Here is a 65,299-nt window from a genome sequence, read left to right as displayed (position 1 = left end):
TCTACTCCTTTGTACTGCCAACCAATAGGCTCTAAGATATACAATGACTGAACAACCGTACAATCCCACCTAAATGAACCCTACAGTGTAGTTGATGCATAAAAGTTGAGTAAGAGTATGAATTTTCAGTAGCATCCTATGATCTATTTCAATCACTTCTGTGTGAAATGAATAATATTCTGTTGGTTTAATTCCTCCAAATGAGTGATGCGTAGTGCTAAGCCTCTCTTTGTACCTTAAACACAGCATTACATTAGGTACTCTCCATTATCCTTGAGGGCTAGAATGAAAAGAAACTGAGGAAGAACTTTGATTTAAAAGCTTAATTAAATTAAAAGTTTTGATTAACATTTAACTTAATTAAAGAATCTTTAATTCTTTGTGGTTAAGAAAACTGAGGGGCCAGCGCTGCAGCTCAATAGGCTAATCCTCCGCCTAGCAGCGCCAGCACACTGGGTTCTAGTCCCAGTCAGGGTGCCGGATTCTGTCCCAGTTGTCCCTTTTCCAGGCCAGCTCTCTGCTGTGGCCAGGAGTGCAGTGGAGGATGGCCCAAGTGCTTGGGCCCTGCACCCACATGGGAGACCAGGAAAAGCACCTGGCTCCCGGCTTCAGATCAGCACGGTGCGCTGGCCGCAGCGCGCCGGCCACGGCGGCCATTGGAGGGTGAACCAACGGCAAGGGAAGACCTTTCTCTCTGTCTCTCTCTCTCTCACTGTCCACTCTGCCTGTCAAAAAAAGAAAAAGAAAAAGAAAAAAAGAAAAAAAGAAAACGGAGGTCCAGAGAGAAAGGGATTCACCAAAGCCCCCCTCAATCCCTTCATTATCAAGCGCTCATATCTGTGTCTGCGGTCACCACAATATATCCAAACTCCAAAATTCAAGAAGTGAAAGCTGAGCTTCCCTCTAGATTCCTGGCTGTGTATGAATCATAGGGAAAAAACCTGGACACAGGCACCCACCAACAACTACTGTAAGAATGCAGTTCACTAGACATTTATACTTCCCTTTCCAAAATGGAAACAGAGCCCATCTAGACCGCTGCAATACTTTTCTAACCAGCCTTTGTGCCTACAAAGAAACCAGTTAGCTGGACATGGTGGATTTAATTCCCAAACTCCAACATGTATTAGCTGAGTGTCCTTGAACATATTGTTTGTCCCTGCTGCATTTCAAATTTCTTATCTCTTACTTCAGGATGATTGGTTGGTTCTATGTTATAGTAGAAAGGAATCAAGTGAACTACCATCTATGAGACCTTTAGCACAACAGTGTATCTGATAAAAGTTATTTTCATTCACTTCCATGAATGCATCATTGCTTCTAGAGAAATCTCCCCCTACAAAAATTATTTTTGGAGGAGTCGACTATTTTCCATCCATTGGTGGCTCCAGGTTATTTATAGAAAACTTAAACTCTGTTGGCATGATTTTTTTTTTTTTTTTGCTTTAAGATGTTTATTACAACAGATAAGTTCACATCTGACTAGCTTTGTTTCCTCTTTCCCCTCCCACAACCATGTTCACTGGGCCATTACATTGTATTGGAGCAATCACTGTACTTTCAGCCCAGCAGTACTTTTGAGTCCACTCTTACAGGGTGCAAATAGATTTCAATAATTTATACAAACTACTGGGTTAAGCTCAATCACTGCAATTTTAAGCTACTGTATACAGAAATGAAAAGGTTGTAGAAAAATGCCATAGCAACAGTGCCTTAAGAAAGGAGAAAAAGAGGAGCCATACAAAATGTATAGAATTGGGCATGATTTTAAATGTCTACTTTTTTTTTTTTAAAAAAGGAAATTTGGACAGCCAAAGATGGAAGTAAAACATAAGTCAACTGGCTCCTGTTCTAATAATCCCTAACAAATCAGTAGAGTGGAATGTAGGAAGTTCTACAAGAGAGATTAATATAGATCACTTGGGTAGGAGGGGAGTCCCATCTGTCATAATGATGCTCATGCCTTCTTAGCCATTCACTGCCAGAGATTAAATATTGCCTAAAAGATTAATCATTTCTAAGTGTATTAGAATTGTGGGTAGTTTTTTAAAAAATGATTTTGTTATCAATTTGAATATTTTCCAATTATCTAGCAGCAAAATATTTTTCACTCACCTAATTAAAGCAAAATGATAATAACAACAATATGTAATGCCTGTAACTAAAGGTTCTTACCAGGTGAAGGAAGTAATAAAGGGAAAAATTTGTGAGTGAAATCAGATACTGGGAGATTTTATAATAAGCCCAGTGGTCATTGGGCTCATAGGTAAGAACATGTCACACAGAATCATCACCAGGCATTCTGTCACAATTCTGAGACACTGAAGGTCACTTTTTTGTTTCTAAAACTCTGTAGCTATATATTGAGGCATAAACTGAAATTGAAAGTCATTCTTCAGCTCCCATATAAGCAGTGCTGCCTTAGCCAGACATATATCCTTCAATTTCAGAATTATGGTAGACCAAAATATTAGGTGTCTCCCATCCTTTTTCTTTCCAATGGGAGGATTTGTTCTCTATGTCTATTAGATGCTGGTGGGGCAGCATAGGAAACCTTTTCTTGAATTTATAACTTACCAAAGAAAGGACACACCTTTCTTGGTGAAGAGGGTTGCAAGCACACCTTAGAGATCAGGAATGTCTAACTCATTCTAGAGACTGTATGGACCATTGCTTTGCAGTGGCATGACTGCATTTTGCATGTAAAATGGCCAGTGGACTAAATATTTGGTTGCCAGAGGAATAGATTGTGGTCACCATTAATGTCTATCAAAAACTTAAATTTCCCCTCCTAGATATCATAATAGGATTGCATGTCCCCATCTCCTTAAAATTGGGTGTGGCCATGCAATTTACTTTGGCCAAAGAATGTGGATGAAGCTATCCTTATCAAGTCCAAGATGTATACTATTGCTACCCCTTCTTCCTTCTGATGCTGCATGCATGCAGTCTTCTGCAAGAAGAGCTTGAGATTACAACAGCAATATAGAAAATGAAAACTTGATATGTAATCTGAAGTTTATGTGGAGAAATAAAGGTCCATGACAGTTAACTTTTTCAAAATAGTAAGAGGAATAATGAAAAGTAACTGATTCTCCTAATAGAGATGATACACTCTAAAGACCAAGTAATAGACAATGGAGTTGGCAATAAAAACAAATAGACAAGTGGAACCAGAACACAGTTCATAGGTAGACCCATGTATCTTCTTGAATTTAATATATGAAAAAAGCACTATAAATCCATGGGAAAGGATAGCTTTTAGCCAATGATGTTGGGAAATATCAGCTCAATCTGCTGATCCTGGGATCCCATTCTTTCCCTCATGTGCTTGATATCATAGACTGCACAGCACATTCCTGGTCCCTCAAAGCACCTGCCTTACATTCAGGTGTGGCCAATGGGAGACAATAGAGGAGACTGAAGAGCAAGAGGAGGAAAGATGGCAGGGTATTCCTCTACCACTCCCCCTGCATTTGATGACAGCTGAATCCCTTCATTCTTTCTAACTCCTATAGAAAAGCTGAATAGGTTCCGGCTTCCACCAAATAGACCCCAGGCTCTGTGTTCCAGTAACATTGCATCCCCCTATTGCTCATCATTCAACTTATGTTGGTTAGTGGATAAAACTATTGCTAAATCTGAGTGGTCTTTTCACCTCCTAGTTAGCTTATTGAGGTAACCACCATCCACGTAACCCATTTCCTGAATTAAATTTCTTCTGCTGTAAACATTGGAAATGGCATTCATCTCCCTGGATAGATGTTACTGTTATGCTCCCTATAGGAAGCAAAATAAATCTGGATCCCTGCACAATGCCACATGCAAATTTGGGCTTAAAATAATTTCTAAATACAAAGACAAGAGCTATAGCCAACAGAAAAGAAATAAGAAAATATCTGTGTAAGTTCAGGTGGGAAAGTTAAGATTTCAAATGTGCATCCCCCTAGAAATGGCAAATGTGATTACACTGTAGTTAAGAATTTCTGTTTAGTAAAGATGATCATGGGATCAGGAGTGTGGTATAGCAGTTAAGCCCTTGCTTAGGACAACCGCAGCCCATACCAGAGTGCCCTGTTTGAGTCCTGGTGCCTCCACTTCTAAACCAGCCTCCTGCTAATACACATCCTAGGAGGCAATAGATAATGAGTCAAGCACTCAGGTCCCTACCACTGACCTGGGAGACCCAGTATGAGTTCTGAACTCCCGGCTTCAGGTCCAGCCATGGCTTTTGTGAGTCTTTCAGATCTCTCTCAGCCTGTCTCTGTAACTCTACCTCTCAAATAAAATGAAAAAAAAATGATAAAAATAAAGATAATCATGGGCAAAGATAACAAATAGATAAGTGATTAGGCAAAAATATACTAGTAAGGTATAATCCAACAAGGGATTCATATCTAAAATATATAAGAAATACTTGAAATCAAAAAGAAATAGCTTTCTCAACAGAAATGTGTTATAGGATATGAACTGTCAATCAACAGCGGGAGTCACTGTGCACCTATTCCCCATATAGGGTCTCTGTCTTTAATGTGTTGTACTATGCGAATCAACAGTAAAACTACTACTCAAACAGTACTCTACTTTGTGTGTCTGTGTGGGTGCAGTCTGTTGAAATGTTTACTTAGTATATACTAAGTTGATCTTCTGTATATAAAGATAATTGAAAATGAATCTTGATGAAGAATGGGATGGGAGAGGCAGTGGGAGATGGGATGGTTGCAGTGGTTGCAGGTGGGAGGGAGGTTATAGGGGGAAAAGCCACTAAAATCCAAAAGTTGTACTCTGGAAATTTATATTTATTAAATAAAAGTTGAAAAAAAGTGAAAACTTCAAAAGCAAAAAAGTTTATGAAGAGATGTTCAAAATATTCAGTAATTAAAGAAATGCAAATTTCATTTTTGATTCAGGAGAAATTACAAATATTTGCATTAGTCAAAATTATAAAACTATCTGGGAAAAAAGCTAAGTGAGCAGGGAAGTGGTAATACAGTGGCCATCATGCCCAGTGGTGGGCTATCCTGGAAGGCAATCTAGAGTGCTAGCTGTCAATACGTAAGCCCATTACAGATGCATAGCCTAGTCCTGTTTCCCCAGGACACATAGCCTAGTTCTCACAGAGGTCCATCAGAGGACACTGCTCGAGATGTTTACTGGCATTTTTATTTTCTGGAACAAGTATATGGGGAGAGATGGAAAATAATTTTAATGTCCATTCCTGGGATAATGAGTTCACAAAAGTAGCTAGATGCACACCTTAAAACATCACCAAATATCAGTCAGGAACTCAAAGAAATGGCTTAGATTATTCTCATAGCAACGTAGGTGGTGCTTAAAAGCCTTGCCTTTGATGGAGAAAAAAAGTAAAACAAGAATTGATTATAGTTATCTAGATTCAAACTCTATGCCTATAATATGATAGACATTTTGACAGACTATGTAAAAAGAGAGATGTAAGCGTAATAGCATTTCTTGGCCTCCCTCCTCCCACACTCCTCACACATCTATACTTTCCATGCCAACATTATTGACTAAACCATCTGTAGTTCCACAAACTCAGCACACTGTTTCATTACTTTCTGCTCTGGTATGTGTTGTTCCTGCTCCCCCATCTTCCCGTCCAGTTCACCGAGGAACGGGCACTGACTCTTAGTCCCTGTTGAAACATCAGAGCTTATAGCTGGCTAGGAGGGACAGAGTATCTGTTTGGTAAATACTGTTGACCTGAAACTTAGCCTAAAAAGAACATTTCCAGCACCAAAACCCTCCTGATCCTCTTTCAAACCTTTTGTGTAGTAGCTGCAAGCTGCTGGGTGCCTTCCAAATCCCAGCACTATACTACTATCTGGAAGGAAAACTCCTGGAGGTCACCATTCTGGGAGCTCAGAATGGGAAGACTAGGGATGTAAAGTTTCTGTATGTTGACTTCCATTTAATGCTTCTACCTGTTGTGTAAAAGGTACCCCTTCTTCCAGCTGTGCCTCATGTCTACCAGAGCCCTTCTGATTCAATGTCTACAGAAGCAAACCTCCAGCTGCATGCTGGGAACAAGAAGAGACATCATCCCCTGTGTGGAAAGGGGAAGATCTGCAACACGCCACCTTAACAGCTAACCAGCATTACTCAACTGCTACACAACTGCGCCTAGTGCACAAAAATACACAAGAGAAGAGATTAGAATTGTGTTTGGTTCAACAATCCTTTCAAAAAAAATCAAGTCTTTTCACCTGAAGTCTTTATACAAATTTGGGTTCTGATTACCATTTTTAGATCTGAAGGTAAATAACATATACAAATTTACACCAACTTTTGTAGTTTTTTTTTTTTAATTTTAAGGAATGAAGGCAATGTTGAAATTCAGATTTTCAACCAACCCTCTTCATTCTACTCTGTTTAGAAGCTCTGGTATCCAGAACCTTTCTGCGGCCCTGGGGCGCAAGTCTCCTTGCTCTTCTGCTTTTTTCCAGCTTCTGCATCAGAATTTTCAGTCCTGCTAAAGAAAGTTGGCAGAGTTGTTGATCTGCTTTCAGATTTTCCATCTTCTTGTCATTCCTTCTCCCCTTTCTTTGGATCTTAAGAGTTTATGTGATGTGCAGTGTTGAAAGTTCAGGCACTTTATTTGTATTTAAGGAGCGAATGGAGATAAAAAAAAATGTGCTCCATATATCATCTTTAACCCAAAGCTGTCCAAGTTTAGACATCTTACACTGTTAGAAACATCTTCCTTGGTCAGAGGCAAAATTGGCATCTTGATAAGATCCAGCCCCTGCTCTTGTTTTGACAGAACAGGTGTTCTCATACAGAGAACACCTTGTTGTCCCTTGCACATTTTGATTCTTCTCTTCTCCTGGTTATAGACAATCCCGCTTCCAGTATCCATTAACATACTTGTTAGCAATATAAAGCCCTCTTGGAGTGGCAGGCACTGGGCACAGCAATTAAGTTGCTATATAAAATGCCTGAATCCTATAACAGAATGCCTGCATTGAGTCTCAGTGCTTCTGCTGATCCTGCTTACTGCTAATGTGCACCCCGGGAGGCAGCAGGCAATGACTCAGGTGCTTGGGTCCCTGCCACCCATGTGGGGAACAGGATTACTGAGTTCAGGGCTCCTGGCTTCAGCCTGACCCAGCTCCACTTGTGGGCATTTGGGGAGTGAACCAGCAGATCGAAGTTCTGTTTGTCTGTCACTTATCTGTCTCACTATCTGCCTTTCAAATAAAAGGGGAAATAAATAAGTTTAAAAATATTTTAAATGACAGAAGGTACACCTGGAAAACATAGAAGATGCAGGGTGGGGGTGGTTTGTGCATTAGAAGAACTCTGTGGCAGCCCGGTTCCCGCCTCGTAGATCAAAGTTCTCAGGGCACACACCACACCCTGAAGCAGCAGCTGCAGTGGCACTGGGGAAGTCTCAGAAGTGCAGCTTCTCGAGGCCCATTCTGGATTATCTGAGTTAGATGCTCTGAGGTGGAACCCAGTAATCTGTGCTTGAAGAAGGAGACAGTCCTGTGAAAGCAGCTACCTTGGGATGAACTATGGCCAAGCACACAGGGAAGAAAAAACAGGGCCATTTCTAAAAAGGGTCAGTTATATGCTAGAGATCTATTTGGTTGAAATGAGTTATACTCCCACCCCCCCTTTTTTAAAGAATTATCTTATTAATTTGAAAGAGTTACAGAGAAAGGTAGAGACAGGAAGAGAGAGAGGTTGTCTTCCATCCATTGGTTCACTCCCCAAATGGCAGCAACAGCCAGAGCTGAGCCAATTTGAAGCCAGGAGCCAGGAGCTTCTAGGTTCTCCCACATGGGTACAGGGGCCCAAGGACTTGGGCCATCCTCTGCTGCTTTCCCAGGCACATCAGCAGGAAGCTGGATTGGAAGTAAAGAAGTTGGGACTTGACCCAGAGCCCACAGGGGATGCCAGTGCTGCAGGCCAGGATTTAACCCACTGTGCCATAGCACCAGCCCCTATACTCCATGATTCACCACAGGAGAGTTAATAGCATTCCTATGGGAGAATCAGCTAACCAGGTCAATCGGTGTTCCAATTACTCTCCTCTGTTCAGTCTCACGGTTTTGCTTGCTCTCTCTGCATCCTGTACGTGCTGTCTGTTCTAAGCGGAGCTCTTGATGCTACTCAGAATTATAGCTTTGTGCTTAGCGTGTTGCTAATGGCCATCTCAACAGCCTCACTCTCAGGAGCACTTTACTTTTTTTTTTTTTTTTTTTCCACTGACAGGTAATACATAACAGAAATGGTGGTGACATTCTCATCCTTGGCTTGATTTCATTGCAGATCTAGAAAACTCAGAGGGAGATGTACTCCAAAGGAAAAAAATCTCAACATTTTTACATGAATTAATGTGATTCAGAGAAGTTCCTGAAAGGTTTCAACAGAAGATTTGAAAAGTCATAAATCACACATACCCCATTTTCTTTAGATAGGGACATCTTCTCTCACTCTATATCTACTTGCCCAGAGTCCCACCAAGACACTGAGATGCTACTAGACTGAAGATCCAATACACTGAAATGAAAATAATGGTTTTAATGTCAGGTTCTCTTGTATCCCCAGCAATGCACAAAGCTTTTACATGTATTAGATCAATTCACTTAAAGTTTCCAACATTCTCGAGTTTTATTCTCCTCCTAAATAGGGAGAAATTAAAATTCAGAGGGGTTAAACAGCTAGACCAAGTCTATATAACAAGTAAATGAGGAGGCCAGCGCCATGGCTCACTAGGCTAATCCTCCACCTGCGGCACTGGCACCCCGGGTTCTAGTCCCGGTTGGGGTGCCGGATTCTGTCCCGGTTGCTCCTCTTCCAGTCCAGCTCTCTGCTGTGGCCCGGGAAGGCAGAGGAGGATGGCCCAAGTCCTTGGGCCCTGCACCTGCATGGGAGACCAGGAGAAGCACCTGGCTCCTGGCTTCAGGCTGTAGCAGCCATTTTGGGGGTGAACCGACAGAAAGGAAGACCTTTCTCTCTCCTGTCTGTCTCTTTCTGTCTCTCTCTCTCTCTCTCTCACTGTCTAACTCTGCCTGTCAAAAAAAGAAAGAAAGAAAGAAAGAAAGAGAGAGAGAGAGAGAGAGAGAGAAAGAAAGAAAGAAAGAAAGAAAGAAAGAAAGAAAGAAAGAAAGAAAGAAAGAAAGAAAGAAAGAAAGAAGTAAATGAGGATTAATCCATATCTATTTGTCTGAAACACCCAGGTCTTTGCCTGCCATGCTGGCTTAATGAATACAACAAGTTATATATCAAATAAACTAGATCCCAGTTCACATAGAACTAGGTCACTGCAAAATTTATGTAGGTTTAGTCTCTGCCCAGAAGGCATTCCTAATCTTTCCCAGCATCCAAGCACCTTGTCTGTGTCACAAATTACTAACTATTCTGTAAGACTCAGCACAGGATCACCTCCTTCACAAAGCCATCCCACCACCCCAAATATGAGTCAGGCACTTACTGTTCATTTGCCTGTTTCTTCTGCAAGACTTTGAGCTCTTGGGAGGCAGAATCAGCTTGGTGTCTTGCCTTACCAGCACCTAGGACAGGGCCAAATACATACTTGTATTTAGTAGTTAATACATATTTAGTATTTAATGATTAAATATCAAAATAAAGGTAGATGGATGGATGGGTTTCAAAGGGAAATGACGGCAGCACATATGACATTGATACATAGACCAAGTGTTAATTAGGGCAAAACTATAATGATTAGTCTGAAAACACTGGGGCTTAATTCTACTTCATCATATTTTTCACATTTCTGCCAACTTTCTGTGTCCTTTCCTTTCCCTTTTTCTCTGTCTCTCTCTTATCTCTCTCTTTCTCTCTCCTCCTCCTCTCTCTCCTTAAATGCCTATAATATAAAACTGAAATTATACATGTAATATTTTCATTTTTTGTAATTCATGATTCAGACAGAAATAATGTTTCCTCATTCTTAATTTCAAAATCCAGTGGATGGAACATTCTTGTAATGTCTAAAAATAAGATCCAAAACACAAACACCCACAATTCTCTCCCTTGAAGTAATAACATACAGTAAATTGATCTTTTTTCTTTTCTTTTAGTGAGTCAGTGACCATCAATAGAGAAAAAAATGATTCAATACTGTTCACTAGTAGGAATTAACACGATGTTAGCACCAGGTAACAGCAATGTGTGTGTGTGTGAAAACAGTCTTATCTGCATTTATAGGCAGACAATTGAGGCTCACAGAGGTTAGGTAACTCTCCCAAGATTTCACAGGAAGCAAGAGAAAGATGTGCAATTCAGACTCAGAACCCATGCTTCATTCTCTCATATGAAATCAAAGAAGCCATATTAGTAGAACACAGGAAGAGGAAATGCCCCTAGTTAAAAAAAAAAAAAAAGTCCAGGATTAAGGAACACTTTTCCCTGGAGAGTTCCCAGATTACTGGACCACAGTTTTGAAATCACCGGTATAGAACTTCCATGCTGACACTGCCTCTGATTCATCCCTGCCACTCTGCTCAGCTCTTTACGAAATTAAACCACATTTTAGAAAAGGAAACGATATTGGGCTGATAATTATTTCTGTTTAAAATCAGATCACATAAAACAAAGGTGAAAAAACAGATTTTTATCTCTCCTTCTAGTCACAGAAATACTGAGTGTGAAAAACTCTGAATTCCAAATTCCAGAAACAAAACCTTCCTTGCTGGCTCTGGAAGATTCTCATTTGGTTTCACAACCTACATGCCCCACGCCCCCACTCTCACAACGTCTGGCTCCTCTTCCTCCCAAGAGCCCTAAGACACATTACAGGAATGGGGTTCAGAAGAGAGAGAGCCCAGGAACCCTTCCCTGCTTGTGGTGCTTCTGAACAAGCTTTGGGGGCCACTGCACCAGCACTCTCTCGGGCTGCTGAGCAAGAGATAGAAGGAAACCAGGCAGGATGTCAGTCTCACTTCTGTTCTGAGAACTACTTGGCCATGGTTTTCTTTGGCTTGAACCATAGCAGTCGCAGAAAGTGTAAAAAAAGAAAGTGCAACTGATACTCTTTAAGAAGCCTTTAGAGTGAAAGCAGGAGAGGTCTGCAGGAGAGCTCAGCCCTGGCCAAGGCCCAGTTGTTCTGTCAACGCTGCTGACCCAAGGCCCAACCTGACTATGCAGACACTGGAGAGTCTCGTGGCATCAGTACTCTTCTGTTGCACCTCACTGGCTTTCTATTGCATTTCTTACCTTCATTCTTAGGCAGTCACTTGTTCTCTTTTTTTTAACTTTTATTTAATGAATATAAATTTCCAAAGTACAGCTTATAGAGTACAATGGCTTCCCCCCCATACCTTCCCTCCCACCCACAACCCTCCCTTTCCTGCTTCCTCTCCCCTTCCATTCACATCAAGATTCATTTTCAATTCTCTTTATATACGGAAGATCAGTTTAGCATACATTAAGTAAAGATTTCAACAGTTTGCACCCACATAGAAACATAAAGTGAAAAATACTGTTTCAGTACTAGTTATAGCATTAAATAACACTGAACAGCACATTAAGGACAGAGATCCTACATGAGGAGTAAGTGCACAGTGACTCCTGTTGTTGACTTTACAAATTGACACTCTTGTTTATGGCATCAGTAATCATCCTAGGCTCTTGTCATGAGTTTCCAAGGCTATGGAAGCCTTTTGAGTTCACCGACTCTGATCATATTTAAGCAAGGTCGTAGTCAGAATGGAAGATGGAAGTTCTCTCCTCCCTTCAGAGAAAGGTACCTCCTTCTTTAATGACCTGTCTTTTTCACTGGGATCTCACTCATGGAGATCTTTCATTTAGGTGGTTTTTTTTTTTTTTTTTTTTTTTTTTTTTTTTGCCAGAGTGTCTTGGCTTTCCATGCCTGAAATACTCTCATGGGCTTTTCAGCTGGATCCACATTCCTTAAGGGCTGATTAGTCACTTGTTCTCTTAACTGTGAGTGGCCCCTGCATCCCCCACGGTAATCCTCAGCTTCTGTTCTTCTGGGCTGCATCTTGACATCAGTGCAATCTTGTGGTTGAACATGTGCTATGTATTTAAACAGGCCTGACTCCAAGTTCTGAGTCTGCCAGTTTCCATTTATATGACCTTGAGCAAGTAATCGTCTTTCCTCAAGTCATTCTCTCCTTTGACTGCTCCATGAGAACTACCCCCTAATCTATGTTTTCATGTCCTACTTGTAACAGAGCCAATTGCCTGTTAAACATTTCTGTTTGGTTGTTCCTTTACTGCCTCTAAGATGACAAATGGGCTGGTTAAGCCACCACTTTCAACCTGGCATCCCATATATGTTCGAGTCATGGGTGCTCTACTTCCAATCCAGCTCCCTGCTAATGCACCCAGGGGAGGAGCAGAAGGTGGCCCAAATAACTGAGCCCCTACTATCCATGTGGGAGACTGAGGCTTCTGGCTTCTGCCTGGTCCAGTTCTGGTTGTTGTGGCTATTTGGGGAATGAACCTGTGGATGGGAGATCTCTTTCTCTCTCTTTCAAATTAAAAATAAGTCTTTAAAAAACAGTGACAAAACCATCATCTACTGTTCTTCATCCACCCCCAAAATCCTTTGCATTGTCCTTTCTTTCTGCTAACAGAACCACCAGTTATTGAGAATCATCTTTAACTCTCCACTTTGAATCAGAACTGAAGTCCTGTAGACTGATCACCATAAACTCTCTGCCAGCCACTCTTTCTTGATCTCAGGTATTTACCAGTTCATGCCTTCTTATTTCCCTACATGTATATTGCTTTTAAATTAACCTTCATGCTGCAATCAGAAAAAGCGTCTCTGAAACCACTTCATTTGAAACACCTTAGCACCATGACCATCAGTTCTATCATCTCTGCCAAATCCATCAGCCAGCTTCCAACCAGGAAAAAGTCACTCTCCTTGCGCTGGAACTCAGTGTTCGTCATGATCTGAACTCAGCTTCTTCCAGCATTGTCTCCCAGGCTCCTCAGCTGAGGCCTCCTCCCATCAAACTGCTTCCTTCACCATGTATTGGTTCATCCCCAAGTCTTTCAAGGTTGACCACTTTATGCCAGGCAAGAAGGAAGCAGGGGGTGAACAGACAGCCTCTTCCTAGTGGGAGAGCCTTTGAGACAAGGGAAGATGTACTCACGAAGGACAAATTGTGAACTACTTGTTGAAACACGACAGATTGTTCACAAGCATTTCTATCTTTTCCTTCCCCACAGTAGAATAAGCAACAAAGATATTTTAAGGTGTAAATGAACAAAAATTTAATCAAAGTTTAGAAGGCAGGATAAAAATAGATGACCTATTTAACAGACTGGAGAAAACTTGAACTTAAAGGGCCAGGAGAAGAGAATACCAAAAATAATCAATCACATGCACCCTGCACAACACCTACAAGGTGAAGCTCTCCAAGACCTGACACCCCATAGAAACAAAGAGCAAGACATGGGGCTGTGTAGCTGCACACAGCAAGAGTCAAACCCTCACATTCTCTGTTGGCCCCATGTAGCCTAACAGCCACACAGCAGGCAGAAGACAGGAGAGCTAGTCTCTGGGGGAATTACCTGAAGAAATTCGGACTCACATACATCAGCCACAAAGAGGGGACACAGGGAAGGCAGAGAACCAAAGATGGTCATGATACCACCCTGCATTTCAGAACTCCAGGGATAAAGGAAGATCTTACACATTCCCAGACTAAGGTTAGAGTATAAAAGGAGAAGATCAAGGTTATATATTAACAGAAATCAGAGCTGTAGTCAGGCTGCTTTCAGAAATGCTAGATGTCAGAAAATGATGGGAGAAAACTTCCAAATTCTGAAGAATTCTTAAATATGTGATTTAGCTAAGTTATTAACGCACATAAAAGGGAACATATACCTCCCACTCATATACTTTTTTTTAAAAGATTTTGTTTATTTGAAAGTCAGAGTTATGCAGAGAAAGGAGAGGCAGAGAGGCAGAGAGGCAGAGAGAGAGAGAGATGTCTTCCATCTGCTGGTTTACCTCCTAACTGGTCGCAACAGCTGGAGTTGCGCCAATCTGAAGCCAGGAGCCAGGAGCCTCTTCCAGGTCTCCCACGTGGGTGCAGGGGCCCAAGGACTTGGGCCATCTTCTACTGCTTTCCCAGGCCGTAGCAGAGACCTGGATCGGATGTGGAGCAGCTGGGTCTCGAACTGGCTCCCACATGGGACGCGGGTGCCCCAGGCCAGGGAATCAACCTGCTGTGCCACAGCGCTGGCCCTACTTTTTTTTTTAGGAAGTTACTTGAGATTGTCATCCATTTAAAAAAAGGAATAAAGCAAGAAAGAGGAAGATGAACAAAACCCAAGGAACAGAGTCCAAAGCACAAAAGCAGCGCAGGGAGCCGAACCCTAGGAATCCATGTTGGCAAAACCTAAACGAAACCAACAGTGCAGAGACACTGAGCGGAGGGCTCCAGAAATGGCTGCAAGAAAATAAAAAATGGCACAAGGTAATATGTGATGCACTCACGGATACTTCAAAGAGTTCATGAAAAATATATTTTCTGAAAAACCTATGCATTAATTTCAAAAAGATTTGTACCAAAATGAACTTATCTTTTAAAATTTTTTGCAAACTCTTTGATGTACCCTCATACTTTATCATGGAGAACAGGGACTGGCAAACTACAGTCCAGGGACCAAATTTTACCTGCCACCTGCTTCTGTCAATAAAGTTTTATTGGAATACTGCCACACCTATTCATTTACACACAGTCTGTAGCTCTGTTGTATCATGTCTGACTGCCCTCTGGCCAAAACAGCTGCGTTGAAGAGTTGACAGATTGTCTGGACTGGAAAGTCTAGAGATAATTACTATGTAATCCTTTACAGAAAGGAGTTTGTCATCCCCTGACTTAAAAGAGGAAAAGAGGCAGACAGTTAGTCTAGCAGTTGAGACACTGGTTGTGGCACCAACATCCCATATTAGCATATCTAATTTCTGGCTCCTGACTCCAATTTCCTGCTAATGCAGACCCTTGGGACACAACAGTGCTGGCTCAAACGGTTGGATCCCTGAGACCAATATGGGAGACCTGGACTGAATTTGAATCTCCCAGCATCCACCCAACTCAGTCCCTGATGTTGCAGGCATTTGTGGAGTGAACAAGCAGATTGGAACTCTCCTCCCAAACCTCCGTCACTTTGCCTCTCATATAAATAATTTTTAAAATTAAAAAGAAATTCTCTAAGGGCAAGAAATACTGATCTTATGTAATGTGTGGAAAGAGATAAGAATAAATACAGAAAAACAACACCAACCAGAGATAAAGAAGCCATTCTGAACTCATGAAATATAAAGTCACACAGTAAAATATCCTAGCACACTAATTGAACTCTGCAGTGAACACTATTTGCATGATCATAAAAACAGAAATATTGATTCTGCTTCACCCAAAAATTATGATCTAAATATTAAGGGAAGAGGAGAGGAGAAATGAAGAGATGTACAAAATGTCCAAATTTCCATCTAATATGGTAACAAGTCAGTAAAAGTCTATCATTGATAAATCAATAGATAACAGTATAAGCACATCTGTTAGAAATATAGGGGCATGTCCAGAAGAAACAACTCAGAGAGGTAGATTATAGACAGGACCAAGCGAAGAAGGAAATAGTAAGCCAGGCACTGCTGCTTTCATTGCAAACCTGCAACATGCTTTGGACTGTGTATGCATACTATTTGATAAAGTGGTAATTGATTTTTAAAAACCCAGTATCAGGGCTGGTGCCATGGCTCACTTGGTTAATCCTCTGCCTGCAGCACCGGCATCCCATATGGGCGCCGGGTTCTAGTTCCGGCTGCTCCTCTTCCAGTCTAGCTCTCTGCTGTGGCCCAGGAAGGCAGTGGAGGATGGCCCAGGTGCTTGGGCCCCTACACCCACATGGGAGACCAGGAGGAAGTACCTGGCTCCTGGCTTCGGATCGGCTTAGCTCCGGCCATAGCAGCCATCTGAGGGGTGAACCAATGGAAGGAAGACCTTTCTCTCTGTCTCTCTCTCTCTCACTGTCTAATTCTGTCAAATAAAAAAATAAATAAAAATTAATTAATTAATTAAAATAAAATAAAATAAAAAATTAAAAAATAAAAACCTAGTATCAGGCTAATGTTGTGGCATAGCAGGTAAAGCCACTGCTTGTGATACCAGCATCTCACATGCACCGGTTCCTGTCTCAGCTGCTCTACTTCTGATCCAGTAACCTGGTAATGGCCTGGGAAAAGCAGTAGAGATGGCCAACGTGCTTGAGTCCCTGACGCCCATGTGGGAGACCTGGATGAAGTTCCTGGCTCCTGACTTCAGCCTGGCCCAGCCCTGGCTGTTGCAGTCATCTGGAGAGTGAACCAGCTAATGGAAAATTCATTCCTCTCTCTCTCTCTCTCTCTCTCTCTTTCTTTCTCTCTCTCTCTCTCTCTCTCTCCCCCCCCCCTTTCAAATACATAAATAAATTTTTATGAAACCCCAAAACAAGGTGCTATGAAACCCCAAAACAAGGTGCTATGAGAAAGAATAACAGAGATGGCTAACCTGTAAACTTATTTGAGTTTTCAGAAAAGATGGTTTTAAGGAGAGAACATTACACCAAGAACTTGAAAGCTCGCCAGCCAGCCAGCTGGGGAGAAGGGAACTTCCATGGAGAAGGACTACCACGTGCAAAGGCCTGGGTGCAAGATCAGGCCCCACCAAGATGTAAAGGTCTTGAGTGGTCGAGATTGATTGAAGGGGAGAATATGGATATAGAAGGTTTAGGAAGAAACCAGCCAAGCCAGCAGGAGGCACTCACATCCTCTCCAGAGGCAACGCTGAATCACTGGAATATGATAGCATAAAGGAGTCACATGAATATCTCAAGACTATAATCAGCATTCGGAATGCATTTCTCTGTCATGCTTTTTGCACAAAAAGCCAGATACGAATCCACAGATTAACAAACAATTACCGCATTGTTAGAAAGTTGAACCAGTTGTATCTGTTTCTTACTCAAAGAGCCCTAAGCCAGAGAGGGAACCTCTCAATGTCCCTAGCTGCTTTGGAGCTGTCCACTGTGGATTGCCTGCTCTCATCAGTTATTTGGCATCTGAGTTTTTGCCTGTTTTGCTCCTATACTTGCCTACTTTTCCTTAATCCCTCCTGGAATTTTGTATGCAACATTCCCTACAACATCTCCCCAGTCTCCTACTGGCATCTCTTTAACCAAATCCAAAGTCTTGGTCTTTTTCATCACTTTCTTGGTTTCTTCAAAACTGTTCTCACCCTCTCCTCATTTCCGTTTCCAACTTCCGTCTCTCAAGAGACCAAGGAGATGCACTCTCCCCACCTCCATGGGAAAAATGGGTCTTGGGGAAGAAGTGATTTTCCCAACTTTGTGCAGTCAGATGATGGCAGAATCAGGGTCACAGGTAATTTGGGCTTTGTGTGGTACCCCTTTAAGACTCTGTAGAAATGAAATTACCACGTGCCCATGTGCAGGAACCTGGAAATGTGAAATCCAACAGGTGAACTTCCTCTTATTTTCCTCCATAAACAGAGTATTTTTCCTTCTATTAAAGAAATAGCACTTACAATTTGACAAAACATGTTATAATCACATTTTACATCCCATGCCCTTGGGTTAAAGTGTGTCCTGATGTAATTATATTTGGAAAATAGCACTTAAGCCTCTGCATATCAATTCTGGCTTCCTTTAAAAGCAGCAGGAAGTCTCCACATCATTGCTGCTGGCATTTTCTTGTCAGAATTAATAAAGATTAATTACAAATGATTTTTATTGTACTGGGATCAGCAGCACTGAATTAATTATCTGTCCTAAACATTCATGTAGTTACTGCTTCTTAGATATTTTGGTCTCCAAACTCTTTAGTCTTTCAAAAATTGAAGACCCCAAAGGACTTATGTATATGTTGCTATATCTATAAATAGATTACTAGAAATAAAAATGCAGACATTTTTAAATTTTAATTATTACTTCATTTTAAATTAACAATAATAAGCCCACTGTATGTCAACATAAATGATATGCTTTTATAAAAAACTGTATTAAAAAAAGAAGAATGGCTTACACTTTTGCAAAATTTTTAATGTCTGCCTTAGTGGGAAACAGATGGATTCTCACATCTGCCTCTTCATTCAAGCTGTTGCAAATATCACACCCTGAAACCTCTGAAAACTACCTATACTCGTGATAAAATGAACCTGAGGGAAGTCCATAACATTTTGGTATTGTGAAAATAGTTTTGATTTCATGGATACCTTAAGGGCCTCAGGGATCCTCAGGGGTCCCTGGACTACGTGTTGAGAACTACTGATTTAATTAAAACAATAAAGAAAAATTCATTTACTTATTCAAAGATTATATTTTCACACTAGTGCTTTCATTTAACCATCACAATTTGTGTGTGTATGCGTGTGTGTGTGTGCACATGCAGGTATGAGTGTGTGGTTAATGTTTCTATTCCCATTATATATAAAGAAGTGTTCGTTAGTATGGTAGAGGAGTGGTTCTTAAACATTGGGATGCATAGCCCAGATTCAGGGCCTATGAGACTCTGTAACACAACCAAAGTGATGTCACTCAAAGCTGCTAGACTTGCTTAAATATTTTACTCTGCCCCTGAATATTCCTTGTGAATAATTCATTTGGATTCTTCATCCAATAGCTTAGCGCGATTCTATTCTGTTTGCCTAGAGTGTTGACTCCTATTTTAAGATACAGGAAGTCTTTGTTGATGTTTCCTCTTTCTTCTCTGCACCACTTTGCCGAGAGGCCATTCCCTAAACCTGAGAAACAATCAGCAGAACCGTAATCAGTGGAGCAAATCTCATTTCCAGTTTGCTGGGTGCTGCAGCTGAGTTATGCTTTTGAAGTTCCTGCTGGTGCTCACGGCTCACCTCTAAAGAGTAAAGGGCCATGTGCCTCTGTCTCTGGCTACCCCCACTTGAGGTCCTGGATTATTCTTTACCGGAGATCACAGCCGCAGCCCATTCAATTTCCTCCTCTGTTATCAGTCACTCCTAATCCCAGGAATCTCACACGGAAATCTCTCTTTGCAGGCCACCACCAGTCCTGAAAAGCTTTCTCTGTGATACATTTGACCCAAGTACCCTTCTCACCTTCACATTTCTCATGTTTCATTTGGCAAGTGGTTTCACAGCACCTGCTAGGAGCAAGTCTTCCCGCTCCCTGGAACATTCAATATTGTAGCAGAAGAAGCCAAAAATTCTCCCAGCCTCCCACCTCTTCCTCATCTTTCCCAAGCATCCATGATACATTCTGATTAAACTAGCATCACTTTCCAAAAGATCCCATTACCCTAAGGGTCTCCCTCCTGACATGAATTGTCCATCACAATTTGGTATCTGTCTCTCTTTTTTTAGTAGATTTATTTATTTTTTTGAAGATCAGAACTACAGAAAGAAAGAGACAGAGAGAATCTTCCATCTTCTGGTTCACTCCCCAGATGACCACTTTACCTTCTACGCCACAACGCTGGCCCCCTGACTCTCTTTCTGGCCTTACCTTCTGCCACTCAGCACTCACACTAATGTGTCAGCCCATTTGAACCACCCTCTTCTCTCTGCTCAGCTGTCCTCCCCAAGGCCCACTCTTTCTTCACTCATGTTTAGTGCCACCTCTCCAGAGAGCCTCCTCATTTGCCTCAGGAAGATTTTCACAAACCCCTGTGCTTCCCAGCACTTAGCTTTTATTGGTCCCATCAGGTGGCAATGCAACTGTCTGTGTGTTTGTCTGTATAATGACTATGTAACTATAGTGAGGCTTGACACGCTGCCCCATGTCCAGTTGCTATCCTCAGAGCCTGGCATCATCAGCTGCCATAATGGCTTAGAGCCAGACTATCCAATATGAAGCCACAAGTCACATATGGCCATGGAACCATGGAAATATGGCGAGACAAAATGAAGATGTGCTGTAAGAGGAATGTGCATACCAAATTTCAATAAGGGTTAAAAAGAGTTAAAATAGCTCATCAATAATTTTTATATTTATGACATATTAAAATTATATTTCAATAGATTGCTATAGATGTATTACTAGTAATATATTTTGATTTATTTTTTATTTTTTCAAGGTGGTCATTAGAATCTTTTAAATTACATAAGAACTTTACATTGTGGCTCACATTCTAATTCTATTGGACATCCCTGGCTTAAAGCAGCAGGGCTTGGCTATTGCAGAGTTGGCTTCAAATGTTGGCTCACAAATAGGGTGACCAAGAATCCTGGTTTGCCAAAGACTCTGGAACCACACATCCACAAAACCCTTTCCATCAAGAGGAAACCAGAATAGGTGGTCACCACATTAACCTGCTTTGCTGCCTGACCCCTAGAAATTCACACAAATTCCCACACCTATATATCTTCATCTATGAAACAGTAGCAAAAGTCAGGAAACATTCAAGTAGTAAAGAAATAATGTATTTAAAGCCTCCAGCACTTGGTGGGCATTCATTACATAACAAAATAGGTTTTCAAGAAATGTGTGCTAAATAAATTAACAAATAAAAGCTGTATATATATATATATGTGTGTGTGTGTGTGTGTATGATTCATTGATGAATATCTTAGGAAGTATTTAGAGGAGAACGAACACTATGAGAAAAGAACCAGAAACAGTGTCAGGACGGAAGTGACTTCCGAATGATTTTGGAGTATGGCCTTTTAGAATTATAGCAACGTTAGGCTGGGTTTGACACAGGAGAATATGCAATGAAGAGAGTCCACAATGTGCAATGGGCAAAGGACAAGTCATACAGACAGGATATTAATGACAAATGTGATTGAAGTATGGGATGAAGGTCCTAAGGTGTCATACAAAGCTGAACAAAGAAGCAGTAAGATGGGAACACCAGGTTTGGTTCCAACACTATTCCCTTAACTACATGTTTCTCTGACATGAGCCAGGCACTTGTCACCACTGTGTGCCTATGCACATGAGTGTAAGTGTAGTCAAGGGCATGCATTGGTTGAGCATCACTTGGTGTCAAGGTCTACCTGACCCCATATAAGTTTTACAGCAACTGGAATCTCCAACGAAGAAAATGTTGGGGGATGAGGAAAGGGCACTGCAGGAGAGAGAATCAACCTGCCACCTATTGTCCAAAGCTAGACTCAGTTGTCCAGAGTCTGAAAGTGTCTTCCCTTGACACTCTTAGCTTCCACACTGAGCTATTTGCTTGACACGAGCTAATCAGTTTACCCAGATGTGCCTGTGAGTTTCCTTCTTCCTCAGCTGCCTACAGCTGGCTGTTATCCTCCCCCTTTCTCTTCTAGAAATCTTACTGGGCCTTTGTTAGTCAAAATAATTTATCTTTTTCATCCATAACTAAACTGGATGCTAATAATTCAGTGAATGTTTCTGCATAGATTACAGAATAAATAGACACTTTGATCCCAACCAACCCCAAAAAGCCAAGGTGAAAATTAGCAGACTGCAATTCACTTTTGTTCTTAGGGTTCCTGTTTTATTTCATTAAAGATTCCTGGCTTTCTCCAAAAGAAGCCATCATCATCAGAAATTCAGACGGGAGGGAGAAGCTAAATAATCACATGTCTTAGACCACAGCCATCATCTCAAAGCTAAAACGGCTCTTGTTAAATTGAAAGAGAACTGAATCTCCAGAGGGGCTTCCCCAGTGGATTTCTGGCCACTTCTCTTTTACTCCTCTGGCTCTTTCCAGCCCTGTCCTGCAAGTTTAAGTTTTTAAACACAGCTCTAAACTTTATATTTTTCTTAGAAATCTGAAGTCTCACCATTGTCCACAGTGTAAAGTTCCAACTCCTTGCCCTGGGATTTGCATTCTCCAATGACCTGATCTGGCTGAAACCTCCCTACCGAACTTCTTTCTCTCTCTATTCCTCTATCTTTTACCTCAAATGCTAGCTGAACCATTACAAGGGTCTCTTGATGAAGGAGGCAATAAATTGATTTACATTAAGATGCAAGTTTCTTATCAGTACACACACCAACTACTTTGAACAGTTCTGCCTAATACAATTCTCTTTCTCTGAAATGCTTCCCATTAGCAATATCAAAGATACATATATCTGTTGATGACCCAAACACTAACCCTGCAAGTGTTCTCTATTCTTCTCAGCTGAAAACCACCTGTCATTAGAGCTGTCTCTTACTTATATCTTGTATCATATTAGCTACCTATATATCTATACCGTATCTCTTTCAAGACTATTTGATGAGAGGGTCATGCCATATATCCCTCTGTATTTGTCTTCCCCCACCCTATACTCTGTATATATTCCCCCACATATACACTGTATATGTCCTGACATATATAAGGTATTATTGAATGACTTTGAGCAAGCAAGTAGATTAATGGATCAAGTCTGATCATTACCCTCTCCTGCTTAAATCCCTTTAGTGTCTTTCATTGCACTCAGATTAAACCCAAGCCTAAAATATCTGTTGTCCTGGTGTATTTCTCCAGCCTCATCCAATACTACATCTTCTTTGTCTTTACACATACTGTCCTGCCCCTACCTGTCACTTGAACATAGGAGTTTGCAGTTCTTTGTCATCTTGAAGCCTTCACACAGGTTCTTCCTTATTTCTAAAACTCATTTCCTCTCATTAACTGCATGGCACACAAAATTTCTGACATTTCAGGTTTCAATGGAAAATGCCACACCCTCAAAAAGATCCTCTGGAATATATAAGGGGTTGCAAAAAGCTCATGGAAAATGGAATTAAAAGATATTACTTTGTTGCAAGAAAAATGAAAATCCAAGCATATTAGGTATCTTCAAAAAACTCATAAAAATGTGTATTGGGAAGAATCTGCCTGGATTTTGAAATTTTTGTTACCAAAATAAAATTATCCTTAAATTCCAGCTTTCTATAAACTTTTCAAAGCTCTCTCATACATTAATCAGGGCCTTGGCAAAAAATAGGTGTCATCTGGGGCCAGTGCTGTGGTGTAGCAGGTAGAACCACCACCTGCAATGTTGGCATCTCATATGGGCGCTGGTTCAAGTTCTGGCTGCTCCACTTCTGATCCAGCTCCCTGCTAATGTGCCTGGGAAAGCAGTGGAAGATGGCCCAAGTCCTTGGGCCCCTGTACCCACATGGGAGAACCAGAAGAAGCTCCTGGCTCCTGGCTTTGGATCAGCCGACCTCCCGCTGTTGCAGCCATTTGGGGAGTGAACCTTTATATTAATAACCTTTAAAATAAATAAATTTTAAAAAGAGAAACAGATGTCATATATAAAATGCAGTAAAATTTTTAGAAAGGGAGGGGTCTGGCGTTGTGGTGTGGCAGGTAAAACTGTCATCTACAGTGCTCACATCTATGTGGGCACTCATTCATAGCACAACTGCTCCACCCCCAATTCAGCTCCCTGCCGATGGCCTGGGAAAATCAGTGGAAGATAGCCCAACTGTTAGGGCCCCTGCCACACACATGGGAGACTTGGATGAGGCTCCTGGCTCCTAGCTTCAGCCTGGCTCAGCCCTGGCCATTGCAATCATCTCCAGAACTATGAGAAATAAACATCTATTGTTCAAGCTACCCTGTATGATAGTTTATTATATCAGCCTGGGCAGACTAATGCAGTCTGGGGGAGGAGCAGGGGACACTTTCCTATACTGATATGGTCATTAATCTTAAATAATACAATTATTAAAGCACCGTTTTAAAAGAGTGTGCAAAGAACGTGTTTTGTGTTCAGCATACTATTTTCTCTCCTGGATAAACAAAAAGACTACATCTTCCACCCTCCTTTGTATTTGGATCGAGGTCAACATCCTGTACTCTGGCCAACAGAACACAGATAGCAATGATATAAATCACTCGCATGCCTGACCCATGGAATATCACACGTACAATATTCCACAGTGTCTTCTTCCCCCATAGCCCACCTGTCATCCACAACACTTCTCATAAGTGAGGAATTAATTCTTGTTTTATTTAGTTCCTGGTGTTTCAGGGTTAACTTGTACTGCTGCACATCATAGTATTTTTCACACTAATGCAAGGAAGCAGAATGGTAAAAATCAATAGTAAATCACCCGGTTTTCACTGAGGAGTTTGTTGGACGATAACAAAATGGATGGGGTGATCATGTGTGTTGTGGTTTGACTAGGACAGTCCCCACTTATACCTGTTGTCCCAATGTAATGAAGTGTGGTTATTAATATAAAAGCTTTTTTTGCCTTATAGACATCCTGGTTTAAAAAATAAATTACAGGGTTAATTTATCTATCTCACAGAAAATATATCACAATTCTTACCAGACATTTCTCTCTGTCTATACCAATGCTCTCCTTCTACCCTGAGGTGCACATCCCCTACATGTCTTCCTCTTTACTGGATTCTCCACATGGAGGTAGCTGGTTAGCTGAGTAGCTGCTTAGAACAATACCCAACATACAAGTCCCCATTGTACCTTACTGCTTCAAATTAGCCACACAGCCCCACCCTAGCTGCAAAGGTGACAGGTTTCTGTAGACTTTATGATGGTCTTTTGTGGTCAGGAACAAAAAACAAATCTGTGAGAATACTCATAAAATACATGTCTTAACCAAATGTCCACACCTTCTCTATGGGAAGATGACTGTGGTTCAACCTTGAGCAGCATGGCCTGGAGGATATCCCTTGACAAAGGTGGAATGGAATTGCTAATGGGGAAAGTGATCCCTCTTTTAAGCTAGAGTGGCTCCTGTATCTAACTAAGAAATCCCACCATAACATTGCCTTTTGTTTGGTAAGCCTCCGATTGCCATAAAGACTCCTACTGAAGAGATATGCCTGATTCTCTCTCCTCTTGGCTAAGTACAAGGAGACCACTGAGGTCGTGTGTGTTTTATTATTTCCCTCTGATTTTCAAAGTATGGTCTTTAGAGAGGAAGCATCAGCATTACCCCAGAACATGCTAGAAATGGATTCAGCTCCATCCCAGAACTACTAAACTGAACCCACATTTTAACAAGCTCATTAGGCAATCCCTCTACACAATTAAAGTTTGAGAGAGAGGGGCATCCATGCACTAGGACCACTAGTCATGTAGAAAGTGGACGCTGACCAGTCTTTATGAAGTTCTTACCCCTTGCCATCTTGAATCAATATTCATGTATATTTTTTTCTTGTTTCTAGTTTTCACTTAATCACAGTATTACTCATGTTCCCCAGAGGACTGTGAGGATGATTAATTCCCTCTACTTTCGCCTACAATTAATCAATTAGTCCTCATTCCCAATGGAGCGTGGATGATAATTTCCCTGATGTTTTAAATGTATTAACATTTGGACTTCATTTTCTCCTCCCAAAAATGTTAACCAAGCTCCGTCACATCAGAGCAAGAGAAAGAAGAAAAATAAAATGATATGGCTTTAGAGGTGAGAATTCTCCTGATCCCAAGAAGTCCAGGAGAGCTAAGCTGGTTTTGTTCTGTTTGGACCCATCTGTAAACACACACAGGGAAACCAAAGATAGGCGTTCACAGGAGGAGATCCAGGCCAAGAGAGCCTTTCCCAGCCCCACCCAGGATCCAGCTCTTTAAGGGCTGAGGAATCATCTTCTACAGTGTGCCAAACTACCAGGCCCTTGGATTGAGGTTGCACACATTCTCAGTTCCCATAGAGGGTTTTGAGCCTATCCAGCTATTAGTCAGCCACCCTAATATTTTCTGAAGTGAAGGACCAAATGGGCTGCTCCAGAAAGCAACTTTATAAAGAAAAAGGAAAAGGGTGCACAGGGCTGGGCCAGACACTCTGTGGGTTAGTTTCAGAGGGTGGAATTAATTGCATTTCTTAAATATTCTACATTCCAGGGAAAGAGGTAGTGAAAGGTAGAACCTAGTGTTCAAACAAGGAAATATCAGATTTTCCTATGACACATAGGAAGCTGCAAACGAGGGAACTTCAAAAACTGGAAAATGGAAAAATGGAATGAAAGAGAAGCTTATTTTGGTACAAAAACTGAAATCTATTCATAGGTTTTTCATAATATGCCTTTCCACTAACTTCTTGAAGAACTCCTGCATAGTAAGTATGATCCCATCTATTATTTAGTCTTCTGTATGCATAGGGGTTGTGGAATATTCTGGAACATACTTTATAAAAATAATTCCATCTTTATACAATATTTGACAAATCACACACACACAATATGAAAACAAAAGACTCCCAAGCTAAAATGGAATTAAAAGATAAGTCACATCAGTGCAAAATATTTTAAAATCCATGTATAAGGTTTTCATAGTACACTTTTTTCTTGAGCGTTTTGAGGATGTGTCATGCACCGCACAATGGTTTGCTTATGTAGCTTGGCGCATTAACACTTCCAGTCAACGAAAGAAATGCTCCAATACTTCCAACAAATGTAAATCAAGTTCCCACTATGTACCAGGATGTAGGCTAAAGTGTCTTAAGCTATACTGTCTACTTTTATACAACAAGAAAAGTGAAAATGCTAGTTGTCAACATTACCAATGAAAACAACTGGGAGTGACTACGTAGCTGCAGCCAAAGCTTGCAATTACCCCCAGTGCAGGTGTTCAGCAAAAGTTTGTTTTGAACATGAAGGAAGGGGGAGGGCATTTGAGGTCAGGTTTGCAATTTCCTGAACACCTCTCTGAACTTTTCTCCAAAAATCCACGATGTTCTGCAGCTACATTGGGCACAAATGCCCCCAGAAAGGTGCTCATTTGAAGTTGTTCAGTTGATCAGCACTGTTGGAAACACCACCCTCCCCCCAACCATTGAGGATCGTCTCCTGGGCCCCTCTGCCCGTGGACACAAGGAGGACACTCACACTTGCGTATTTTCACTCTACCAATCCCTCCTTGCTTGGTGTGCTACATGTTTGTTATTAAGGCAAAGTTAGGTCATGACTTTTCTGTCTTTCTTGCCAGTAAATAGTCACTGTGAAAAGTGAATTGCTGCATTCTGTCCAGATTCACCTGCTTCTCCTCTGCTTGTCCCTTCACAGCTGCAGAGATGTGCCTTTGCCCAGCTAAGGTACTTATCCAATCTGAAAGGGTTTACACTGCAGCCCTAACTACCAGGGATACATTGATTTTTACTTGAAAATCAAAACCACCGTGCTTCCAATTTCATAGAAATTGAAAAAAACAGTAACTTAACCCACGTCAAAGAGAAAAAGGTCACTTCCGGACTTGACTAGCATCAGGAAACAACACTTTAGGACATTTTCAGTGCCTGCTTACACACCTAGAAAAGCCCATAAATCTAGCACAGCTGGAGGATGGTGCTTGGCTCTGCATGCAAAAAGTTGAACAGGGTGAGTCAGAAATGCACCATTCTTTTTTTCAAAATAATCTCAGATCTTGAACTTCTGAAATTTACTCAGATCCCTCCCTCCCCATTCCCTACCTTTCCCCTTCTGTCAAAATAACATTTGTTCATCCAAATTTGTTGCACACCAATTATAGTCCAGGCTCTGTTCCAAGAAGGCATCAATTCCCTTAGCCACTCACATGCCATAAACTCCGTTTGCTGCTATTTCAAAGACAGGCATGTGTGTATACACTCAGTGGCAAGAACTGGAGTGAGGAGGGAGACAGGAATTTGGAGCATGAAAGACAAGAAGAAGGATCTCCTTTCTGGGACAGGTTCATGTTTCGATGTCATTATAAAATGCAATAACAATAACAATAATAATCTTAAACAAATGGTGTTTCCCTACAATGTTATGTATCTGAAATGGATTTGCTAGGTAAACGTATAGTTTAAGCATTTATTGGGAACCTGCTAGGCATGCACATTACTGGTCATATGCTATAGTCTCAAGATTCTTACAGTGTCACTGGGGAGAGACATAAGTAGCTACCAAGAATACAGGTGATACAAATCACACGGTGGTTAAAGCTGCGAGCTCTGAAGTCGGGCAGATCTATGTCAGATAGCTAGCTCCATCACTTCATGACAGTAAGAACTTGGCAATTCCAAGCCTCAGTTTCCTTATCTGGTAAGTGGGAATGACAGCACTCACGGGATGATTGCAAAGAGTAAGCGAAATTATGAAGGCAGCATGCTTGGTATTTAATATAAGCTCTCTACATGTAAACAGTTGGTGTAATCTTAAAAATAATCACTATTGACCTCAGGTAGAAGTGTGCTATGAAATCCTACAGAGGAAAGATGGATATATTTCTTACTGGAAATTTAGGGTGGGAGCACAGAGCAGAGATTATTTCAGCAGGAACTATCTTCTGAAAATTGCAGTGAATTACAGAGCAAGAGAAGAGGAATTCAGGGATGTGGTGAGGACCACCCATCTGTGCAAAGGGGAGTTGGGGAAGGGCCAGGGAGGCTCGGGTCAGGTGGGGACTTAGTGTGACTACAGCCTGAAAACACAGCCTAGGGGAGGCCAGAGATGCCTTGTGAGGATCCTTGACCATGGTCGCAGAGGCAAAGGGAGATGCCAAAGGATTTTAAACTTGAAGAGGAAGGGAGTGAAATGACCTAGTAGAAGTTTGGATTCTTACCCATTAAACTACTGTAGAGGTCCATTTGCCTCAAGGAAACCCCTAGAGGATGACAGATCAGCTTGAGCAGCGTCGCCACTGTGAACACCTAACACCCTGAATTGTCTGTTGTGAACAGCAATGGCATTACTTTACTTTAGCCGCCCTGCCTACTCACTTTACTACGAGCCCCATAAAAGCAGGGATGATGCTGCCTTGCTCATCAAGATTATGTTGGCAGGGCCCAGCACATGGTAGGCTTGCAAACACCCAGTGGGTGATCTCCCTTGCTGGATCCAGCGTTTAACCATAGATGGAACTTTCCTTGGAGCTGCAAAATAGAGCACTCATCTATCCACTGAAAGATGATGGAGTTCCCAGGGACCCTCTCACCACTAGGGTTTTCTTATCCTAAAATTGTTCCAGAGGCAAGGAAAGTGATGTTCTTCTTTGAATCACTCACTTCCCCAATATTCACTTATTATTAGTCCTGCATCATTAAAAATCATTAAACTACATTGCTTTTTAAATGTTCCAGGATTTTTACTTGCTAAGATTGACTTCTTATTCTAATTTACTGCAATGACATGCATTAAATTAAATAGATGATAATCTCCTGGCGTTTCAGAATATGTTTTATATTTCAAAGTTGCCATACAACCAGAAAAGTGTTTATGTTTCTTTTTGTGCTCATTTACTTTTTATGATCAAAGAGAGTTATGCAATCCAATGTGTTTCTTCCTTTGCAATGGTTGCCAGGAAGCGCATATTTATATACATTATACTCAACTGATGAAACTGCCATCAGTCAGGGTGCATTTCTTATTATGTTTACTTTCTACATTTATATCTCAACTCTATATTTTACCTTGTGTTAATAGTTCCAATTATTAAATATCTAAACATTTATTTTGTTACCTAAAACTTTTTTCTTTATTTATTTTATTTGAGAGGCAGAGAGACAGAGACAGTTAGAGAGACCTCCCATCTGCTGTCTCACTCCTCAAATGCCCAGGAGCTAGGAAATCAAACCAGATTTTTCCATGTGGGTGGCAGGAACCCAACCACTTGAACCATCATCTGCTGTCTCCCAGGGCACATCTTAACAGGAAGCTGGAATCAGGAGTGGAGCCAGGACTCAAACCCAGGCACAATGACATGGGATGCAGGTTCCCATACAGCACCTTAACCATGGTGTCAAATGCCCACACCTCAGAATCTTTTTTCAAGTTGACAGGATTACCATATATGTGTGTACATGTGTCTGCATGCATGTAAATGTACATACACACACCATGAGATATCTTCACAAAGGTCATGGAAGATGTGTATTTTGAAAAAAAAAATACATGGATTTCAAAATGTCCTGCACCAAAACAAACATCTATCAATTCCATTTTTGTCCACCAAATTACTGATTTAAGATTTATTGAAATATGTGAAATATATATGAAAGTCAGAGTTACACAGAGAGAGAGAGACAGATAGACAGAGGGGGAGAGAGAGGGAGACTTTCTATCAGCCTGTTCACTCTCCAAATGGTTGCAACAACCAGGGCTGAGCCTGGCTGAAGCCAGGAGCCAGGAGCTTCATCTGGGTCTCCCACAGGTGGGGCCCAAGCACTTCGGCCATCTTCTGCTACCTCAGGCCATTAGCAAGGAGCTGGATTAGAAGTGCAACAGCCAAGGCACTAACCAGCACCCATATGGGATGCAACATCATAGGCAGATCTTCCCCTAATATGCCACAACTCCGGCCCCAATCCATGAACTTTCTGAAGTACCCTGGTATGTATGCTTAGTAATACAAATAAACAGTTTATCAATATGCACACACAAATCTACCCAATGCTGGAATTACACCTATCTCTCTCTCTCTCTCCCAGATGTCTTCTGCCTTGCCCCCTTTGGGCTCCTGTGTCTTCTCCAGTAGTCTATTTTTATCACACAAGAACAGGACAGACAACTCCTCTACAATGACAGAATCCCACAAAGCATTTTCTTATGTGACAGCGTGAGTTAGCAATGTAGACCTTACTAAAGAATTAACAGATCAGTCTAAAGCAAGTATTTTATTCTCTTCGCCAAATTCCTGTTGGTTTCCAGCCTTAATTTTGGGTTCTGAGTTGATTTTAAAACCAGAGGCCTCAAACATTTTCTGTAAAGGTCTAAATATTTTTTTAAAAAATCATTTCAGACTTTGGGACTGTGATGTCTCTCACAACTTCTTTACTCTGTTGTTCTAGTGGCTTTGCAGCCATAGACAATTCACTAATAAAATGCACATGACTGTGTTTCAATAAAAGTTTATTTATGAACATAGGTGACTGCTGGATTTGACTCATGGGCCATGGTTTTCTGACCCTGCTCTAAATGTGCCCCCATTACACCTGTCTTCACAAAGTCTTCTCAGGGAGGTGGACTATGGCTCAACGGCAATGCCCAGTTTCTTCAAGGAGCCCCAGCAAGACCAAGGACCCTGCAGTTAATGAGACATGACCCTCATTGTTCAAAAAGGAGTTTAATTGCTTATTTTATTGCTTGAACATGCCCTGGGGCTATCTGTCCTTCTCTCACATACAACAATTTAAAAAAAATTCTACCATGTAAAGTAATTATAAGAGAATTTCAAAGGAATAAAATTATCACAGTTGTTTTCTAAATACATCTTTATCTGCATGAGCAATTCTATTTTAGACCCTACTATCTAACACAGTCGAAGTTAGAAAGAATGCTCAACCAAGAGGAAGAACTTGGCTTCATACCTCACTTACTCAGTGCTACCTGAACATGGACAATAGCTTTATTATGACCCAGTTTTCTCATCTACGCCATGGAGGAGTAATTCACCTGCTCGAAGGCCAGAATACAGACCAGATGATTACTTGGGGTTTCTTTCTGGAAGTTAGGCAAGTTATTTTCCTAAACCACTGTTTTTCAGGTGGTTTCAAGAATCATAAGTTTTGCTAGGGTGCTTATTAAAACACAGATTACCAGACCTAGGCCTGCGTTTCTGATGCAGTGGCTCTAGTGAGAACTGAAGTCTGCCAAGTTCTCAGATGCTGCTGCTGGTAGTGGTGCTTCTGGTGGTGCTGGTCCAGGAACCGTACTTTGAAACCACAGACTGTATGGGGAAGTAGGGGAGGGAGGCCAGTAGCTTGTTCCTCTTCATCTTCTCAAAGTAGGGTTTCCTCTTGAAGAAATGACAGATTAGTTCCATTTGCCCACTGAGTCTCAGGTGCCACAACCACATCTCGACCACTAATTCCAAACTAAAAGGAGCTTGAGGACATCCTTGCAGAGCCAGGCTGGTGAGCAGTCAGGCCAGTCATCTGGAGGAGGACAGGGAAATGGGGGACAGCTGAGAAGTGAGGGCAAAAATGCCATCACACATCCTAATTCCTTTGCATAAACTACACTTCTAGAACTTTCTCTAGCAACACCCATGTCAACACAAGCATTGATTAAGGGTTGCCCATATACAGGCCCCGCACCAAGAACAAGGCATCAGAAGACTGAGAAAGCGCAAACTCTCCTCAGGGACTCTCAGTCTTGGGGGCGGAAGGGAAGCAAAATTCCCAGATGTTCACACATTTGATAGCTCAATAGGTCAAGTGCCATGGAAATAAAGAGTTCAGGAGAAAGGATACTGGTGGGCTTGAGACCCATGCAGGTCTTCCTGGAGGAGGTCAGACAGGCCAGCAAGGGTTTTGATGGACAAGAAGGACAGAAGCAGTCGAAGGGAGTGGAAAACAAGAGAAGAACCTGGACAGGTCTGAAATATTAGCAGAGAGCATGGAATGAACAGAGTGCACTAAGCCTGTCTCTACCTGTTCCCATGGGAACTCTCTCAAGTCATCTCCATGTCAGGGTTGTGGTTTCCCCCTTGGAGGAATGAGAGATTTAAGCCAAATCACAAATTTCTAGGTTTTTGTTCATCTTGGAGAACCCATAGTCCAGGATAGAGTGATTAAGAAGGCTGGGCCCAGCCCTGCTGTCTGTCACCACTTTGCTCCAGCCAGAGCGGCAGCTCTGCTTTCTCATATTTTAATACTCTTGGTATAGTTTTATCTCCCAAAAGGATCTGCAACCCTCTCAGAAAAAAAAAATTTATTCACCAAACCCCCTTCCATCCACACCCTGGGTAGCTACAGAAGAGAGAAAGGAGCCAGATGGCGCAGGGGATGGACCTTGGATTCACCAGGCTGGATACTGGAATAGCTGAAAAGCAGACAGGAGTTGAGAAGCAGGAGCCACTGAAGGCTTCTGAGTGGAGCAGTGCCACCACAAACACAGTGAGATTGGGCTTATGGCTCCTAGAAGCTGCTCTGAAAAATCTCAACTGCTCAGAAGGTTCTGAGTAAAAACAAAGGGTGATTTTTTTCCCCTTGTCAGCCTTCCCTGCGAGGACATTGTACTACTATATGCAAAACGGGTAACTGTAAGACAAACATTTTTTTTCCGCTGCCTTTCTCAGCCCCACGGGCCTTCAGGAAGACTTGAAGTTCAAGCAAAGCCTTTTTATTTTTCAACACCCACAGCTTCCATTCAACAATCAGAAGTTTTCCACTTTGATCAAAGAGGCTGAACCGAGAGGGCCAAGGGAACAGCCTGTTCTCAGCAGTCCACAGAGCCCCTGCTGCCCACTCACTGTCCATGCCCACCAGGCTACACAATCTTCTCTCCAAAGAGACAGTTGCACACCCCCAAAAAACACAGGCCCACCTCACTGACCAAAACAAATGAAATGTGCACACACACTTCTTCCAAGATCAAGCCCAACTTAGGATCAAGAACACTTGGCTAAAAAATGGATGTATACCGCCTATCACTCTGTTTAGCACAAGAAAATAGTTCATCTCTTGACGCCTCTTCCACTTCCCCATTTCATGATGTTATAGATTCACCAGGAAGGGATATCCAAGACCAACTCTGAACATCTGACCTAACTCAGGTGATGCAACAGCACTAATGACAATAATGCAAGTATGGCTTTGAACACAGACAGTTCCTTAGGGAAGTGCTGGGCTCGCCACTGGTTCCCGGAGATACACACAGCTGGGCAGTGAGCAGAAAGGAGAGGAGTGCTGTCAAATCTGGGCTACTTGCAGAGGGACACCCAATGCAGTTTTCCAAGACCCACATCTGGAGGCAGCAACTCTGCAGTGATTAATATTTTCATTAGTAATCACAAAGTGACTCAGCTTGGCCCCCAGAGAACCTAGCTATCCAAACTCCAGACTTGACCCGGGGCACTCTTTGGGATGTTTAACAGGAATCGCTGCATACCATCGGCCAAGTCTATTCCCATTCATGGAGTAACCTCAAACCACTTCATTTGATCTTCACCATGACTATAATGTTGATGGGTACAAGGAAGCAAGGCTGACAGGGGGAAAGGCTGAGACCAGACTTCAGACTCCCCACCTTCAAATGCACTAAAGCCTAAGTGACCAAGTAAGGACCTTGGGGACCGGCAGGTTTGGATATGCACCCAACTGCTTTCATTGATCAGCATTTGTGACTTTGATTGGGATCATTTTCAGCCTCTCAAGTCCTCAATCCTCCCATCTGCAGAAAAGAAATGTCACCTGCCTCAAAGGGTGGAGTGAGGCCATACGCAGAGCCCCTAGCACTGTGCCCGAGACAGCTGGAGTTCAATTACAGTAGTCACACATACATGTATGCACACTCCACACACTGTCACATTCACATACACACAACACACATGGCACATAACGTACATCACAAACATAGCCTGCAGACATACACCATACAGAACACACAACACAAATACCCGCCCACCACAAAGCACACACATACACACACCCTGCATTTTCACACCACACTGCCTCCCCACTCCCCTACTGCCACCACTAATTCCTTGCACTTTTCATGGTTTGCTCGGGTTCATGAGATCAAAAGACACTCTAAGGGTGTTTGCTGAAAACATCAGGGTCTCCGGATTCCCACTGTCTAATAGCCTCTAAAACTGCCCTTCGATTTCATTTTGCCTGTCTCCCTTTGGATAACACTCCTCAGTTCTGGGGGCCACCTTTCCAGATAACTGGGAGCATGCCCAGTTATCAGCAGTTGCAGTCTACCCAAGTGAGCTCTTTGGGGTCAGTCCAAGGAATCCAAGGAGTCCAAGGCAGCCCGTGGAATCCAGCCTCTGAGACCGTCCCTCCCCCCCCCCCCCACAGGAGGTCCTCTGAGGCACGGCCTCGCCAAAGCCAAGGAGTCACTCGTGCAGCAGGAAGCAGTTTGGGGGCTGAGTCTCAGGAAGCAGAAGTCATTTTTTCGCACACACAGACACACACAGGCGTAGGGGGAACCGTCACTTTCCTCCACACCCTCTGACATCAGCCACCTTCTCTGTAGCAGCAGTGTCTCTGCACTCAAATTAATCCCAGGCTATGAAAAATGAGCCTCTCCCCCACCCTTGCGGCCGCCTTTCGCCTCACGCCCCCAGAGAGCAGTTTCTGGGCCAGGCAGCAGCCGGTGAAGCTTTTTTTCCAAGTCACGTGATCCAGGATGCAGGGGGAGAATCCTTCTTGGAACAGAGATGAGCCCAGAACCGAGTCAGATGAAGAGAGATAAGGTGTGATGTGGGGAAGATTATATAAAGCATGGAGCCAGGGCTGCAGCAGGCACTCCAGCGAGGGCCCCCTTCCGCAGAGGCGGCCATGCACGTGCCCGCCGGCCCTGCAGCTGGCCCCTGGGGACCCAGGAGCCGCAGCTACTTCTGCTTCACCACAGCCTTGCTGGCTCTGTGCCTTGTCTTCACCGTGGCAACCTTCATGGTACTGGTCGTTCGCAGAGCGGTAAGTGAACTCCTCTGGCTTGCTTTTCCTTTCCCAGCTGCACCCAGCTTCCTCCACTGAGTTCCAGCCCGGGACAAATTTATTAACTAGTTGAGAGCAAAAAATAATGTGTATGTAATACATATTCTATACAACTGTATATTATGGATGTGAATATATATATGTGTGTGTGTGTGTGTATATATATATATATATAATAGAAAGTGAAAAAAGAAACAGGAACTGAACTCTCTGAAATAACTTGGCTTTCAGAGAGAAACATTGTTGGACTGTCAACTCAAAACTTTCCAAATCTGCCAAAAGAGCACAAAGAAGCTACTGACCTTGAGATGCTGGGGCAGAGACCCAAGTCAAGGAGAGGAATCTGACAGCTGCTGTCTCCAAGGACCTCAGATGGGACCTGGAGGCTCTCTACTCCCCGTCTGGGGACTCCTGAGATTTCTGCCTCATCCATTGCCAGGAGGATTTTTTTCTTTCTTTAAAACTAGGAGCTAAGTTCCAAAGTCCGTATCTAGAAGAAAAGAGTTCCTGAGAACTGTGGGCATTTCAGCATTAAAGCCCACAAGACAAATCAAAAGCTTCCTGGCAAACCAGGGCTTTGAAGAGCTTAGGGTGTTGCAAGAAGCACAAAGCTGAGAGAGAGAGAGAGAAGAGGGTTTTCAGCACCTGTTGCCTCTGAGACTGCTCAGAATGCTATGTGCTGGTAAGGTGCACGCTGCACAGGATCAAACTGTTCCCAGAGACTGGCTCTGCTTGAAGGAAATGGGGATATTTGTTTCTCTTAGATGAGAACACGAAAGAAGTTGCTTCTTGTTTTAGAAAATGGGTGTCTTCAGAGAATCCACCAGGGTGTGTTACAATATGCTGAATGGGTGTCGCAGATTGCTCATGAATGTTTTTAATGAGGTGAAGTGTTGATATTGGTACATTTAAGAAAATAGAAGGTAGACACATAGAACTATCAAGAGACTGCAAGTGAAGAAGTGAGAGCATTTTTCCCAGTGTGGGTTAAGAAGAACTTCACTGGAGGCCAGAGTTTCAGGTGGGCTCAGAAATGGGTAGAAAGGGGAGATCAGAGGAGAGGGCACTCCTGGTCAGTGGAACAGGGTGAGCAAAAGGATGGAGAGAAGATCTAGGCAAGCAAGAAAATCAGCAAAGATCACCTTGAGCTCAACTTCAACATCAAATAGCTGCAAGATCAAACTCCTTGGGAAAGACACAAGGGAACTTTGGCTTCAATCTCAAATATTTACTGAGGATCTACTGTATACAGGACATTGTTCTAAGCACTGACTATAGCGTCACAAACATGACCAACACAATCTTTATTCTTGCATTACTTAGGACACATCCTTTCTAGTGATTTCTTTAAGTTTCTGTAGTGGTTGTGTTTTGTTTTACTAGTGTTTACAATTAAATCAATGTATTAATTATAAAATATTACATTGAAATGGTTTAAGTAACCAGTAAATAAGGGGACAGAAAGAAATGTGAAAGTCTCTTGTACATCCCACACCCATCTACCACCAGTCCATCTTCACTGAGACACCATTTGGGAACAGGGTGCTGTATATCTTTCCAAAACTCTGTGCATAGTACATGCATCCCTAGAATAAGCCTGGATTTCTGTACCTTGCTTTACTCATTTGAAGTTTCACTTAGTGACCCTTCTATGTCAAGGCATAGCAGGGCACTTCATTCTTTTAAAGAGTTGCATAGTGTTCTGTTGCACAAATGCTTCATAATTTATTTTATCTCTGCTGTTCTACAGAGTTTTTGCCCTCTGGGTACATCTACAAGTGTAGCTGTAGGATAAATTCCTGATGGCAGGAATAGAATGTGTATTTTCACTTGTATAAAAGTTGTCACTAAGCTTCCAAAGAGATTAGACCAGTTAACTCTGGAGGAAGTAAAATATCCTACCAACAAAGAGATACATCTTCACATAGATATAGAAAGAAAAGTGATTTATTAGTGAGTAAGCACAAGAGTGCATGCATAGACATCGACTGTAAGAGATTTCAATGGAATCAGGATGAAATTTCACACAATCTACTCAGCAAAGGAAAAGGCAATGGAACTTACCTACTCAAGAGACAGAGAACTGCATAACAAGAGAACTGCATAACATAGGCTCCTAGGTTAGCACCAAGGGCAGGTGTTTACCTCTCAAGGGGGCTCCAGGCCCTCAACCCTAAAGACATCTCTGTTATGTACACCAGACTAGGTTTACTTAGACCAAGGAGAAAATGCAAATGGTTACATTCCAAGAGGTTAGAGCAAGGTTCAGGATCAGGAGGTTTTCAAGGACTCCAGACAGTTTTTAGAAAGAAAGAGAAGGCCAGCGCCGCGGCTCACTAGGCTAATCCTCTGCCTTGTGGCGCCGGCACACTGGGTTCTAGTCCCGGTCGGGGCGCCAGATTCTGTCCCGGTTGCCCTTCTTCCAGGCCAGCTCTCTGCTGTGGCCAGGGAGTGCAGTGGAGGATGGCCCAAGTGCTTGGGCCCTGCACCTCATGGGAGACCAGGAGAAGCACCTGGCTCCTGGCTTCAGATCAGCAGCGCACCGGCCACAGCAGCCATTGGAGGGTGAACCAACGGCAAAAAGGAAGACCTTTCTCTCTGTCTCTCTCTCTCACTGTCCACTCTGCCTGTCAAAAAAAATAAATAAATAAAAAGAAAAAAGAAAAGAAACAAAGAGAATGCTACTAACTCTTTTCTCTTTATAAGCAAAGAATGTTCTTTTTAAAAAAGAAAAGTTTATTGTTACAGTAACACCCTAGATTCCCCCACCAACAGTGGGGCTGACTGCCTGTTGATAGTAGTGATTGGTGGTGGTGGCGGTGGCAGTGACAGTACTGTGGAGGTTTTTTTTTTATTTATTTGTTTGGTTAGTTTAAAAGCTCAGATACAATGTGAGGATGAGTTGAAATGCCTTGAGAAACTTTCTTCTACCAGTTACTCTCTGCAACTGACATGTGTTCCATCTATCAATAATAAACCTACTGAGAATCTTCCTAGGAGCAAGTGCAGAGCTGGACCAGGAGGGGAACACCCAAATAGGCAGAGGGGCTCCGGTTCCTGGAAGAATGCCCTGGAACAGAGGAGACGGAGGGAAATTTCTGCTGAGGAAGGGAAAGGGGTTTGCAGAAGAGCTAAATGAAAGCCAGTCCTCCAAAAATTAGGAACATGTCTTCAGCTCAAAGTGTTGCTTTGAAAATTTTCAAACCTATAGAAGAGCAGAATGGCTAACACTTGTATAAACGCTCAACTAGATCAGCCAAGTGTCAATATTTTGTGCCACCTGATGCTGTCTCTATCAACTATGAGAAAGCACGTGAACAGTATGACCTTTGACCTACACGTCCTCTAGTGTCTTTCCTCTACTTACCACTGTGCCATCATCACAGCCAAGAGAGTCTGTGTTAACTCAGTCATATCATCTAATACTCATATGCAGGGCTTCAATCAGTCCTGCCTATGCACCTCCTGAAGCCCCTCAGACACCATCCATATTTTAATTTCCCCTCTTGTCCAAAAAGATCTTCTGTAGCTGTTGTGTTGTGTGTTGTTTGGGGATCAAGACTCCAATGGAGAGTCACACAATACATAATGTATTATGGTTATGTCTACTTATAAATCTAGAACATGACTCTTTACAGGGTGATCCTGGACAGTCGTTACAAATGCACAACCTCAGGCCCATGCAAGGTCAGCATTTTAGCAAGCTCCCAGGTGACCTGCATGCACACTGAGGTCTGAGAAGCACTGTTCTTGTCATCCCTCCTGCCCTTTGTGGTTTGTTTTGCATGGCCTTGACTCTTCAAAGGGTCCAGGCCAATTCTGTGATAGGAGCTTGTGTTCTGGATTTTTTTAGTGTTTACTCATTATTATATTCAGATGAAAATCTTGGGCAACAGTGCAGAGGTAATGTAGCATACTTACTGTGGTACAGCTAGAAGTATATGACAGATCGTGTCATTTTCTGTGGATGAAATGTGTAGTCAATTAAGGCGGTGACTGGCTACTTCTCTTTACTTTCTTATTAATAAGTACTCTATGGAGTAATACCCAAAGTCATAAATATCCTTCACCTTAGCGGCTCTGGCATTTCTTGATCCCTGTTTGAATGCATTGGGATTGAGGAAGAACTGCCTTGTTCTATAACTCCTTCTGCATTCATTAACTGATGTTCTTCTGCTGAGATCACTCCAGGCAAAAGTGAGGTATGGTGTTCTGGGTGAGGCAAAAGAGTGAGTAGACACTCAGCCCAGAGGAAGGCAAGCCCAGCTGTGAGGAGAGGAGGGTTGGAGTCAGAACAGAAGGTGCTCCACACCAGACAAGGCAACAGCAGGAAGCAGGACTAGATGCAGTGCTAGAAGAGGCTGACAGGATGGGACACCACCCCTATCCTCAGACCAGGCAAATTCCCCACACCCATAAGTGAGCCCAGACCCACAATCACCCTCCTTGGGACCTCAGGTACTCTAGTTGCCTATGGAGTAATGTTGTTAAGCCATTGCTTAAATGTCATCTAAGATGCCAGAGACATTGGCATCACCTGGAAAGTTATTAGGACGCAAACTCTCAGGGGCTATCTCAGACTGAGACAGTTATCTGCATTTTTACAAGATCTCCAGGAGATAGGAAGTCCTTTAAACAGAAGCAGCAGTGATTTAAGCGTCTCTGGTCTAACATCCCCTTTCATAAACCATGCCAAATCCGGTGCTCCCAATTTAAAAAAAAATAAAAGAATTTGCCTTATCCCATGGATTTCCTATGCCCTCCATTCACTTTCCCATTGAGTCTCAGAAGAATTTGCTGCCCAGTTTCATCCTGCCCTAATCTGGAGTAGTGCCATAGCCAGTCAACAAAGAGTATTGCCTTCACAGTCAACAGACCCAAGTTTGAACCCACCCTCTACTATTCACCACATGTGGACCATCTGTTAGATCACTTCTCTAAGTCTTAGTCTACCCCTAATTCTTGAGGTTAACTTAAAGGCCAAATCAGATAATGCATATAAAACATTTACCTTTAGGAGTAACCCTCAATTAACTATTTAATCATGCTAGCTTGAAAATAAGAGAAGTCTCCATGGACCACAAACAAAAAAATGGAAAATGGAATTCCCCCTGGAATATTGTAAACATCATTTGCCTTTGTTTATTTCAATCCAGAGAGAGCATTTTGTGTCAAAAGAATCCTTGGGTGCTAATTGCACCTACCCCTCCTTGCTCTACTCTCTGTACATCACTCTTCTGTGAAAGCTTTTCAAGGTATTCGGACAAATTAATCACATCATGAGGATCAAGACAATCCCTAAAATAACTCACTCAACTTTATATACAATATCCTACTTATGCCACAACTACTCAGTGGAAGAAAGGATTATTGCCCCTCTAATCTCAGTGATAAAAAGAGGAGAGAAAAATAGTTCTATGCAGAAAAGATTGTTGGGATGTGGATCATTTCACCTGAGGATAAAAAGATCAAAGATGTCCATTCCTTGCTCCATACCCAAAGAGAATTTCAGTATTTTTGGAGATGCCCATCAGATATCCACAAGGGCTAAAAAAAGAGAGAGAATACAATTATTAAATGCAGTTTAATAACCATGGAGGAGAAGGAGTTTCCTGAGCTCTTCCATGGAACTGAGGATGACAACCAGGGATGGTCCATTTGTTTGTGTCTAGGTCAAACCTAGGTACTACCTTACTCAAAGCCAAGTCTCTGAGCAAGATAAGCCACATTTCCCCAACCAGTATCCATATATGTAGGCAAAAAGTGAGGGAGAATTTAGGACAGGGGGATACCTTGCCAAAAAAAAGAGTTGATGGACAATATCAACAATAACCTGTTTGGGCAAATGTTAACAGTCATCATCTCTCAGACCTGCTTATCCATCCCCCAAAGCACAGCCTGCTTATGGGAGAGGAACAAGAGAGGAAAGATCTTTCCTAGTCTTGGATTCTGAAGCCAGCATCAGTCTTGGGGCTGTGGAAAGTGAGCCAGAGAACATTAGTCCAGGATCTGCCAATGACTCATGAGTGTCTGGGCTTCCTCCCCTTTAAAATTAGCTTGATGGACTGAAAGATGTACAGTTGACTAATCATGTCTACCATGGGTAGCCAAAAGAAGCTAAAGACACCCCAGCCCAAGAGCTCTTCAAAATAGGAATAGTCATACTCTGTCCTGGCTTCCCTGGGCCCTGATGGGAGTTTGGGCAACTGAGATGCTTTTCTTTTGACCTGTCTTGTCTGAAGTTAGGAAAGCAGAAAGCATTCAAATGACAGAGAGAGGAGATACCTTCCCTGACTCCCATATAAATTAGGCCCTCATCCCTGTACTACCTCTTACAGCCTTGCTACATCACCTGGGAGCTTGTCAAAAGTACAGAATTTCTGTTTGAATCAAAATTTGCATTTTAACAAGCTCCCTACATGATTCATAGATACTTTAAAGTTTGAGAAAAGCCTTTCTCAAAGCGCTCTGATTCTTCCCCTTCCAGAGATTCCACCGCAACTTAAAGTTCTATATATTTATTTGGGTTTTTTAAATGATTGTTATAGTGGCTAAAACATAAAATCCATAAGATGTTTTCCAGTGCCTAAGCACTTGCCACAGGTGCTCATCCAACACGTGCAAAATGAGCTGGTCTTTGCCCTTGTGGTCCCTGAGGTGGCTCCACGGTTCTGCTATTCTCCAATTCTCAGTCTCTGGATACAGCACTGGGCAGCTGATGAAATCAATGATCTTTGTTCATCATTTAAATGTAAATGTTTTTCTTTGTGCAATTGCATGTCACACTAATCGACTGTCATGCTTGGCAGTAAATTGGGTGTTTATTAAATTTTGAAATGCCAGTTGCTGTCTCACAGAGGCAACACAAAGGGGAATTTTGTGATGTCAGGTTTTCCTGGGAACTGCATGTGTAATTGAGAGACCGCCATGTACAGCATTGTCGGGTTATAAGCTTTCAACTAAAGCAGTACAAGCATAGCCTATGAAAACAGAGAGAAAAGGACCTTCCAGACCAAGACTGTCCTCCCTTTATCTGAAAACCTGAGTCCCAAATGTTTCAACGGATGTCCCCCATCTCCAAATCAGCACCGGGACTGATAAGTGCCAGTGCAGGGCTTTGCTTTCAGAAGTCTCATGAACTTGCTGCCACCTGCTCCAGCCAGAGAGGGGCTCCACGTATCAGAAACAAGCTGTCAGTGGAATGTAGAGTGGAGCTCCTGAAGACAGGGCAGAGTCAAAGGGTAATGGGCCCTGAGGGCTGCATAGAGCACTGGAGAAGTAAGTGTGGACAGCTGCTATGTTGTTGCTTGGGCAGATGTTTGAAAGTGGGTTTTTGTCCATGTAATGTTCACACTTCCTTAGACATTTGTTAACATTTCAATTCAATATGCTACATGAGGGATGGGTATTTGCCTTAATGGTTAAGACACCAGTTGGTATGTCTACATGCCATATCCAGGTGCTTGGTTTTAAGTCCTGGCTCCACTCCCGATTCCAGCTTCCTGCCAACATGCACCCTGGAAGGCAGCAGTGATGGCTCAAGTAGTTGGGTTCCTGCAACCTGTATGAGAAACCTAGATTGAATTCCTGGCTCCTGGCTGTAGTGTAGTCCCAGCCTTGCCACTGCAGGCATTAGGGAGTTAACCAATAGTTGGAAGATTTGTTTCTGTCTCCCAAAAAAAGTAATTGCTTTAAAATAAGATGAATAAGATACTTTGTTTCTCACTGCCAGGACAGTCTCTGTGGGTCTCCATGGCTGACATGGGAGAAAAGGGAGGAGTTAGGGTAGGGAAGCCAGTATTTGAAGAATTTATTAGGGGAGAACTCAGTCCCTTTGCTTCTGTTGACTGCTTGCTCAGAGAACCTGTATGTCTCTTTAATCCTTTTCAATTCCCCAGCTGAGACTCCATCCTTCAAAAGACAGTCTGTTTCTGTCCACCTATTATTATTTGTGTAAATATTTGTGTATATGTGTGTGTATATATTCATATATGTGTGTATATATGTATGTATATGTTCCCTAAATAATATACGAGAGGTCTTCAAAAACTTCATAGAAAATGCATATTATAAAAATAACTACGCAAACATTTTTGCACACAAAATAAACTTATCTTTTAATTCCATTTCCCACAAACTTTTTTACCTTGTGTAACGTGTATAAACATATAATATTTATATTTATGTTGCATAGTTATAAATTTGTGTATTCAAATTTATTCAAATATAAACTTGCAATAAATTCATGAAGGCAGAAATTCAGTTTATTTATGGTATCTGCACAGTACTTGATGTATAAATACTCAATTAATTCAGAATTTCCAATGACAGGAAAGAGTAAAATGTGCCTTCATCAGGTATGTACACAGATGAATCAAACATGGAAAAAAAAACCACATATACCTACATATTACACTGGATTGTTCTTATGTTGTCTGAAGATGGAAAGACATAATACAAATCAATTTTAAAAATGCCACAAACTGGTAACTAAGAGTCTCAGCTCTGGTCCCTGAGCTATTGTAAGCTTGTTGTGTAAGCCCTGGGCAAGTCTTTTTATCCCACTCAAAGCCATGGTTCTTGCCTGACAAATGTGGATAATATACCTTGTTTTGTGTTACCAAGAAGCAAGTAGTGAAGCAAGTGAGTAGGAAGCCCCCTAGGAACTAAGTCAGTGAGATAACTTTTACAATGAAAGTCAGATGGGGGATGAATTCCAAATCACGCAGTACTTTGAGGATAACCGAAACGGAAAAGAAAAAGATGGGTTGTTTCAATTGAGTGTCATCTTCATCATGTTTTTTCTTATTCTCTTCCAGGACTCCATTCCCAACCCACCTGACAACTTCCCCCTTAAAGGAGGTAAGACCTTGGAATTAGGAATAAATATGTTGTGAGTCATCCAGTTAACCTGGTAAGGTGTGGTACCCCATTATCAACCAGAATCACTATAACCTTGTCCAATAGGAAAATGAGTAGGGAGAGATGGGAACTGCTCAGGGCTGGGCTGATGTATCTTGATTCATCTGAGTACTCCCTACCAATACTCTCATCCACACACATCTCCCACCAACATGATGACCAACACATAGTAATCATTAAATAACTGAAAATAGCCAACATGTATAATGAAGTTGAGGACTTGAAAAAACAGACTTCCTTCTCATCCCATACATTTCCAATCACTGAAGTCACTAATTAATACATTGTTCCTACTAGCCCTAAGGGGTGACATACAGACTTCAGCTAACACTGAAGATGACAATTTTGAGATCATCTGATTAATGTTTTTATTCCACAGAGGAGGAAGAGTAAGACCAAGAGAGGGAAAGTGCTGTGTCTTGTCCAAAGCCATACAGAGCGAATCCTAGAACCCAAAGGTCCTCACCTCTAGCCCAGTATCATTTCCAAAAAAGAATATTGACCTCCAGCTCAGTCCTGTAGCCTTTAGAACACTGCACAGCTGGATAGCTAGACCGCTCAGAGAAAAAAATAAGAGATAAGGACTGGGTTGTCATAGACACCAGGGTAGGAACACCAGGACATCCTTGGGACCGGAGGACAGGTGACTAGACACAGCTCCTCACATACACAGTATCCCACTTTCGGTTTCCTTCAGGATAGCCTTGGCCATACCTTTCCTAATCTCTGTCATCCAGAGGCTTAGAAAGTGGGGACAAAGAATCCTGACAAGCGTTCTAGATCTTTCAGGGCAGACTAATAATCACAGCTTTCTCAACAATATCTCAGTCTCGGCAGGGATTCCCTTAGCGTGCGATCTGAATTCCATAATGACTGTGTAGATAGTTACACTGTGAAAAAGGAGCATGGCAAAACGCAGAGAGAACAGTTTTTTCCATAAAGGACCAGATAGTAAATATTTTAGTTTTGTGAACCATTAACTCTGTTTCAACTAGTCAGCAGTGCTGTGGTAGTGCTATGAGTAGGCATGCCTGCATTTCCATAAAATCGTATGTACAGAATGAGATGGTTGGACCTGATTTGGCCCATGCACCAGAGTTTGCTGACTCTTGCAGTGGAAACAGAACAGACTTTGGAGTGAAGCGTCTGAGTTAAATTGCACCATGCTTCAGATGGAGCTTTACAAAAAACATAGACATTGATTAGATGTAATTTTCCACCTTTCTCGTCCTACAATTCCACCCCTCCACCCCACTGGATCCTCCTACAGGAACTTTTCTTTTCCTGAGAGGGAGAGAGATGAACTTTATTTTTTTTATTTGACATATAGAGTTAGACAGTGAGAGAGACAGAAAGAAAGGTCTTCCTTCTGTTGGTTCACCCCCCAAATGGCCGCTACAGCTGGCATTGCACCAATCTGAAGCCAGGAGCCAGGTGCTTCTTCCTGGTTTCCCATGCGGGTGCAGGGGCCCAAGGACTTGGGCCATCCTCCACTGCCTTCTCAGGCCACAGCAAAGAGCTGGACTGGAAGAGGAGCAGCCGGGACAGAGTCCTGCGCCCCAGCTGGGACTAGAACCCAGGGTGCCGGCGCTCCAGGCGGAGGATTAGCCTAGTGAGCCGCGGTGCAGGCCTAGCATGGTTTTTATTAGGCACTGGGACCTCAGCCATTCTGGATCTGTTCTGTTAGAGCACTTCAGGGCTAGGCTGACAAGCACATGGGCTGTAATTAGTCATTCTGTCTCCTTAATATTAAGTTTTTGCCAGTCCAGAGTGCAGTAGAAAAAAGAACAAAGTAGTCCTTTGGTCACATGTCCAATTTTATTTAATATGAGGCATTCTTTCTCTGAATGTATACCCTTCCTTTAATTTTTGGTGTCAAAATGTTCTTTCCTTACAACCCAAGGTTGATATAAGTGGGAGTTAAGTTGTTTTATTTAGTCAGAGTCATTTTGTTTTAATGATAACAATAGGTAAAGTAAAAAGCTACCCTTTCCATGTTGGTCCCTTAATTTCCATTTCAGGAGGAAATTTCTTTAGTCTATGTATTAGTCACCTTTTCCTTACTTTAATGCTATAACTCAGGCAGGATACTTTCTAAAGAAAAGAGGTTTATTTTATCATTTTGGAGGAACAAGTATTTGCATCTGGGGATGGCAGAGCCCTAAGGCAGCAAAAGTTATCACATGGTAAGCGACATAGAATGTGTGTATAGGTCTGTCTGGCCTCTCTCTCTCTTCTTATAAGAACCACCAGGAATCAATCATAGGGCCCTACTCTAACAACCTTATCCAGCTCTAATCCACTGTATCAGGCCATGCCTCTAGAATATAGTTGGATTAAGCTTCTACCATCTTAATGCTTCAGAGTAGGCATTAAATTTCAGCACCAGAAGCCTTGGACTGGAGACACTTAATCATATTCAAACTATAGAAATCAATGAGACCTGATTTCAGAGAACCAAGGATTAGATCACTCATCAGACCACTTCTTATCTGGGCCATGATTGGGACTATCAGAGTACAAACTAATCCAAAACCAACCTCACTTCACAATTCAATGTCTCTAAAGCCAGATTTTTTTAAAAAATTCTAATAATAATCCCCACTGGAACTCTGAAACTTTTGTTAAAGACCTTTCCATACCTCCTTTCAGTCATCTTAGCCTTGACCCTGTGAGCTTTGAGACTTATCGTCCTATTTTGCACATGACGAGCTGAGTTCCGAGGATCAATGTGACTTGGTTAAGGTCATACAAAGAGTTAAGGGCATAGCAAGCATCAGAATTCTGCAAGATATGGTCCAACCGTGTGATGTCAATGACACTGTGGTTCCTGGTTTTCTTCATTTAATGCAAGTCTGCCCTTCCTGTAATGCAGCAAACTGCAGGCACTGTACTAGGATGAAGTGGGAAGATTATGCTCTTGGAGCAAGACTGAGACTCCAGAGCAACCTCCACCAGCAAGCTGGGTTTCTTCTTTCTTCCATTAAAAAGCCTACAGCACCCAGTGTGCCAGTGCAATCTCCCACCCAAGTATTAACCAACTAATGCTGCTTAGCTGCTGAGCTCAGACACATTTGGTAAGGGCAGGGCGGGGGTATGACTGCAGACAGCAGGCTGGGTTTCTCTGGGCAGTTTCTCTCTCTTCTCTGGGTCTCATCTGTAACAAAATCACAACATACTAAATGAACTGGAGGAGTCCTTCCAGCTTTGACAACTTATGGGTGTAACTCTCTTGCCTAATATAGGAAGAGAGAGAGGGAAAAAAAGTCTAAGAATGGTCTTGAGGCAAATCACCCCTTTTGGAAAAAGCCATAGCAAGACATTTGAGGCTGAGGGGAAATCATCTTGCAGAAACTCCTAGAAGGAAGCCTGTGGTTTGTGCCTAGGGAGGGATGGAAGTCAGACACTTTCCAAGGAGCCCTGTGCCACCGACTGTTGGGAAGCACCCACTGTCAACAGGAAACCAGCAGCGTGAGAGCCTGGGATATAGCACTGTGTGCAGGCACCAAAGTGACAGCATAGGGTGTGTGAGGCTGCAAGGAAATCACAGAAGAACTGTTGGTAGAATTGCTGAGTCCTAGCAAAAGCCTCACATTCCTGGCCAAAATAGCCCCCAAATGCCACATCATACCCACACCACTGTGCTTAGCACCCAGTGGACAATTCCAGGAGCTTGGGTGTGGCTGTGAACCAGGTGGGGGCCAGGAAGAGAACGTTTTCCCCTACACTTCTGCTCTCATGGTCTGAGCTCACTCATTCATCACAACTCCTACATGAAGCCACCACAAGGATGAAAAGGGACAGCAAAAACGGTCCTTGTCGCCCACCTGGCTGAGCCCCCATCCTTCGGGCATAGGGTCCATCCTGCTGTTTCATATTCAAATGAAATCATCCCACATATCGCATGAAACCAAGGAAAGAAAGATAACGAGCAGGATTTAGGGTTCTCCTCATGACTTTTTGTTCCAATTCTGTTTCCAACAAATTCCGAATTTCACCTGTGCTCATAGTCCCAATCAAAGAAGACAGTGTCTTTTACCTTGATGTCCCCAGAGTTCTAACAGCACCTCATCCTTGTGCAGAGCGACATCTGAAGGAGGATTTAGGGTATGTAGAGAAGTTGGAAGGGCAGTGTATGCATCACCATACAGCCAAGCAGACAAGGTAGAACTGAACGTGCAACCCCTCTGGTATGGTAAGGCTTCAGCTATTGTGGCCACTGTGAATTTCTCAGGGACAGCACTCCTCTACCCCATGCACTTGCCCACTTTCTTCCCTCTACGTTTCTTTGTCCTCCTTCTTCCCATTCCCAATCCCCTCACAAACCCTGGAGAAATTCAAACTCTACTGACTTTCAGTTTTGTAGAATGATGAAGGTCCTTGGGGTTCACCCCTCAGCTTTCCCAGTGTGTCCTGGGCCTTGGCATAACAAACACCTTGCCAACCAAATGACATTCCTACTTACACCTAGAAGAATTCTGCAGGGCATAGTTAAGACAGCTTCCTTATTCTCTTTCATGGCATTGGTATGAGATCTTGGCAGAGTAGGAATGGGAAACACTGATGGGCACATCGGGAGTGTCAAGAACTGGCTGAGTATTTGGAGATCCCCTTGTCAAGGCCCTACAACAAGCCCCCAAGTCCCTATTTCACTTTATTTGTAAGATTGCTTGCTTGGTTGACTGATTGATTGATTTAAAATCAGAGAGGGAGAGAGAGAGCTCTACATTAGCCAGGGTTAGTCCAGCTGCAGCCAGGAGTCAAAAACTCCAACTGAGTCTCCCATGTAGGTGACTGAACTCAAGTACTTGGCCCATTCTCCACTGCCTTTAAGAGGCATTAGTTGGAATCTTGATGAGAAGCACAGAATAGCCAAGATTTGAACCAGCTCTTTAACGTGGGATGCAAGCACCACAAGCACTGGCTTAATCCACTGCACAACACCACCCATCCCTATTAGTCCCATTTTATAGGAAGTGAACAGAGAGGCTTACTGACTCCCTAAGATTTCACAGCTATTAAGGTGTAGGGCAAGACCTCAAATCCAGGATAATCTGCCTTGAAACCTCATGCTTGACCAGGATTGCATTGCACAACACTTAGTCAAACTCATACTGCACTTCCATCAAGTACCCTACTTGCTGTCCAAGTCTAGGAATCCTTCCACCACTCTCGATCACTTTTTCTGCACCTGCTCCTCCCCAGCTGTTTTCTTGCCTCTACAAATATACAAACCATTACCAAGCTGGGTGGAGAGCGCCATTATGAGCAACCGCAAATGTGGCTGTATCTGAGGAGGAGTGGGCGGGGAGCAGGGAAATGGTCCCTAGCAAAGGAACTAGAGGCTGAATTTAAGCCCAAAGGAACATGAGTTTGCAGCGATTCCTTCCCCCACTGGCTCCTGGGGAAGAGATGTCATTCCTATGACCTCCAAGGTTCAGAGGCTTCTGGAGGCCATACGGAAATAGAAACAGTAGAGAGACCAAATGGGGGTCCTCACTCTTTCAGTGGATTCGCCTTCACCTGAATTCACTCTCCAGGAGAAGATGTGTTATTCAAGATAGAGATCAGGGTTGGAATCTGAAATACCCACATTCCAGGCCTAGGACTTGAAGCAATCTACTTTCCTTCTCAGGGACTTGGGCTTTTTGTTTCTAAAATACAAGAAGCAGGGAAGAGGTAGAGGGTATATCCCTGGGACGAATTTTTCATGAAGTACAAGGTTCCATGAGTCAAACAAGTGTCTTGGGATTTTTTTTTTTATAATTTCATCATGCTACATGTACCATTTTCATGTGATTTAGCAGGTTACCTGCTTCAGACCTTCCCATCATAAAAAGAGAATGTGGACATTAAATAAGACCAAGTGGAGATGATTCTCTAGTCTTGCTTAGTGAGTCCACCCCAAGAAACACAAAGCTACCCACTGAAAGTGCTGAAGCGAAACCAAGGAGACTGGCTCCTCCCCACATCCAGCTATCCCTGAAGACCTATGGCCGTGATTCTGATGGTGGCAGCCCTACCAGGACACTGCCTGGTGGCAGAAGAGACAAGAAGGAGGAGCCACAGCTTCCCTCTCTCATACAACCCCTTCCTTTAGGGAGATGGAAAACCAGCAGAGACTTCACTTCTATTAGATGCATTGATCTGAATTTCAAATGTCCAGTTCAACAATTTTGTTTTGTCTCTGCTTTTTCTTCACAGTAAAGGAGACTTCTCTGCTCAGGAGGTAAATTGCTTTTCAGATAGTCACAGGAGCCTATTTGCTTCTCCACTTGATTTAAACACAATCACACAAAACCCATCCTTAAACTCACTATCTTGTTCTTAAGACAGAGCTAACCAGAACCAAGAGTCTCTCTGCAAGAAATATTAGAAAATGAGCCACTCAGAGCAAAATAGAACAGGGGCAGGTGAGGCCACTGAGAGTTATAAATTAAAATGCACCTCATCTCCTCATCTCTGTCACCAAGAGGAGTGGGGAGGAGAGAAGAAAAACAAGACAGGGAAGGAGAGGGGAGGCGAGGGGAGGGGAGAAAAGGAGAGAGAAAAGGAAAACCTAGATCACTTAGACACAGGCTGAAATTTGTACATGAGGGGCCAGCACTATGGCTTAGCTGGTGAAGCTACCAGCTGTGGCACTGGCATCCTGTATAGGTGTCAGTTCCAGTTCTGGCTGCTCCACTTCCCATCCAGCTCCCTGCATATGGCCTGAGAAAGCAGTAGAAGATGGCCCTGCACCCATGTGGGAGAGGCAGAAGAAGCTCTGGGCTCCTGCTTCGGCCTGGCCCAGCTCTGGCCATTACAGCCATCTGGGGAATGAACCAGGGGATAGAAGCTTGCACTCTCTCTTGCTCTCTCTCTGTAACTCTGCCTTTCAAATAAATAAATAAATCTTAAAAAAGAAATTTTTTTGACAGGCAGAGTTAGACAGTGAGAGAGAGACAGAGAGAAAGGTCTTCCTTTTGCTGTTGGTTCACCCCCAAATGGCTGCTACGGCCAGCTGGGGCGCTGCAGCCGGCGCGCTGCACTAATCTGAAGCCAGGAGCCAGGTGCTTCCTCCTGGTCTCCCATGCAGGTGCAGGGCCCAAGCACTTGGGCCATCCTCTACTGCCTTCCCGGGCCACAGCAAAGAGCTGGACTGGAAGAGGAGCAGCAGGGACAGAATCTGGCACCCCAACCGGGACTAGAACCCAGGGTGCAGGTGCCGCAGACAGAGGATTAGCCAAGTGAGTCGTGGCATCGGCCAAAAAAGAAATTTATACTTGAATTTAGCACATACAAATTTCAAGTTTCTGAATCCAGGGGAAAATCTCAGAGTTCTGCGCCATCCCAATCATTTGGGGAAGGAAGAGAGGAAGGGGGAGAGAAGAAGGGAGAATGATGGTGGAAGAGCAGGCCTGTTCCTTAAACTGGTCTCATTACATATTTCACTCAACTTCTTTGGACACAACATGCATTGATTTGACTTCTCCCTCCCAGCCATGCAGCACAAGCCCTGGGCCAGGGAAGGGAGTGAGCCATTACTTGGGGTACTTCTGGTGGTAGACATAGGCTCATTGTTTTAATCTCCCAGCAACTCTTGAAGTGGGTGTTATCATTATTCTCACTTTTGGGAAGAGGAAAGGAAAGTTCAAAGACACTGAGTGACATATGCAATGCCATGCAGCTAGCAAGTAGCAGAGGTGGGATTTGAACCCAAGCTTATCTGATGCCAAGCCTAACTTTGCAAAGTGCTACCATTCACCTGCCTCTCAAACAGCCAGCGAAAATAAAGGTATGAAAATTATTAGCAGATTTCACTGCATGATTCCACACTCATTTCTCCTTTTAAATTACAGACTTTAAAAGTACTTCTTAAATACCCTCAATGATGCCAATTAAACCTGTGTTGGATTTTCTTAAATACTTCAACAGGTCAGAACTGAAGAGACCCCACAATCTCAAGGTATCTGTGGGGACTGTAAATTAATTCCAATTTGATCTCAGTTTGTATTTACAGATCATTTTCTATGTGCTTAATACTAACCATGCCAGGGTGAGTGTTCCCACAATGCTGTTATAAATCCAAGGTTATTCAGTTCTACTTTTGTAGATGCCTGTCCTGCAGTTCATTTTTTTTATCACCAGATAGCCTAGAGGCACTGCACAAATAGTCAAGTTGAAGCCAGTAGAAAGGATCCTTAGATTAAGAATCCACATTGATCCCAAATTCTACTGAGAATGGAGAATTTCCTCTAGATGTCACTGTTGGGACTCTCCTGGAGGGAACTAAACTGCAGAGTCATTAAGATAATCCCTCTCCTTCTTGGAAGGATTATAATGTTTTCAGCAGATGCAAGGAGGATTCTGCACACTTTCCTAGAGGCATCAGATGGCTTCAAACATTTAGGTACATAATGGAGAAACTCCGATCCCTCAGATAATGACATGAGCTTCATTTTAATAAGCATTTCATCAGCCAGTTCACTCTGCTAAGTGGCATTGCTAAGCAGTGCTACCATAACAACAAAGAAAAGAGGAGTGAGGAAGAAAGGAACTACTATTCGCTCAGTGGAGCACTGGTCGCTTGGCATCCATAATCTCATTGTATCTTCTGTAACATTTATATCTCATTTTACAGGTGTAGAGACTCAGGTTCAGTAAGGAGAAGGGACAGGTCTAAAACAAAAGCCTTGAACAAATCCCAAGTACACTCTTTGAGATTTATAATCTCTGTCTTGTCCTACTATCAAGGGTGTGGTAGAGCTGGAAGGTACCTGGCACTCACACCACATGCCATCTGGTCAGAAAGGTCAGCATGATTTGCTTTTCCACTCTACATCTGCCTTGAGCATTGTTGCATCATTACAGAAGCCCAATTGCCCGTGCCTGACTTGGCAGGGCTCAGCACATGGGCCTGAAGTCACCTGCTGGCACTCTCCCACAGGAGAAGACCCAGAAGGCTCATTAGTGCTTGTTTTCCAACACTTCCAGCTGGCTCTATGGTGTTTCATTCCAGTGGCTGAAAACCCATTTATTCCTGCATTTAATCCTCTCTGTTCCATGGAAAGACTAAAAGACAGGGCCTGGGATCCCAGTTTTTCTGAAGCCAGCTCTACTACTGAACTACTGTGGGTCTTGGCCTAGACCCTCAATCTCTCTGGATTCAGTCTTCCCACTCAAAAAACTAGTCTCTGTTAATATGGTATACAATGGTCTTTTCAGTGCAACATCAGGATATCCCAAGGGGAGTTCTAGCGCTAAGGTTATCATCATCATGGCCTTTTAGAATTGTGCTTTCGACCACCTTGAGCAACCTCTCTTCCCAACTCCCCTCCTCTGCACCACAGGTAGGATTTCATTGGCACATCTGACTCTCCAGCTTTCCAAAGGTCTATGGTCATTTCAGAAGAGGCCAAAGCTTGGGAAATCAATTGATAGACCTCATGTGTCTGTAGGCTTTGGTCCTCAAAGGAATTTCTGGGGTATTTGAGTTCTCTGAAAGAGCACCATGCAATCGGAATGTGCAATCCTGGGCTCTGCCCCATTCTCCCTAACTCATTGGGTGACTTAAGACAACCTGCCATGGGAGATAAGATTGCTGAGCAGATGAGTTATATGTTTATAAAGCCTAGACAAAGTGATCTTTCAAGCAACTTCATTTTCTACAAATCTTGCAAGTTTGTATAGAACTATAAGATTCATAACAGATTGTCCCTGGAGCTAACATGTCTGTGCTGCCACTACAGGTGTATGAAACTCTGAAAGTGTGAAGAAACATCATCCTCCATTGGGTAGCATAATGTGTTCACAAAGACTTCACAATTGAGCTAGCACTCACTTCTCCCGCACTGCAAAAGCCTGGCAATGGACAGTTGAGTCTTCCCAGTTGTTAGAATAAACTAGGAGGACCTTTCTAGATCATCCAGTCCACACTGCTTTTCATATAGATAGGATGTTAGAACCCAGAGAGGGCTGTTCCAGGATTGTGATTCCTGTGCCATCAACTCAGCTAGTACGTGTAGCCTCTTCGCATTTCCCCCACTCTAGTGTTCTGTTCTTCATCACAGTCAGGTAGGAAATGAAAGAGGCAGGAGTGTATTGTGCTTCCTATGCTCCAAGTCTTCAAAATTTCAGAGACATTGCAGGATCCCAGCTGTGGGCAATAGCATCTATTTACAAGTCTTGGCTGCCTTTCTTCATAACCAAAAGACAGTGTCATATGAAGGAATCACAAGGTGAGGAAGAGACTCAAGTCACACCCACAAAACATTGATATAGCCCTTGACAAGAGCCTCATCACCCCCTAGAGAAGCCCACCTCGTTTTTGACATCACTGACTGTTAACTCAGAGTGTGACTTGGGCATCCCTAGTGTAAGTCTTTCTATGGCTGCATCTGAGGAATAGGGGTGAGAGCAGTGTCAGCCATTAGCTGAGGACTTCATCTTCTTCAGCTTTTATTCAGAACCTTTGTGTTTTGGCTCCACACCCAGTTGCACTGTCTTCCTGCTGACAGTCTTGTCAAATGTTACAGGACAAAGATTGTGCTGTACTCTGAGGTCTGGTACAAGTTCAACAGCCCCATGCCCCAACAGCTCCTCTAGTGTGCTCCTTCCAGCCCTTTCTCCTAACCAGCTCTGGCAACATCATTCTTGAATGGGGCTGTCCATGTTTTTCTTTTAACTTGAAATCATCTAAAAGATTAAGAAAAACTAAAATATGGCATGTCATTTGACTTCAGGAAATGCAAATGCTTCGAAATAAGGAGTTGTTTTTTCCACTCTTGGGTTTCTCAGAATTACAACTGAGGTCACCCCACTAAACATGTGAAGACCAAAGGGGGGAAAAAACAACAAAAGTACCTGCATGTGTAAGAAACAAGCCTGGACTTGTACTCCTACAGCCACCTGTTTACTAAAGCTCACCTGATGCAATGCCAGCACGGTAGCACTTCAGCCAATAAGCAGAGCCTGTTCTTGGCATGATACTGTGCCCTCAACCCAGAGGGTAGGTCTTATCCCCCATCTAATCTCACCTGACCTGCAGAGCCCCTGGGAGAATGAGGTCTTGTTTTTTTTCTACCCTAGGAGAAATGCAAGCCCAGCATCCTTATTTGCCTCATTCAAGCTCTAAGTACTTGCATGGTATCCACAAAAGGACATAAAAGAGATGGACTAGATAACTCAATTCAACAAACATTTACAGATAATCGTCTGGGCCAGGTAGAGTATACACAAACAAGAGAGGAGGCAAACAGGCCAAAAAGAGGGAAGTATCAGAGAAAGTATCTCACAGGAGATGAATGCCAGGCAGCTTCAAGTGATGAAAAACTTTTCCAGGAAGGCAGGGAGCCCAGTAGTAGGAACGGCAGGTGTCACAGTGCCATGAGAAATCAACATGGTATGTCTGGGGGCACTGCAAGCCTCAAACTTCAGCAGAGTCAACAATCCACTCAGGAAGTCAATTAGCTTTTAATGTCTCAGTTTCCTTATGTACAAATAGGAAATAATTGGAGAACCTCTTTCATAGGGTAATTTGGAGAAGGAAATGAAATAATTCATGTAACAAGTTTAGCAGAATATCTAGAAAATAGCCATTGTTCCATACATATTACTTACTATTCCTATTAGTATCACTGCTACTGCTACTACTATTACTATTACTGTTGAGATGTAGAGTGAAAGGGAAAAGGGAAGGTGAGGCATTAGACTGCAGAGCTCGGTAGGGATCAGAACATGAGGGACCATGAATGCCATACACAGGAGGTTGAGTCTGTTCCTGCAGGCAATGGCGGTCAGGAACAGATTCCAAGCAAAGCAATTCAGTCAGAGATGTCTCTGGTAGCTCCTTCTAACTTAATGTTCCACATCCCCAAAAGAGGAGGCTGGGCCACTTTCTAAACATAGTCACAGTCCATTAGGAGAATAAGCAGCCCTCGGTATGTGGATCCTGAGCTGTAGCAGGCAGGACCAGAACATTAGTTGGGGGATGAATGAGGAATGAGGTCAAGAGAATGGCAGCTGGCCCTCTAGCCCTCACTTGCCACCAAGGGCAGCTTGGCCTAGACCAAGGTCTACACAGGTCAGATGAGGATGTGAACTGTCCCCTACTTGTGCAGGAAGGGAGGGGCGGTCTCCAGCAGTGAGCTTATTCAGACAGCAGAGGGAACTCTTCATTAACTTTCAATCACTCCAGGGCCATGTGGAGCCATGAAGACCTGGAGGGACCTTCCCCAGCCTGATCAGAAAGGGTAATGGGGAAGGTTACGAGCCCAACAGACACAACTGGGATATACAGTGAGAAAACACACCAGGGTGTGGCCACTCTACTAAATGGACCTCTGGCTGCCTGATCACAATGGATGGGGCTCAATGGTCATCTTTGGTGACATTGTTGAAAATATGTCATCAGGTTGAGAGCTCTAAGTTTTTTTAATTTATTTTTTATTTTTTTGACAGGCAGAGTGGACAGTGAGAGACAGATAGAGAGAAAGGTCTTCCTTTTGCCGTTGGTTCACCCCGCAATGGCGGCCATGGCTGGTGTGCTGTGGCCGGCACATTGCGCTGATCTGAAGCCAGGAGCCAGGTGCTTCCTCCTGATCTCCCATGCGGGTGCAGGGCCCAACCTCCACTGCACTCCCGGGCCACAGCAGAGAGCTGGCCTGGAAGAGGGGCAACCGGGACAGAATCCAGCGCCCCGACTGGGACTAGAACCCGGGGTGCCGGCACCGCAAGGCGGAGGATTAGCCTATTGAGCCGCGGCGCTGGCCAAGAGCTCCAAGTTTTACAGATAGGAAAACTAAGCCTCCAAGAAGAGAAGGGATTAGCTATGAATATTTGAATTCATTGGCTATAGTGAGAAATCTATAGCTCTATTCTTTATATATAAAAGTTACTATAATAAAGCAAAGGCAAGCCGGCGCCGTGGCTCAATAGGCTAATCCTCCACCTTGCGGCGCCGGCACACCGGGTTCTAGTCCCGGTTGGGGCGCCGGATTCTGTCCCGGTTGCCCCTCTTCCAGGCCAGCTCTCTGCTATGGCCAGGGAGTGCAGTGGAGGATGGCCCAGGTGCTTGGGCCCTGAACCCCATGGGAGACCAGGAAAAGCACCTGGCTCCTGGCTCCTGCCAGGATCAGCGCGGTGCGCCGGCTGCAGCGGCGGCCATTGGAGGGTGAACCAACGGCAAAAGGAAGACCTTTCTCTCTCTGTCTCTCTCTCTCACTGTCCACTCTGCCTGTCAAAAAAAAAAAAAAAAAAAAAAGCAAAGGCAAGCTACTATCACTGCTGAATATGAGTGTATGAAGTATACTTTTATTGCTTAAGTACATAATGACCTATGCCTCTGCATTTGCCTCTGTTAAGGAAGGTCCAGATAGTAGATGTCCTGCTAAGTTATCCTGAATCCTATGTCCTCTTAAAATTGAATTCAAAGTTGTATTTGACCTTCAAAGTCTACCAAGGAGGAAACTTGGCATCTGGAATCAGATGACATGGGGAATCCCAACAGTAATGTAGACATGTTTGGCCTTGAGTGTATCATTCACTAGCTCTAGGAATGAAGGTTACCTCAGCAGGGTTAGTCTGGTAACTAAATTAGCTGATACAGGTAGAAGTACCCAGACTTGTAGCTGGTGCACAGTAGGTAGGATATCAGCAATTACTATTGGAATGATATAGTAGTATTATCATTCTGACTAGCACTGCCTCACATCGGACTGTGTATTTAACCTGGCTGGTCCCCTGGGTTTTCGCCATCTGTAAAAGGGACTCAACAATACTCCTCCTCATAGAGTTACCACAAAGATTAAGGTGAAATATTTAGGGTGACAGGAATGGCACCTGGTACATTATAGGAACTCATGTCCTAATGTTTTACTCTCCCCACTCCTACAGTCTCCTGTAAAAGCTCAAGTGGATGCAATCAATAAAAGCAAAATTTTAAAAATTCTAAGATACTTGATGGCAAAATGAGAACTAGCAAGATTCCTCTGGAGCCTCCAAAATGAAAACATGACCACTGTATCCATCAAAGGGTCATGGAAAAGCATCTGCTAGCTCCAATCCCCAGAGCAGCAAGATATTTAATGTATAATCTCTTTGTCTTTAGGAAACTGCTCCGAAGACCTCTTATGTATCCTTAAAAGGGCCCCATTCAAGAAGTCATGGGCGTACCTCCAAGGTGAGTAATGAAACCCAGGAAACCTAACCAACCGAGGGCCACTTCCTGTGGCCTTTTAGCCACTGTTAAGCCAGAAGCCACAATTACCAAGCCATGTCCAAATGTGACCTGCACATGTGTTCTCTTTAGCCTGCCTTACTATTTTATCATTTGAATTTGAATGCCCTCAGACGCAGAAGAGAATTATAAGAGCCTGTTCCTGCTCTTCTTTTCTTAGCCCCACTCACTTTTGTTGCCTACCTGTCCTCAAAAGGAACTGTGTCTCCTACTTCCCACACTTCTCTCTATTCAACTACCTACCAGTTTCTGCCAAGCATACAGCGCCTTCCCCTAGTGCCACAGAAGCAGGCTCTTAATCTCTGCCTCTCTGCAGTTATTCACAGGGGAACTGCAAAATTGCCTTGTCCCCAGATTGACAGCTTAATGAACATGTTGGCACAGGGCCTATTTGCATACTTCAGTATGCTTCAGGTAAGAGGCTCCTTATAAATGAAACAATAAGAAACACTGCAAAAGAATGAGATATGGAGATGGCCAAGATTCTCTGAATAGCAACTCTGCTCATTTTAAAAATTCAATTTTGCAGTTGGATTAGTTCTCACTCTTCAAATGAATTGCAAGAAGGTTGAAAGAGAAAGTATAGAAGCAATTAAAACTAGCATACCCGTTTCCCAGCTCTGAAAGGCACCCTTACCAGTCAGTGCTAATTTTCATTTGCTAAGACTCAGAGACTTGGCTTCCAGCACACACACATAGATTTGCAGGGTCCAATTCTCTGCTTTTCTATAAATCCCAGATGGCAGGAGTCCCTTAATGTGTACGTGAGAGGCCTACACAGTTGTTAAAGGCTACATTCAAAGATCCACACAAGAACAGTTCAAGAATAGTGTAATGTGAAAGTTAGTGGAGAGTCCTCTGAACACCTTGATGTCTAACTTGGTTCTTAGTTGCACAATATTGAATTTGCTATCTCTGATGCTCTGTGCATTGCCTACTTAATAGTAGTTTCCCACCAAATTTTCTTCATGATAAATGAACATGATAGTCCAGACCTTGTGAAAAATACTCATAGAGTTCAGGATCTTATAGTCTGTAAAAGGAAAGATAATACTGACAATAATAGCACAATAATATTATGATAATACTTAAGTAGGAAGCCATTCTATAAGAGGTAGCTATATAGTCATGTTCTGTGACCCTCTAGCTTTGAGTATCAGAGTAAAGAAAGACAGGTGATTTTCTACCCATGCCTTAAATAATAGAAGACCCTGAAAGGATTAATATGAAAGCAATTCAATTGGTTTGAAGAATAGGCACATTATAAGAAATATGGATCTAGAATGAGGCACCTTGAATAAAAAGAGGTTTTCAACCTAAACCTGCAATTTTCTCAATAATTATTTTTCTTATATTCCCAGTGTCCAAGCATCTCAACAGCACCAGGTTGTCTTGGAACAAAGATGGCATTGTCCATGGAGTCACATACCATGACGGGAAGCTGGTGATCCAGTTCCCAGGTTGGTACTTCATCATTTGCCAACTGCAGTTTCTTGTGCAATGTTCAAACCATTCAGTGGACCTGAAGTTGGAGCTTCTCGTCAACAAAGAGGTCAAAAGAGAAGCCCTGGTGACAGTGTGTGAATCTGGACTGCCAACCAGAGAGATATACCAGAATCTCTCTCAATTCTTGTTGGATTACTTGCAGGTCAATGCCACCATATCAGTGATGGTAGACAAATTCCAGTATGTGGATACCAACACCTTTCCTCTTGAAAATGTGCTGTCTATCTTCTTATATAGCAGTTAAGAGCAAACAGTTCTCTTGGCCTTCAGGAAGAAAACAACTCTCTACCATACAGTATTTCATCTACCCAAATACTTGGGCAAACAAAACTTTTAGACAAACTCTGAAACTGCATGTTAAATTGCACATTTCTCCTTCTGTCTCTTGGGAAGATACAACTCTAGGGTTAAAAAGAGTTTTGAGTCAAGAATCTTTCAGATAGAAGGCAGGAAAGGAATGTGGTTGGTAGACAGAGCCCCACCTGGGAAGCAGAGGGAATGGCTATATGGCCTGCCCAACCACTAATCCACTGGATGACCTTGAGCCAATCCTTTCTCTCACTTGAACTCAGGATCCACGGGAGGCTGGGTATGAATCTCTCCAAAGTCTCCTCCATCTCATCAAGCTAAGCTTGAAGGCAGGGTTCTAGAAGCACTGAACTACAGGAAGGCACCCATACCAGTATAAAACCAATGGTACCAGGAGCATCTGGCTGCCTATCAACTCGACAGAATGAGACCATGGGCATATATTCAGGGTGCCCTGAATAATGGTGGGAATTGCAGGATCTGCAACACAAGCTAACCCTCACGTGGGTATTTAGAAAACCATCTGACAAGATCTGACCCCATGCCAGTTAAGAATGACAATAAGTCAACAGCAGACAGCTTTTGCTTCCTGCCGGGAAAGTGCCATGCATTCAGCAAGCATTCCATCTGTGTGTCATGGTCAAGGTGATGCCGTCAGTCAGGGAACAGCTGTTGCCATCTCCTGAATGGTGCATTTCTGTTCGCTGCCTCCAACACCCCTTAGGAAACCAGTTCTGTGGAGGAGGGCTTTTGTGTTCCCATAAAACTGTCGATAGACAATGATGACCCTGAGAATGATGAGAAGGACTTATGAACAAGAGCAGCCTCCTCTCCTCAAGAAAGTAGTTGTGAGTCTTCTCCAGCTGCATCCAACTCGACATCTCTGTGTCATCATGGCAGGAGCCCCTCATTTGCTGCAGGATAGTGACAAGGCATCCGAGTTAAAGGGTAAGCCCCTGAGGTTAGGCATCAAAAGGAAAAGACGAATTCTCGACTGCTATTCCAAATAATGCAGCAAAAATTGCATTTTCATCAAGAAGAAAGAATAGAAATTCAGCAGTGTTAGAGAAATGCTGGCAAAGATTTAAAGGCAAAACCACCAGTTGTGGTATGGATGAGAGGGATGTGGCAAAGCAAAGATGGATAAGGGAAAACTTTTAAGACATTTGCTGAGCAACATGCTACATCAGGCTCCTCCTAGATCTCCTCTCTGAAAGATTCAGTGAAGTCTATGTGTCTCTTCATCTTTTCCTGAGAGTAGATTCTTTGGGAAGAGCAGGCATTGAAAGAGAAGCTGATTCAGCAAGCCTACTGGTTAGCAGGCCAAAGGGAGGACTCAAACTTGGAGAGCAAGGGGACTTCTGCATTTGAATAACACACCAACTGTGTAGACAAATGAGATACCTGAGCCAACTCCTGCATTATGGAAAATGTATAGACAACCTAAGTGTGTGTAAACTTTTGCAGATGTGCTAATAATATCTTGTATTCTAACTTGAGAAAGGTGCTGTTTTCACTGTTCACCAACCATTCTCTGAACAGAGGGACTCACTTTTGTACTAGGAGTGTTCCTAAACTTGGTGTCTATCAAGCAATGTTCATAAAGCCAGCATGCAAGGGCACAAGAGGCATGTCATTTAAAAGAATAACAGCAGGGACAGGCATTTGGCCTAGCAGTTAAAAATACAGTCAGAACAACTACATCCCACATTGGAGTATTAGGCTCAACTCCCAGCTCTGGCTCTTGATTCCAGCTTCCTGCTAAGGTGGACCCTGGGAAGCAGTGGTAATCACTAAAGAAGTTAAGTACCTGTCACCCATGTGAAAGGTCTGAATTGAGTTCAACTCCCAGCTTTGGCCAGGCCAAGCCTTGACCATTGTAGGCATTTGGGGGAGTGAACTGCCAGGGGAGAGTTCACTCATGCACTCTGTGTGTGTGTGTGTGTGTGTCTGTCTGTCTGTCAACTTAAAACAAGGTCTACACTAATTCTGTAAATATAAACTGGAATCCCTTTTTTAAGAAAAGACAGAGAGGTTAAGAATAATAATGTAACACAACAAGAGAGAGTAATTATTAAGTCAGCAGACAGATACACATAGGGAGTGGATAATTCAAGAAGTATAAACTAAATCCAGTTACTCTTGAAGGTTAAACAGCCCCTCAGAATGTTATGAGCAAATGACAGCATTTATGCCAGGAGAATGAATAAATTATGTATCTGACTGGGAACTCAGAATGCCTAGAATGCATGGCTCTTTGATAAAAACTCAACTTGAGCCCACCAACTCAGCACCCCTTCCTCCCACTCCTCACTCAGCTTCCATACCACACACAGGAGATGTGCAGAACTTGTGGAGGAAAGTGATCGGTACACTGATGAAAAATAACCAGGCAATGCAGATTCAATGTGCTTCTGCCCTTGGAAAAATCCTGGTGACTTGCTTCTCTACACGTGGTAACTTTGTCTTCACCAGGTCTACCCATCACCCCCTGATGCCTCCTGTAACTCCATTTGAGAATCCCCTGTTATATTAAAGATGGTTCAGAGAATGGCCCAGCGCCAAAGATGGTCAGATGTGAACAGGCACTAAAGGGACAACGTGCTGAAGGAAGAAGGAAAGAATTTACCAAACCAGACTTCCAGAATCATGCTGTCTTGAGGAGCAAAGCTCATAAATTAAAAGGTTAGAGAAGTGAGGCAGTGCCATTGTGGAATGATCCTGAGAGATCAGCTAAGTCCAGTGGAAGTCCTACTGGATGGAAGTCCAATAGAGAAAAACACATCAGGTCCTCCCTGTGGGTGGTAACAGATACTAACCCAGCCTCCTGACGCCTCTCTGCTGCTTCTCACCAGACTCTGTTGGGTCCTTCCTCTGCCCTTTCTGTAACCGCTCAGGTCACATCTTTCCAGCCCTACATCCAGTGACTCCTCTGCTCCAGAGATCCGAGGAATCCCAGCATCCTCTGCTCTTCCCAGCCCCTACCCCAATCCCAGTCATTTATATGTGAGACATAAATACTCCCAACCTACTACGGATTTAGTACATGGTCAAACCACAGAAAAGGGTTAGGGTCCCACAACATGAAAGTTCTGTCTCTGGGACAGGCATTTGGCCTAGTGATTAAGACATACATATCCCACATCAGAATACCTGGGCTCCACACCTGGCTCAGGCTCCTGACTACAGCTTCCGGTTGATGCACACTCTGGGAGACAACAGATGATGGTTCGAGGAACTGGGTCCCTGCCACCGCATGGGAGACCTGGACTGAGTTCCTGATTCCCAACTTTGGCCTCGGCCATTGTGAGCATTTGGGGAATGAATCAGTGGGTGGGAGAGCACTCTCACTCTCTTTTGCTCTGATTTTTTTAAAGTTTTATCTCTGAGAAATTGCAGATATATATAATCTGACTAATTTTTTCTAATAATGTAAAACTTGTTTTAATTTGAGGTTATGAATATATGTGCAGGCATATGTGTTCATATATGTATATGTGTTAATATGTATATGCATATATATGTGTATATGTTTATATACATATTTGTATGTGTGTATATGTACATATGAGGGTACTTCAAAAAACTTGTGGGAAACAAATTTAAAACACAAGTTTATTTTGTACAAAACCCATTTACATACATGCATGATGTTTTCACAATATATATTTTCCATGAACTTTTTGAAGACTCCTCATATACACATTTTCTCCTAGTAATTATTCTACAGATCATCTGCTTAACTTGGGGTCGGGGAAAAAGCTGGATTCTTGCTGTAAGAATTATAAAATCTATATAAATTTATATTTATTTTTAAATATGAAGAGAACAGAAAATAGTATTTGTCCATGCCTTATCAGCTTATTTAATAACTATTAATATTTTTCTATATTTGCTTTTGCATCTTCTAAAAAACAACATGGTAGAGAGTGAGCTAGTTCCTCCATTCATTCCTCTACTCTACTCATTGATTATACAACCAATGCCTGGGAGTTTGTATGGCTCATCACATGCACAATTTTATTTGTTTTCCCATAAGGATACATAGTACAATGTTGTGTGATTGTTGAAAGTTTCAATAAACATCACCTTAAATAATATTTTGTGGCTTGATTTTTTAATATAACATCAAGTTTTTGAGATTTATCCAGACCGATACATGTAGATTCAGCTCTTTCACTGAATTTACTTATTGCATGAGTCTACCAGTGTTCATCTGTTTTCCTATGGATAAACATTTCATTTGTTTTCAGATTTTTGATATTACAGTGTTGTGATAATCACTTCTTCTTGTACAGCTCCAACCTTGATGCCATTTTCCTATACAGCAAAAATACTTTTAGAAAATTGTAAATGAAAAAACTTAAAAGTGGTTCCCCCAAAGGAGCAATGTTCACCATCACTAGTTAGGGTTTAGACCCCTCTGTGATCACAGCTTATGAGCTGAAGCTTTGTGTCCGGAATCTGAAGGGTTCTTTCCACCTTTTCTCAGAACCCCTGCTCTGCACAACCATTCAACACACACTTCCTGAGTGCCAGCATGGGGCCAGGCCCTGTGCCAGGTGCCAGTTTACAAGCCAGCATGGAGTGTGCTACAGCTCCGCCCCTGGCTGCAACATCAGCCCTGTTAACATGTGTTTGAAGCATGCCTGTCCAATGCATTCTGGAGGTCCCTAGACTCATCTCTAGAGAGCACATGAAAAACACCAGAGTCCTTGAAAGGCAAGTACAACCCCACAAGGAGATTTCTCCCCCAGGATCCAGTGTCTATATTGCTTGGGGTCCGCCCCAGACCCCATTCTCCTTTCACTCCATGATGTCTCCCCTGGGTGACTTAGCCCACTGCCATAGATTCCAATGACACATTTCTGCAAATGACTGAAAACTGTATCTCCAGCTTTGACTTTCTCTAAACCAAGCCCACAAATTTTCAGTAGCCATAATCCTGTCCCGAGACCTTGCAATGGAAGATTGGTGTTCAACGTCTAGTGTGGAGGCTTTCCAGATTTTTCTCTCCATTACCCAGAGGAAGAAACATCT

General features: G+C 42.8%; 1 protein-coding gene across 1 annotated transcript; it reads left to right on the top strand.

The window, feature by feature from the left end:
* The first annotated feature begins 34,769 nt into the window (after positions 1 to 34,769).
* On the top strand, positions 34,770 to 64,359 carry TNFSF8 (TNF superfamily member 8). Its single transcript, XM_002720514.5, has 4 exons — positions 34,770 to 35,283; positions 44,124 to 44,166; positions 58,316 to 58,387; positions 59,806 to 64,359. The coding sequence occupies exons 1-4, from the start codon at positions 35,089 to 35,091 to the stop codon at positions 60,192 to 60,194; spliced, it is 699 nt and encodes a 232-aa protein (XP_002720560.1). The 5' UTR covers positions 34,770 to 35,088; the 3' UTR covers positions 60,195 to 64,359.
* Positions 64,360 to 65,299: the final 940 nt, after the last annotated feature.

Source organism: Oryctolagus cuniculus, chromosome 1 (assembly GCF_964237555.1).
Source record: "Oryctolagus cuniculus chromosome 1, mOryCun1.1, whole genome shotgun sequence".
NCBI lineage: Eukaryota > Metazoa > Chordata > Mammalia > Lagomorpha > Leporidae > Oryctolagus > Oryctolagus cuniculus.
Note: the sequence above shows the minus strand (reverse complement) of the source record. Positions and strands in the feature narration are given on the sequence as shown.

Bases quoted from the DNA above. Each gene is read 5' to 3' on its own strand.
- TNFSF8 (XM_002720514.5), top strand. From the start codon at position 35,089: ATGGAGCCAGGGCTGCAGCAGGCACTCCAGCGAGGGCCCCCTTCCGCA. The intron at 35,284-44,123 runs GTAAGTGAACTC...ATTCTCTTCCAG, and splicing joins TACTGGTCGTTCGCAGAGCG to GACTCCATTCCCAACCCACC. The intron at 44,167-58,315 runs GTAAGACCTTGG...CTTTGTCTTTAG, and splicing joins CAACTTCCCCCTTAAAGGAG to GAAACTGCTCCGAAGACCTC.